This window comes from Dendrobates tinctorius, unplaced genomic scaffold, assembly GCF_039654945.1.
Source record: "Dendrobates tinctorius isolate UK_male_01 unplaced genomic scaffold, ASM3965494v1 ptg000020l, whole genome shotgun sequence".
NCBI lineage: Eukaryota > Metazoa > Chordata > Amphibia > Anura > Dendrobatidae > Dendrobates > Dendrobates tinctorius.
Genome location: NW_027361688.1, coordinates 19,277,531 through 19,349,619, shown reverse-complemented (window position 1 = coordinate 19,349,619; position 72,089 = coordinate 19,277,531). Strand labels below are relative to the sequence as shown.

The 72,089-nt window shown below is 46.3% G+C and overlaps 1 protein-coding gene across 2 annotated transcripts; it reads right to left on the bottom strand.

The window, feature by feature from the left end:
* Positions 1 to 50,417: 50,417 nt before the first annotated feature.
* Positions 50,418 to 70,391, bottom strand: LOC141083512 (dihydrofolate reductase-like). Of its 2 annotated transcripts, none has more exons than XM_073567821.1 (7): positions 70,287 to 70,391; positions 65,000 to 65,114; positions 64,144 to 64,193; positions 53,782 to 53,887; positions 53,305 to 53,431; positions 51,832 to 51,947; positions 50,418 to 51,094 (listed from the first exon to the last, which is right to left on the bottom strand). In XM_073567821.1, the coding sequence occupies exons 2-7, from the start codon at positions 65,104 to 65,106 to the stop codon at positions 51,013 to 51,015; spliced, it is 588 nt and encodes a 195-aa protein (XP_073423922.1). In that variant the 5' UTR covers positions 65,107 to 65,114; positions 70,287 to 70,391; the 3' UTR covers positions 50,418 to 51,012. The 2 variants fall into 2 exon arrangements, with proteins under 2 accessions (XP_073423922.1, XP_073423923.1); XM_073567822.1 differs by lacking the exon at positions 70,287 to 70,391 and adding an exon at positions 68,107 to 68,208.
* Positions 70,392 to 72,089: the final 1,698 nt, after the last annotated feature.

Here is a 72,089-nt window from a genome sequence, read left to right as displayed (position 1 = left end):
GGTACCTGAGGGTCTGAGTAGTCTCCCCGCTGACTACCCAGACCTAGTCGTTTCCCGTCGTCGGTTGAGGATGGACAATCAGGTCACTCCCTTTTCCAATGTCCCGTTTTACCACAGTAGAAGCATAACTGCTTTTCTCTCCGGCGTTGTCTCTCCTTTTCCTTCAGGGAGAGAGCCCTTACGTCCATGGGCACAGAAACAGTCTCTTTTCCACTAGGGAACAATGGAGTCTCCGCCTGCATCACCCCGCTGGCCCGCAGCCTGCGGTCCATCCGGACGGCCTGGGTCATGGCATCCTCGAGTGAGTTAGGTGGGGGATGTAATGCCAAGGCATCCTGTAATCGCTCGGACAAGCCTCTGCAAAAGAGTCCTCGGAGTGCGGCGTTGTCCCAAGAGACCTCTGCGGCCCAGCGGCGGAATTCTGTACAAAACCACTCAGCCGAGTGTTTCCCCTGACAGACACTCATCACCATGTCCTCTGCCAATCGCACACGGTCCGGCTCATCATATATGTGCCTGAGGGCCTCAAAAAACGCATTCACAGACACTCTCTCAGGAGCAGTGAGAGGAAGGGAGAAAGCCCAAGCTTGTGGGGACAGAGACATAATGACCCCAACCTTCTGACTTTCGTCCCCAGAGGAACGTGGCCTCAAATTAAAGAAGAGTTTGCACCCCTCCATGAAGACCCTGAATTCCTTTTTGCTCCCAGAAAATAAATCAGGCAGTTTAACAGGTGGTTCTGGGGATACTAAAACAACATCACTCGCCCCAGCCCCCAGAGACCCAGCAGCTAAAGCCCCCCGCACTGTCTCAGAAACCTGCTGCTGAGAACGAGCCAGAGCTTGCTGCTCCAGAGATAAACCCTGAAACATCTGACTCAGATTTTTCATTTGCTCAGCAAGAGATTGTATGGGATCCATATTTCTCAGCAGAGAAAGAAAAAAAAACAAACAAAAACTTAACGGTCAGTTATAATGTCAGGATCCTGACAGCGCCGGCGTGCAGCCTCCGCTAAGCAGGGACTCACCCGCACTGTAGGGGGGCCTGGGGTCAGGTACAGCCGGAAAGTACAGATACACAGGACCTGTAGACGCTGAAGTTTAGCAAGCAGTCACAGGACCTACGGTCATGTGACTGCAAGGTGGCGGGGCTTAGCGTCCTGCTTTCAGAGATGGCAGGACACAATACAGAAATACTCAGAGTCAGGCAAAACGGAGGTCGTACACAGAGATATCAGTAAAGTACCAGGGATGAGACAGAACGGATAGTCAGGGCCAAGCAGAAGTCAAAACCAAACAGACATAGAAGGTACCAAGCAGAATCCAAAGCAATATCCAGAGAACAGACCAAGTCGTACACAGAGAATCAAGCAACCAGAACACAGCACAAACACACTCAGGGGTCACCACACAATGCCAAGGGCGAAAGTATAACTGACGGGGATGGGAGCGTCCTGAGGCTATAAGAAGCTTTCCCAGAACCAGGGAGAGGCCACAATCATAGCCCCAGGTGTGGAGGTAAGCCTGCACTGGGATCACAACCTTTAACCCCAGAAATGCCAGTCATCAGCACTGGTTCCAGACATTAACCCCACGTGTGCGAGTCAAACCCGCACTGAGATCATGACACTGATTACCCCAAATGATATTCTTTACCTTCTCATTCAGGTGAGATCCTAATGGGCTAACCCCACAGAATACAACGTCTTTATGAATATCCGCCATAGGGTGTAGAGGGGCTTTAGGAGCCAAAGCTGCAGACGGTACACTGGGGACAATTTTTCCAATAACGGTTTAAGAACTGAGGTCATGTCTTAAACCCTCACCCCCCAAACCCATGTATATTGAAACTTACCAGCTGGGGTAGGAAGGGTGTGTGATGCAGAAGCGGCAGACACCAGGCTGTGTGCCCTAGAAAGTCTGCCAGGCCCCAGCCTTTTTTTCGAATTTGAGGTACCACCAGACTTCCTCGTAGAACCATCTGAAGACGATAGAGAGTGTCATCTTGGGGGGCTTGGAGCACTGGTTTCACCCTGAATCCCTATAGCAGCATTGGGAGTGGTGCATATGCTGGCTCCTGGAACGACGGCAATGTCTGCGACCATCATCAGGTCAAGATGAAGAAATGCGGGACTGACGTCTTACGTCACTGTTATCTACAGGAGGTAGGAAGGGATTTAAGGCACTATTACTGTGGCAACCACCTGTACAGGAGGTCCTACAGCATCAAGAATTGGGCATCATTGTTCCCAGACAGGAATGGCTGCTGCCTGTCATTAAGTGATCCCACAATAACGGGCCACAGTGGGAGCAGAACAGGAGAGAGTAGAAGGGGCTATAGACTGCTCTGAGGAAGGCGAGCTGCTAACATGTGCTACTGTGGCACCCCTGCGGTTCAGTCACCACGGAGGTGTGGTTCCCCGCTCTCAGATAAGGAGGGGTCATTACCCAGGATTCTGACACTTGCACTCAACACCAGTCCACTCATGGCCAGGGGAGAGCTGGATAGAGGGTGTGGGTGTAGAAACAGGAGTAGGGGAGGAGCTTGTAGTGAGTGATCAGTGACAGTGGAGAGAAGGAAAGTCAGTCTATGCTGGGGACAGGAGCTGTGCGGAGCTCGTCCCAGCTGCAGATGACAGTAGCAAGAGAAAAAGGAAAGACAGAAAAGGCAGAAAGATAAGCTTCAGAGGAAGGAAGAAGGGGTTTTAGGAGCACGGGTAGTGATAAGTCCACCCGTGGGGCCCGTATCCACGCTGACCGCTGTCAGGTGGAGGGACCAGGTCGTAGTTAGGGGACAGGTCTCAAAACTAGTGGAGAAACTAAGGACTCAGCTAGAAACTGGAGGCTGCAGTATCTGTATGTGCTACAGCCAACCCCACATATATTCACTGAAAAGGCAGACATCCAGGGGTCTGACCAACGTCGCCCGACAAGATCCGAGTTTGCTGGCTTGGGACACTGTATGTGAAGGCGCAGGGTAGGAGAGGAGGGAAACAGCGCAGTGAGACAGCCAGTAAAGGAACATCTGAAGGGAATCCTGGTGAGGTGACTACCAAATTACCTGGGAGCTGACTGGACCACAGACCTGGAGGACACAGCACCCCGGCTGGGGACTGTAACAACAGAACTGTGAGTAAAAGTGTGAAGACTGCACCCTGCTTTGTTTATTTGCTGCGTCATCTGCCCTGTACTACAAGTACAAACACCATTATCTTCAGCACCATAATCTGCCCTGGAGAATAGCTCTGCCTGTGGAGAGCTGATCCAACTCTGCTGCATCAACAACTGCCCCAGTGGACTTAATCTGCAGCGTCGACTAAAGGGCCCATCACACTAAGCGATATCGCTAGCAATATCGCTTTAACGTCACTGGTTTTGTGACGTAGCAGCGATATTGCTAGCGATATCGCTATCTGTGATACCGCCGACCGGCTCCCCCGCTGGTTATCACTGATCGCGCGAGAACGGCCTGGGTCGTTTCTCGTCGTCAGCTTCCTGCTAGGCTTCCTGCTGTGGCGATGAGCGACGCGTGGATGCGGGCGGGAAGACATCTTCATCACCTCATCTGACAGGTAAGTAGCGACCGCCGACCACTGCTATGTCGCTGGTGAGATCTGCCTGTTTGGCAACTCACTAGCGACCACTTAGCAATGCACCAGCGATCCTGACCGGGTCATATCGTTGTCGGGATCGTTGGTGCATCGCTAAGTGTGACAGTACCTTAACACCTTACTTGCCGAGTACCACAGGTGACGTCACATATATCTTATAAACTTTATCATCCCCTTGTCATCATTTTCATTGGACGCCCAGGGCCAAGGACCGGGTCACTGCTGCCGTGACACATCCCCTTAAGAACCGGCCCGGTACCGAGTATCCTCACAGCCCTGGCGGACGCCCCACTACCATAACGGCCCCTAGGACAGTGAAAGAGAGCAGGATGGGGAAGGAGCAGGGCTAACTCAGGGTGCAGGGCTAACTCAAGGAGCAGTGCTGGAGGCAAGAGACATGAATGAAGTCTCTTACCTGCACAAGAATGCCGCTGTGCAGCAGGAAGAAGTGGGATGGGACTCAGTCTAGTCGGACAATGCAGCGCAGTTTACTTTGAAAGAGTTCCAAGCCTTCAGCAAGAAATGGGAATTTGAACACCAGACGTCTTCTCCAAGATATCCTCAGAATGGGAAAGCAGAGTCAGCAGTAAAAACAGCCAAAAGACTCATGCAGAAAGCAAAACAGGCAGGTACTAATGTATATCTGTCTATACTGGATCATAGAAACACACCCACCCAAGGCCTAGACAGCAGTCTGGCACAGAGGCTCATGAGTAGGTGTACAAAGACACTCTTACCAACTGCTAGTCATCCATTAAACCCAAAGTTGCTGGGAAACATCAAAGCTAAATTACAGAAGAATCAAGATAGGCAAGCTTTCCATTACAATAAATATGCAAAGGATCTGCCTGAGCTCCAGAGGAATGACAACATTCGGCTGCAGCCAAGCAGCACATTTGGCAAACACTGGCAAAAGGCAACGATTGTCCAGAAACTCGGACCTCGGTCCTACGAAATTCTAACAGAGGAAGGAAGAATACTAAGTAGGAATCGGAGATATCAGAGGAAAATGCAAGAAAGATACGATTCATGGCCTTTTGAACAGTAACCGGACGCCCAAGAAAACGAGGCAGCAAGTACAAGTCAAGTAACAACAGTGACAACTGACCAACAAGGTGAGGATTCAGGCCAGAGACAGGCAATATCAGAAGGCATATTACCAGAATCAGAAGAACTACAAGATGTATACAAAGACACATCTTATGTTACTAGAGCTGGCAGTGTGGTGCCCATGAGGGTCCAGTCGCCACAGAGCTACTGCATCTCAGCCAGAGGTGTGGTACTCCACTCTCGGGTAAGGAGCGGGCACTACCCAGGACCCACACACTAGCACTCAACACTAGACCTCTTTAGGCCAGGGAGGAACTAGGTAGAGGGTGTGGGTGGAGGAAGTAGATAAGGGTAGTACAGCTGGCGAGAAAGCTGACAGCTGGGAGTGGAGAGTTGTCATGGTAACAGGAGTGATAGTTGTAGGAGGAGTCAGAAGGAGTAAGGATGGGAAAAGAGTTTGTGGGAGGGACTGAAGGAGTGAGGAGCTCATCCCAGGACTGGAGAGTAAAGTGGAGTGAAGAAGGGGTCCTAGTGGCACGAAAAGTGAGGAATCCACCTATGGCTCCCGAATTCACCCCGACTGTAGTCGGGTGGAGGGACCAGGTCGCAGTTGGGGACCGGCCGCAGACTAGTGGAGAGACTGTAGGACTCAGCTAGCAAACCGGAGGCTGAAGTATCTGTATGTGCGACAGCCAAATCCACACACATTCACTGAAAAAGCAGCCACATAGAGTCAAGGGGACCAGGAGATCGTCGCCCGACAGGATCTGAGGCTGCTGGCTTGGGACCCTGTGTGTGAGGTGCAGGGCAGGAGAGGCGGGAGCCAGCGCAGTGAGACAACCAGAGAAGGAACATAGAAGGGGGTTCTGGAAAAGTGTACCCCAAACTACCTGAGAGCTGGCTGGATCACCGACCTGGAGGATACAGCACCCTGGCTGGGGATTGTAACTTGAAAGACCATGAGTAACCCAGTTACCCTGGGGCCTAGCTCTAACCGTGGAGAGCTGTAACGTCTTTGCTGCATCACTAACCGCCCCAGTGGATCTGAATCGCAGCGTCTGCCATTTTCTTATTGCCGAACACCATGGGTGAAATCACGTTAAATCCACTATAAACTTTCCCATCTTTATTCCCCAAAATCATCTTAATTTCCATTGCGTGCCCAGGGCCACAGACTGGGTCACTGCTGCTGTGACATCCCTTGAAGAACTGACCGGCCCGGTACCGAGTACCCCATTGCCCTAGCGGGTGTTGCAGCAGAGTTATCAGAAAGCGGCACACCTCAAGGATTATATCTAACTGGACTTATTATTTTAGATCTCTAACTTGGTCATGTTGTTCATTGTTTTATTAGTTTTCATTGTTCCTCCAGTTAAAAGAGAAAGGATGTAGCAATATGTTATATGATGGCCTCTAGAGGTCTCTCTTATTACTTTTATGCGTGTTCTATTGAGTTGTTGAAACTTGTTGGTCAGTTGTGGGAGAGACTCATGTAATGCAGGATTACACCGCATGTAATAAACAGCCTGAAAATAAAAGTGTTATCCATGCTGGGAAGCGCAGATTCTGTGCCCAGCTGCCACTATGTTCTGTTAGTTCCTTCCCGGCATGGATCACACTCTGTTGGTATTTTTAGGCTGTTTATTACATGCGGTGTAATCCTCCATTATATGAGTCTCTCCCACAACCGACCAACGAGTTTCAACAACACAATAGAACACATATAAAAGTAGTAAGACCCCTAAAGGCCAAATCATCATATAACATATTGCTACAATAACAGTGAGAGACGATTTTCTCAGATGAGGAGATAAAAAAAAATTTCTCCACCTTTGCCAATCCGTCAGTCCATGAAAATCTGAGTTTGAGGTCTGAGTGTGATCCGATGTTTTGTTGGATCACACTTGGGCCGAAAATATGGTTGTCTGCACGAGCAGTAAGGCCAGTTTCACACATCTACAACAGTCGAGTACAGACCATGGGACAAATGCGACAACCTCATAGTCATATTTGAGACTCTTGAGTTTGGGTCAGTAGACCCTTGACTAGTTCATGCATCGTGGTCCATACTTGGACCATACTGCCATTAGCACCGTAGCTCAGAGCGCCATGTGCCTTATTTCAGCCTCTTGCACCAAAATGGTCAAAATGTGGGTGAATTTTAACATCTGATATTTCAGCTGTAACACCCGTACGTCTCGTTGAGATTACTAGTTGGACCATGGGAGATCTAAGTACTTTGGCCAGAAGACAAATTAACCTTATTACAGGCACGTGAAAGCAGCTTTAATTTACCTTCTAGCTTTTCCTTTTTCCTGACCATTAATGTACAATTTAATATATTCACAGATATTCCTCTCGAATCACAAGATGTATAATGCAGCTGCGCTACCAAGTCCATTAAAAATAAAACATATTAAGATTAAACAATTCATCTTGTATAATTGCCGTTCTTCTGCTGCCACTTTGCTAATTAGCGTGTATCAAGCAGCGAGAGCAAATAAAACCTGAACTTCTTAAAACGTGTAATTGACTTGTAGGACGAGCTGCCTTGATGTTCCAACAGTTTCCTGCTAATAGTTTTCTGCTGCTCGCGTTGGCCGTATGACATCTTTTCGAAGATACTTGCAGACGGCATAAAAAAAAAACTGACTGCCTCTGCATTAATCATCTGCTTGAGGTGTCCTGCTTCATCCCGAAGAAAATAATGGTATTTGGAAACCCCAGTAGAGGCAGCGTGCAATGGAAATAAAAAAAAAATGGAAGGTAAAGTTTAGCAAAGTGAGAGGAAACTCTGGGGATGAAAACAAATGTGGTTCATTTATTTCACCTGACAAAAGTAGGAAAAAAAAACAATCTTTGGAAAAAGAAGAGCAGGAGGCCTCTCACTAATGACTCGAAACGTTCCAAGGATGACTGGAACCAAAATGTTGGAAGTCTATGGAAACCTTATGTACCACCATATTCCACCATCTTCAGAAGGAGGCATTTAAGGTTTCTTTTCTGATTCCATCTTTGATCTCCTTTACTTCTGAAATTAGCAATTGGAAAACTGAGCAGTCCTAAATGTTTTCTGTGTGTGGATCTGGGATTCGGAGTTATCAGGGCAGGAACGGAGCTTGGAAAAGGTGAGTGTCTTGAATAAGCATATTTATTGGATGGCAATAGGTGCAGAAAGGGATACGAAGAGTCAGATCAACTCAAAACGAGTCAGAAAAATAATTCTGTGCTTTGTGGAGACACAAATGGCTGTTAAGTACATACAGTTAGGTCCATATATATTTGGACAGAGACAACATTTTTCTAATTTTGGTTCTAGACATTACCACAATGAATTTCAAACAAAACAAATCAGATGCAGTTGAAGTTCAGACTTTCAGATTTCAGTTGAGGGTATCCACATTAAAATTGGGTGAAGGGTTTAGGAGTTTCAACTCCTTAACATGGGCCACCCTGTTTTTAAAGGGACCAAAACTAATTGGACAATTGACTCCAAGGCTATTTCATGGACAGGTGTGGGCAATCCCTTCGTTATGTCATTCTCAGTTAAGCAGATAAAAGGCCTGGAGTTGATTTGAGGTGTGGTGCTTGCATTTGGAAGGTTTTGCTGTGAAGGAAACATGCGGTCAAAGGAGCTCTCCATGCAGGTGAAACAAGTCATCCTTAAGCTGCAAAAACAGAAAAAACCCATCCGAGAAATTGCTACAACATTAGGAATGGAAAAATCTACAGTTTGGTACATCCTGAGAAAGAAAGAAAGCACTGGTGAACTCCTCAATGCAAAAAGACCTGGGCACCCACGGAAGACAACAGTGGTGGATGATCGCAGAATAATCTCCATGGTGAAAAGAAACCCCTTCACAACAGCCAACCAAGTGAACAACACTCTCCAGGAGGTAGGCGTATCAATATCCAAATCTACCATAAAGAGAAGACTGCATGAAAGTAAATACAGAGGGTTCACTGCATGGTGCAAGCCACTCATAAGCATCAAGAATAAATTGGCTAGACTGGACTTTGCTAAAAAAAACATCTAAAAAAGCCAGCACAGTTCTGGAAGAACATTCTTTGGACAGATGAAACCAAGATCAACCTCTACCAGAATGATGGAAAGAGAAAAGCATGGCGAAGGCATGGTACAGCTCATGATCCAAAGCATACCACATCATCTGTAAAACACGGTGGAGGCAGTGTGATGGCTTGGGCATGCACGGCTGCCAGTGGCACTGGGTCACTAGTGTTTATTGATAATGTGACACAGGACAGAAGCAGCCGAATGAATTCTGAGGTATTCAGAGCCATACTATGTGCTCAGATCCAGCCAAATGCAGCCAAACGGATTGGTCGTCGTTTCATACTACAGATGGACAATGACCCAAAACATAAAGCCAAAGCAACCCAGGAGTTTATTAAAGCAAAGAAGTGGAATATTCTTGAATGGCCAAGTCAGTCACCTGATCTCAACCCAATTGAGCATGCATTTCACTTGTTAAAGACTAAACTTCAGAAACAAAGGCCCACAAGCAGCAACTGAAAACCACCGCAGTGAAGGCCTGGCAGAGCATCAAAAAGGAGGAAACACAGCGTCTGGTGATGTCCATGAGTTCAAGACTTCAGGAAGTCATTGCCAACAAAGGGTTTTCAACCAAGTACTAGAAATGAACATTTTATTTATAATTATTTAATCTTTATAATTACTTTTGGTCCCTTTAAAAAGGGTGGCACATGTTAAGGAGCTGAAACTCCTAAAAACCCTTCATCCTATTTTAATGTGGATACTGTTGTGAATTCACATTCTGTCCTACCTCTGGTTACTAGTGAAGGTAGTGGAGCAGGTTGTATTGACAGAGGGGTCGCGAGTTCTCTTTCCGGGCTCCCTCTGGTGGTTACAGGAGGTAATGGAGCTGATCTAATTAACAGAGGCCTGCCACCTGATAATGAGGAGGACGATTGGACATCTGGAGTTTTTGACTGGATTTAAGACAGCAGATTCCCTCTATCCCTGCTGGTGATTTTTTTCCTGCCTCCTGAGGTCTGAGTTTCCAGCTCAGTCCCTGCATGCTCAAGCTAAGTGTTCTTTTGCTATTGTTCACATTTGATTTGGTTTTGTCTATTCAGTTTTGTGTGCTCAGCCAGCCTGGCTGGGGCTGTGCTGAATTTCCATCCTTATGTTACTGCTTGTGCCAGTTTGTTTTTGTCCCTTATTAGATTGGCCTGTTTTTGCTCAGCTTTCAGAATATGCCAGAGTGCTGATATAGTGGGCGAAGTTGAGTGACTTCAGTATTTTTCTATCAGATGCGTTGGACATTTTTTGCAGGGTTTTTTGCATGATTGCAGACAGTGTCTTTCCTTTCCTGTCCTTTCTAGTTAGTGTGGGCCCCATTGTTTGGTCAGCCTATTTTCCAACCTGAGTTTGTGTTTTCATCTTGTCTCACCGACAATATATGTTTGGGGGCTATCTATTCCTTTGGGGTCTGCTCTGGGGCAGTTTAGATTTCCCCTTTCTTGCTTTAGGCTTATTTAGTTGTCCGGCTGTGTCGAGGCGTCTAGAATCATCGTAGGTACGCTCCACGGCTACTGCTAGTTGTGTGGATAGGATCAGGGGCCTGCAATCCGCTTAGTTACCAAACTCTCTGGTTTTCTGTGGCTTAGCCTGGTCTTGCTTTCCTCCTCGGTGACCCAATCATAACAGGATACCCTCAAATGAAAGCTGAAAGTCGGAACATCATCTGCATCTGAATTGTTTTGTTTAAAATTCATTGTGGTAATGTCTAGAACCAAAATTAGAAAAATGTTGTCTCTGTCCAAATATATATGGACCTAACTGTAGAGGGTGTGTGAACAGATGCTACGAGGGTCATGATTTTGAACAAAATTTTGTTTGGGAAAAACGGGAAGAGTTAAATAAGTGGAGCGAGCAATAGGCCAGTCTAAAGAAATGCATCTTTAGGCCATGCTTAAAAATGTGGGTTTTGGGAATTGTTCAAATTGTCCTGAGTAGTGCGTTCCAAAGAATTGGTGTACACAAGAAGTCTTGGAGACGGGAGTGGGAGGTTCGGATTATTGATGATCTTAGTCTTAGGTCATTAGCAGAACGGAGGGAACGGGTAGAGTGGTAGATTGAGACCATTGAGAAAATGTAAGGTGGTGCTGAACCGTGGAACGCTTTGTGGGTGAGAGTGATAAGTTTATATTGAACTCTGTTGCGGATGGGCAACCAGTGCAATGACTGGCTCAGGGTGGAGGGATCAGTGTAGGGGTTGGAAAGGAGTATCATCCTGGGTGCTGCATTCAGGATGGATTAGAGAAGGAAGAGTTTAGTAAGAGGGGGACTGATTAGTAGAGAGTTTGAATAGTCCAGATGAGAAAGAATAAGAGCAACAGTAAGAGTTTTTGCAGAGTCAACTGTAAGAAAAGGTAGAAATCTAGAGATGTTTTTGAGGTGTAGGTGACATGAGCAAGCGAATGATCAAATGTAGAGGGTGAATAAAAAATATGAATCAAATATAACCGCAAGACAGCAAGTATGTTGCTAGGAAGTAGTGATAGTCACACACAGAAATGGCAGTATCAGGCATAGGTAGTTTAGTGGAAGGAGGAAACACAAGTTCAGTTTTTGACAGATTCAGTTTTAGATATAGAGAGGACATGATGTTGGAGACAGCGGTAAGACAATCACTGGTATTTTGTAGTAATGTATGCGTGATGTCAGGAGACGATGTGTATAATTGGGTGTCATCAGCATAGATATGGTACTGGAAACCGAATCTACTGATGGTTTGTCCAATAGGGGCAGAATATAAGGAGAAAAGGAGGGGGCCTAGGACTGATCCTTGAAGAACTCCCATGTAATTGGAAGAGTAAAGGAAGAGGAACCAGCAAAAGATACGATGAAGGAGCGGCCAGAGAGGTAGGAGGAGAACCAGGAGAGAACGGTGTCCTTGAGACCGATGGAGCGGAGCTTAGTGAGGTGGAGCTGGTGATCCACAGTGCTGAATGCTGCAGAGAGATCTAGGAGAATTAGCATGGAGTAGTGACTTTAGTAAGGGCAGTTTCAGTAGAGTGTAAGGAGCTGAAACCAGATTGTAAAGGGTCAAGAAGAGCATGATCTGAGAAATAGTGGATTAGACAGAAGTAGACCAAGCATTCCAGGAGTTTAGAGATGAAGGGAAGATTAGAGACAGGCCTGTCGTTAGCAGCACAGTTCTGCTAGAGATATTTTTTTTAAGTAATAGATGCATGCTGGCATGTTTAAAACAGCAGGAAAAGAGAGACATTAAATATTTTAATTAGGTGAACGGTGACAGATGGAGAAAGGGGCTGAAGGAGATGTGAGGGAGTAGGGTCACTGGTGCAGGTAGTAGGGCAAGAATATGCAAGGAGCCTGTTAACATCTTCCATGACCGGTTCAAAGAAAGAAACTGAGCTAGATGCAGTGAGTAGTGAGGAGAATGTATAATATTAGGGGATTGATAGAAACTTTCCTGTCTGATATATGTAAGAGGGTGAACAAGGAGTCCTGTCCCCCTCAAGAAGATGCCGTGGCAAGCATGTGATAAAAGTTATTTTGTGTGGTTAAATGTATGCATAATTTAAAAATGTTTTTATCCATATGGCTGTTGTGTGTGTCAGGTTCCTGCAGTGTTAACTACCAGGATGGCTCGTCGGGAAGGGAGAAAAGGGAACCCTAAAGGCAACCTGTGGGATGGCTTTATGATATATGAAGTAAGTAGTCAGTGTTGGAGAGGAGGTAAAAGGGAAAAGACAGGTTTACCAGTGATAGAACTGCAAGCCACAGCATGGAAAGGAACTAGTAACAAAGGCAGCAGGACATCACAGGCAAGTGGGGACCCATGCAAGAGGAAAGCTTAGAAGTCCAGGAAACGCACTGTCTAGCGAGAAGGTGACCTTGGGATAAGGTAGCTCTCTGCTGTGGGTACTGAAACAGGGAGCAACATCTCTACAAGCCATCTCTGGGACTGAATTAAGCAAGAACACAGGGTATCAGTGTCACAGCGACACGTCTGGACCTATTTGACCCGACCCCTAGGAAAATGCAGGCAATTCCAACTTCTCCTCATTCCTTTGCTGTACCTATTGATGGGAACCAAATGCAAACTGTAACTCTGGGAAAGGAGCTGGTCTATTGTATGGAAGATGGTGAAGGAGAATACATAATCTGTTATCCCTGTTCATCAGTTTGGCTGTGCATAAAAGGGACATTGATTGTAAGAACTGGTCTGACCTTATGACTGAAAGAGTTAAAGAGAGTGATACAGCACCCAGTATATCAGAATGGATGGTGGAGGTAGCAGATTCAGGAGCAATGTCGCACATGCACATTCATCATACTCAATTTCCTGTAACTGACCCTGGCGTGGAGAATGCGGTCTGCTCACACGACTGCCACTGGGGGCCAGGTTTCATATTGTCAATTTTTTCTTTGAAACAATTGGCCAAATCATCATCAGCGCTGTGTTACACCCGGTCCCCGTCCTGGTGCTGCGCCCAGGTCTGCCACTGTTACACCTGGCCCCCATCCTGGCGCTGCGTCTAGGCCTGCCGCTGCTCTCCGTTCTGGGCACTCACCTCAAGCCTCTCATGCTGCTGCTCAGCGTTCTGTCCTCCCTCCTGCCTCCTCCTCCTGGCGCCCTGTGAGGAGATCTGTAGCTAAGGCTATTAGGGCACGCCCGCCCGCTCTCTTGCCTTCTTAAAGGGGCGGTGTGCATTATTCAAAAAAATGCAAATAACCAATGGCAGCACACTGGCTGCTATTTCTGGCCTCTCCTCCATAGGGAGAGCGCCGGAGCAATAGTTTCTAACATTGCTACATCCGGTTCTCATGCTAACCTGTCTGCGCTGCATCTGCAGTCTCTGTGCATTGTCTAATGCTCTCTGTTTCCACAGCATATCAGTATCCTGTGTTACCTGGTTATATCAGCAACCATCTGGGCCTAAGCCATCCCGTTCCACCTACAGCCATCTAAGTCCAAGGACTGTGTGAAGGTCACTGGAACCGACTCCTTACCAACTAACCGGATCCAGGACCCAGCGCATTACGGACTCTGCTGTAACTGTTGTTATCCCTTTTGGTCCCGCTGGGACAGCTGCCACGTGTTTGGGGTCTAACTGGAGGTAGCACCTGTGTCCTCCGGGTATTCCATTCTGGCCCTGCCTGAGGGGCTTTACTACGGGTACCCGGGGCTCACTAGTCACGCCCCCTTCGGAGCCCCCCGGACCGTGGTCCCGAGGTTCCACTTAAAAAATAAAAACGAATGTGAACTTCACCATCTCTGCCTCGCTTCCATTCGTTACAGATTGCTCCGGCCTTGGAATCCGCTGGACCCCAGAGGCCTCCGACGTTGGAGTTGTGCCAAGAGGTGACCCGTTTAAGAGATCAACAGGATAAGATCACGATGTATCTACGTAACCTGACCACCCGCATGGATTCTCTGCAGAACCCGGCTGCTCCTGATTCACCTAGCAACACCCAGGTACCTGCTGTCATGACAAGCAAGGGCCCCCACCTGGTGGCTCCTACCCGCTTCCATGGTGATCCCACTCAGTGTCGGGGTTTTCTCAATCAGTGTACCCTACACTTCGAAATCTTGGGGCATATGGTTGCTTCTGACCGTGCCAAAGTGGGCTTCAATATGTCACATCTAGCAGGAGAGGCTCTCGTCTGGCTGAATCCGTTATGGGAGAGAGGAGACCCGCTGGTTAATGATCTTCAATCTTTCCTAGAAACTTTTCGCAGGACCTTTGATGAATCTGGCCGGGTTACGTTGACCGCTTCTGCCCTGCTTCGCTTACGCCAAGGAACCCTCACGGTGGCTCAGTATGCTGTTCAGTTCCGCACCCTCTCGTCTGAGTTATCCTGGAACAATGAGGCCTTGCTGGCTACCTTCTGGGAGGGCCTATCTGGAAAAATTAAGGATGAGCTGGCGGGACGGGACAGGCCTACCATCTTGGATGACCTGATTTCCTTGGCGATCCAGATTGACCTGCGTTTTCAGGAGTGTTCCATGGAGATTAAGCGTGACAGGAGGTCCTACCACCTGGACTCTAATTCTTCCAAGACGTCTACCTCATCCTCTTCTCCCGAAGCTATGGAGGTAGATCGAGTAAGTCTGGCCAGCCGCTGCCAGGAGGCGCGTCGCAAAAACGGAAGCTGTCTGCACTATGGTAGTTCCGAACACTTGATCCGCTCCTGTCCAAAGAAGTCGGAAAACTTCTGTGCCTAGGCTCGGTAGGAGAGGCCACCCTAGGTAGAGAACGTTCTTATCCTTCATTGCAGATCTCAGTCTCCGTGACCTGCAGAGCAATAAAATTTTCTGGACTTTGTCTGTTGGACTCCGGTGCCGCCGGAAGCTTTATCCAGCAGACGCTTGTGGATCGCTACCAAATACCAGTTCAGGCTCTTCCCAATCCGTTGCGGGTAACCGCTGTCGATGGCCAGCCTCTGACCGAACCCTTCCAGTTCCAGACTGAGCCAGTGGAACTCCGGGTAGGTCTTATGCATTCTGAAAGAATCCGCTTTTATGTGTAGCCTGGTTTTTCTCATCCCTTGCTTCTAGGTTAGCCTTAGTTTCAGAAACATGAACCAGTCCTTAATTGGAGAACAGGCAAAATTCTACGTTGGGGAGATTCCTGCTCGGACCGTCGTTTAACCCGGATTGAACCAGCTTCACCCCCGGTCCAACCTGCTACCCTGCCTGGATTACCATCCGCTTACTGGTCCTTCTCGGATGTCTTCAGGAAAAAGGAGGCTGAAAAACTTCCTCCCATAGGTCGTATGACTGTCCAATAGACCTTCTTCCTGGAACATCTCCCTGTGGGAGAGTTTACCCTCTTTCCCAGGCAGAGACTCAGGCTATGTCAGACTACATCCAGGAGAACTTGGCCAGAGGGTTTATCCGAAAATCTTCGTCACCGGCAGGAGCAGGCTTCTTCTTCGTGAAGAAAAAGGACGGATCCCTGCGGCCCTGTATCGACTACCGAGGACTGAACCACATCACGGTAAAAAACAGGTAGCCTTTGCATCTAATTTCAGAACTGTTTGACCATCTCCGAGGGGCCAGGATCTTCACCAAGCTGGATCTCAGAGGGGCTTACAATCTGATCCGAATCAGAGATGGAGACGAATGGAAAACAACCTTTAACACTCGTGATGGCCACTATGAGTACCTGGTAATGTCGTTTGGTCTAAGCAATGCTCCCGCTGTTTTCCAAGAGTTCGTCACTGACATTTTCAGGGATCTGCTTTACACCTGTGTTGTTGTCTACCTAGACGACATTCTGATTTTTTCTACTGACTTGGCCTCGCATCGCAGACAAGTGCGCCTGGTCATACAGAGGCTCAGGGAGAACAGACTGTACGCCAAGTTTGAGAAGTGCCTCTTTGAACAATCCTCTTTGATTTTCCTCGTTTACATTGTTTCCGCCACAGGATTAAAAATGGATCCAGAGAAGTTATCGGCTGTACTCAAGTGGCCTCGTCCGTCTGGGTTGAAGGCCATACAGTGATTTCTGGGCTTCGCCAACTACTACAGACAATTCATTCCTAACTTCTCCACCCGAGTGGCGCCTATCTAAGCTCTAACCCGGAAAGGTACAAATCCGAAGGATTGGCCTCCTGAGGCTGAGGAGGCTTTTGTTTCTCTCAAAAAGGCCTTTGCAGTCGCACCTGTTCTTCATTGTCCTAACTCCAATGAACAATTTTTTCTTGAGGTCGATGCCTCTTCAGTAGGTGCGGGAGCTGTACTAACCCAGAAATCGTCCTCCGGGCGAATGCATTCCTGTGGTTTTTTTTCCAAGGTTTTTTCTTCCGCAGAGAGGAATTATTCTGTTGGAGATCGGGAATTGTTGGCTATCAAACTGGCTCTGCAGGAGTGGAGGCATCTTCTAGAGGGAGTTCTTCATCAGGTAGTCGTATACACCGATCACAAAAACCTTGCTTACCTCCAAACTGCGCAAAGGCTGAATCCTCGTCAAGCCCGCTGGGCTTTGTTTTTTGCTCGTTATAACTTTGTTCTTCATTTTCACCCAGCTGACAAAAATGTCAAAGCAGATGCACTTTTCAGAGCCTTTCTACCTCCAGATCAAGAAGAAGAACGGCAGCACATCATTGAACCCTCAAGGTTAGTCGCGGTCGCTTCTACTGATCTTGCCCGGCTGCCTCCCGGGAAGACTTTCGTGTCAGCTTCTGAGCGTACTCGTGTCCTTCGGTGGGGTCACTCGTCCAAGTTGGCTGGTCACGCCGGCCAGAGAAAGACTCTGAAACTCATCTCTCGGTACTACTGGTGGCCTGCCATGGCTAGGGACATTCTGGAGTATGTCACAGCCTGTCCTTCCTGTGCTCGTAACAAGACAGCCAAGCATCTACCCGCAGGTAGGCTTCAGCCTCTTCCAATTCCGTCTGCTCCCTGGCAACATATCGTGAAGGACTTCATCACAGATCTCCCTATCTCATCTGGCTGTTCTGTGGTGTGGGTAGTGGTGGATCGCTTCTCTAAAATGGCTCACTTCGTTCCACTATCAAGTCTTCCAACTGCTCCTGAGTTGGCAGATCTGTTCATCCAGCACATCTTCCGTCTCCATGGTTTCCCTCTCCACATCGTGTCCGACAGAGGAGTCCAGTTCACCTCAAGATTCTGGAGAGCAGTTTGTAAACTGGTAAGAGTTGAACTGGATTTTTCCTCAGCATACCATCCCCAGTCCAATGGACAAGTGGAGAGGACAAATCAAATCCTGGCTGGATTCCTGCGTCACTTTGTCAACGCCCATCATGACGACTGGGTAGACTTACTGTCCTGGGCCGAATATTCTTACAACAACCAAGTAAGTGAATCTTCTGGAAAGTCTCCTTTTCAGATTGTCTTCGGATTGCAACCCGGAATACCTCTTCCCATCTCCGGATCATCTGGCCTTCCAGCTGCCGATACTTTCTCCGAAGATTTTTCTAAGGTCTGGAGTGATCCCAAAACTGCTCTGGAGAAAGCCTCCCAGCATATGAAAAGGCATGCAGACAAGAGACGTTGGGATGTGCCTATCTTTCGTCCCAGAGACAAGATATGGCTCTCTTCTAAGTACATCCGGTTAAAGATGCCATCCTACAAATTGGGTCCCCAGTTCGTCGGGACCATTTGAGATCTTGAGACAGATCATTCCAGTCTCGTACAAGCTGAAGTTGCCCACTTCCCTACGTGTGCCTAACTTCTTTCATGTTTCTCTCCTCAAACCAGTAGTTTTGAGTTCCTTCTTTAAGGATCCGGGTACCACTCCTGACCCTGTCTCGGAGGATGATGTTTTTGAGGTAAAACATATCCTGGCCGTAAAGAAAGTAAGGGGAAAGACCTACTACCTTGTGGACTGGAAGGGTTTTGGTCCTGACGAGAGATCTTGGGAGCCTAGGGAGAACATCCAGGCTCCTCTTCTCCTTAAACGGTTCTACGCAGGCTTGAAGAAGAGGGAGTGTAAAGAGGGGGATACTGTTACACCCGGTCCCCGTCCTGGCACTGCGCCCAGGTCTGCCACTGTTACACCTGGCCCCCATCCTGGTGCTGCATACAGGCCTGCCGCTGCTCTCCGTTCTGGGCACTCACCTGGAACCTCTCATGCTGCTGCTCAGCGTTCTGTCCTCCCTCCTGGCGCCCTGTGAGGAGATCTGTAGCTAAGGCTATTAGGGCACGCCCGCCCGCTCTCTTGCCTTCTTAAAGGGGCGGTGTGCATTATTCAAAAAATGCAATTAACCAATGGCAGCGCACTGGCTGCTATTTCTGGCCTCTCCTCCATAGGGAGAGCGCCGGAGCAACGAGTATCTATCATTGCTACATCTGGTTCTCATGCTAACCTGTTTGCGCTGCATCTGCAGTCTCTGTGCATTGTCTAATGCTCTCTGTTTCCACAGCATATCAGTATCCTGTGTTACCTGATTATATCAGCAACCATCTGGGCCTAAGCCATCCCATTCCGCCTACTGCCATCCGAGTCCAAAGACTGTGTGAAGGTCACTGGAACCGACTCCTTACCAACTAACCGGATCCAGGACCCAGCTCATTACGGACTCTGCTGTAACTGTTGTTATCCCTTTTGGTCCCGCTGGGACAGCTGCCACATGTTCGGGGTCTAACTGGAGGTAGCACCTGTGTCCTCCAGGTATTCCATTCTGGCCCTGCCTGAGGGGCTTTACTACGGGTACCCGGGGCTCACTAGTCACGCCCCCTTCGGAGCCCCCCGGACCGTGGTCCCGAGGTTCCACTTAAAAAATAAAAATGAATGTGAACTTCACCATCTCTGCCTCCGCTTCCATTCGTTACACACTGAGGTTGGTGGTTGGGACCTGCACTCGAGGATTGAAGAGAGAATGAAAACGTGTCTCAGTCATGTAGGAATGTTGGATAGTGCGGTGATAAGGGTGTAGAAGTAAGTTTATTTGGAGAGGTGAACGGCAGAGTTGTATGTTTTAAGCATAAATTTCTAATGGATGAAATATTTGGGCAGATCGGATTTTCTCCACAGATGTCGCTGCTCAGTGAGCACCGCTTGTTCTGTCGTAGCAGTAAATGTGCTGTCTAGAAAGTTCTAGCTCTTAGTTTTGTCCTGCACCATTCCTTGCTCTATTATCCTCATCTGAAGCGTATAGAACGTCTAATTTCCAGCCTTGACCCAGAGGATCAAATAGTCTTGCTCCTTGGGAGAGCTATTCTATGAGTCCAAAAGGTTAGACAACAGATCAATGGCTCTCACATCGCTCCATATGTCCAGAGACTCAATCTGGGGTGGATCATTGTAGGAGAGGTCTGTTTAGAAGGAGCACACAAACCGACAATGGTCAACATGCTTACCAGTATGCTTGATAATGGACGTCCATCTGTCCTTCAACCATGTGAAAATCACCACGTCATAAAGGAATTGCCACACAGCACTTCAGCAGCAAATATCTTAGCAAGTCGTGCCTAAGATGATTGCATCTTGCATGGCGACCAAGATCACCTTGGGTGTACGGTCTTCCTTAAGACAAAAGAAGATAATCGTACAGCAATGTCATTTGAAGATAGACTGTTCCTGGAGGTGATGGAGCAAGGAATGGTGCAGGAGAAAACTAAAATCTGGATTGCACCTCTGCCCTTCAAAAATCTCAAAGACAACGCTTGCCTACCAACAGAGAACAAGTTTACAAATTATTTGTCTCCCTCAGGCACAGCTTTCATAGTAAACTAGAGATGAGTGATCATTTCTTACCTTCATGGAGAAAATATTCAAGAACGGTCATGCACAGTTAGCACCTACACTTCAAGGCTCTGAAGAGCGCTGGAACCTGCCTCTGTTTGGAGTGTATCACCCGAAGGAGACTGGTCAGATCAGAGTAGGATTTGATTCAAGTGCCAAGTATGAAGGTGTTTCATTGAATGAAGTCTTGTTATCAGGCCCGGATCTGAACAACAAGTTCTTAGGAGTGCGTCTCCATTTTCGTAAGGACTCGTTGCATTCACATCAGACCTCAAACAGATGTTCCATTGCTTCTTCATTAAAGAAGAGCGCAGAGTTTTCTTGAGATCCCTGTGGTTCAAAGATAACGATCCTTCCAAAGAGGTTATGGAGTGTCATATGAAGGTACATATTTTTGGTATTAGTCCTTCTCCTGCAGTAGCCATCTACAGGCTGAGACGCGCGGGTCCAGAGGTTGTTGAAGCAGAGTGCCAGACTTTTTGTAGAGAAGGATTTCTATGTGGACGACTGTTTTAAATCAATGCCCACAAATGAGACCGCGATAAGTCTTCTTAAAAGAGCCCAAGACATGCTCGCTCTATCTAACCTGAGGTTGCACTAGATCGCTTCTAACAGCAAGGAATTAATGGAAGCCTTCTCTCCTGAGGATCACTCAAATGACTTGCAGAATTTAGATCTAGGCATAGACTCCCCACCAATGCAGTGTAGCCTCGGCCTGCTATGGGACATAAAAGCTGATACCTTCACCTTCCAGGTTAGCAGAGAAGATAAACCCTTTACTAGGAGTGCTGTCGACCATAAGCAGTTTATATGACCCACTGGGGTTTGAAGCTCCTGTAGTCATTGAGGGTAAGGCTATGTAAGGAGACTTCACCAGAGAGGTGTCAAACTGGGATACACCTCTTCCCATGAAAGAGAAAGCCAAGTGAATGGCCTGGAGAAATTCCCTCACAGCCTTATCAAGTCTTCACATATCAAGAATCTAATGACAGGTTCCCTTTTAATGAATAATTTGTATTCCCTAATCAATGGTGTCCTAATCAGTTGCCTTCTCTGCCCACTGCTTATTCTAGTAGAGGAGGACTGATACCGCTGCGTTGTGGTAAATGAGAATGTCACGGGGGCTTAGTTCAACTAAGGCTGTAATTCCCGGGCCCCTGTGATGTCCCTATAACTAGGGAAACCCCTGTCTGACCCTCAACCCAGGGTTTTTGCTGAAGGTGCAAATGCCTGAGCCTCCGACCATTCCTTACCTCCTGCTCAGCCCTGCACTTAACCCTCCACCCTCCACCCATTGAGGAGACACACCACCAAAGCTCCAACACAAATAATGACAGACAGGGAGAACTTAAACTGCACTGCGCCGCACACACACAGGAATATACAGTAATGTGAACAGGGCACAACTAAACACAAATATGGGAAGGAGAAAGGATAACGACGGATCATACGACACCAGATACGAATCTCTCTCTCTCTCTGCAACACCTCCACTCCAGACCGGAACCACTTGGTATGAAACACAAGCTATAATCGGCGACGCCCATATGCCAGTATGACTATTTAAAGACCGTGGGCGTGACTAACCTTCCAACCTCGTCTCCAGCAGGATTAACCTCCGAGAGCCTGAAGATCAAGCCGGCGCCACTGAGGCTATAGTGGCTGGAGGTGGAACTACCTCTGCCTGCCGGACGCTGTGGTGTGAACAGCGTCCGACATGACAGTACCCCGTCTTCTACGAGGGACCCCAGGGCCCTCAAGACTCATAGGACCCGGCTTGTCCGGATGACGACGGTGAAAAGAACTGACCAGCCGATCCGCATGTATGTCTGAGGCTGGAACCCAAGACCTCTCCTCCGGACCATACCCCCGCCAGTGCACCAAATACTGAACAGTACGGCGTACTACTCGAGAGTCCACTACCTTGGCGACCTCGAACTCTAAATTGCCATCCACCATGACTGGAGGTGGCATCGGCGTCGTGTCCACCAAGCCTACCACCTTTTTCAATAAAGCCCTGTGAAAAACGTTAACATAATGACCTCCTTTACCACAGTAGAAACATGCTCCGGGCTTCCGGAATCCCGGAGCGCGAGGCTGAACCTGTGCCACGCCAGCAATCTGCATAGGTTCAGGGGACTCATCTACTTCAACCACACCTGCACCTCTGTTTTCCCCCAGAGGTAGCGTCTCCTGTGCCCCCTCACGAAAACGGCGATCAATACGTATCACCAAACTCATGGCAGACTCCAATGATGCCGGAGTCTCATACATCAGGAGGGCTTGTTTCACCCTCCCTGATACCCCATGAATAAACTGGCTCCGCAGTGCTGGGTCATTCCACTGTGTGTCTACAGCCCAGCGGCGAAATTCCGAACAATAGTCTTCTGCCAAGCGCTCCCCCTGGCGGAGGGCGCGGATTTTAGATTCCGCTAGAGCCAGTCGGTCAGGGTCATCGTAAATGAGCCTGAGGGCAGAAAAAACATTATCGACCGAATGAAATGTAGCAGAGTCAGGTGGTAAGGAAAATGCCCATGCTTGGGGGTCACCACTCAGTAATGACAACACCAGCCCTACTCGCTGGGCCTCATTACCTGAGGATATTGGCCGCATGCGGAAATATAATTTGCAGGCCTCCCGAAATACGACAAATTTGCTGCGATCGCCTGAAAATCGTTCTGGCAGCAGAAACTTCGGCTCTGCACCGATACCTGCAGATGCCGTTTGCACCTTTGCTACTACCAGGCCCTGCTGCTGAACTGCCCCTTTCAACTCGGAGACCTGTAAGGACAGCGCCGCCAACTGGCGGGTTATGGAATCTAATGGATCCATGGACTCCTGAAAAAATGTGGGCCGATTATAATGTCACGGGGGCTTAGTTCAACTAAGGCTGTAATTCCCGGGCCCCTGTGATGTCCCTATAACTAGGGAAAACCCTGTCTGACCCTCAACCCAGGGTTTTTGCTGAAGGTGCAAATGCCTGAGCCTCCACCTTTCCTTATCTCCTGCTCAGCCCTGCACTTAACCCTCCACCCTCCACCCAGTGAGGAGACACACCACCAAAGCTCCCACACAAATAATGACAGACAGGGAGAACTTAAACTGCACTGCGCCGCACACACACAGGAATAAACAGTAATGTGAACAGGGCACAACTAAACACAAATATGGGAAGGAGAAAGGATAACGACGGATCATACGACACCAGATACGAATCTCTCTCTCTCTGCAACACCTCCACTCCAGACCGGAACCACTTGGTATGAAACACAAGCTATAATCGGCGACGCCCATATGCCAGTATGACTATTTAAAGACCGTGGGCGTGACTAACCTTCCAACCTGGTCTCCAGCAGGATTAACCCCCGAGAGCCTGAAGATCAAGCCGGCGCCACTGAGGCTATAGTGGCTGGAGGTGGAACTACCTCTGCCTGCCGGACGCTGTGGTGTGAACAGCGTCCGACATGACAGAGAAGCCTTTTGTGTTCCACAATGATTCTTTACTGTACCAACGCGTTTCAGCACTGGACCGACGCCTTTCTCACGATAACAAACCAAGTATCAATCGTTTATTCTAATGTTTATGCCCAACCGTGATTTTACGTCAGAATTCACTTTAATGATCTTTGTACAATTATGTATTATTCGGATGGTTTACAAATAATGTTTCTGATATTGCGACACCACAGTACTGTACATATAATAAAAGAACATATATTTCCAATAGAATGTGTCGTTACTGAGGGATTCCAGCCCTTCATGTAAATGCGAGGTAATGAAGGCGCACTTTATATTTACCGCCTGCATTATTTATCCGTGAAACCTTTGAAAACTCAATTACATCAACTGAAGATGAAAGAAGCCGAGAGGAGTTGATGCAACTTTAATTGTGCATTATCTACTGAGAGCCGAGCTCGAGTCGTCCCACCGATCACTGAGGATTGTAATTATGGCTGCAAGCAAAACCATGTTTGAACGTCCTTATCTTTACTGGGGGGTTTCCTTATGAAGATACCCCCTTCTGGAACAGTAGATAGCTTCTATGACCGCTGGAGATCAGTGGCTATCATCAGATAAGTGGTGGCCACTAAAGGGGAAAACTAGTATTGTGTGTTGGCTATTTAAACAAATGGTGGCCGTGGCCCATGTAACTCATGAATGGCCTGAGTCCTCCAGAGCGGGAGCTGGTCTTACATCAATTCCCATATTGGGTATTACTACACCTTAACCCCTTCGTGACTCAAGCCAATTTTTTAAATTCTGATCAATGTCACTTTATGTGGTCATAACTCTGGAATGCTTCAACAAATCCCAGTGATTTTGATATTGTTTTTTCGTGGCACATTATAATATATGATAGTGGTAAATTTAGATTGATATATTATGTGTTTATTTACAAAAAATAGCAGAAACTTGACAAAAATTTAAAAAAAATTGCAATTTTCAAACTTTGGATGATTAACCCTTTAATCAAGATAGTCATACATTAATAAATAACATTTCCCACATGTCGGCTTTACATCAGCGCCATTTTTAAAATGCTAATTTATTTTGTTAGCCTTTTAGGAAGTTTAAAAATGTAGCCATAATTTTTCATTTTTTCAAGGAAATTTACAAAATTTATTTTTTTGAGGGATCTATCCAAGTTTGAAGTGACTTTGGGGGTGCTGTATATTGGGAAACCCCAAACATGATACCATTTTAAAAACTGCACCCCCTGACATATTGAAAACTTCTCTCAGGTAGTTTATTAACCCTTCAGGTGATTTTCAGGAATTAATGCAAAGTGGTGAAGCCAGAAAGAAAAAGTGTTTGTTTACCACCTAAAGGTCACTAACTTCTGAACAGGCCGCTATAGCCGGGAGACTCTAAGGCCGCTATTTGGCCATGAACTGCTATGGCAAACATCAGGACCACACAATCATGATCTCGGTGTGTCAATTAGATTAAAGTGCAAGCCCCCACAATCTATTAACCATTTATTTGATGTAGTCACTTTTGACAGCAGAACTAAGGGGTTAAACAGATATGGATGGTACCAACACCGATCATTTGTGATACAGCAAGTTGTCAGATATAGTGGACAGCCGACAGCTGCTGGATTGTCACCTGTATGGGGATGATATTCCCTTATATCTCAGGTCAGTAAAAATACGTTTTGGCTGTCATGAAGGGGTTTAGCACCATAAGCACCTGGTCCAACGTGCACCTCGGGGCTGTTCTTCTTTCATCGGAGACTCTTTGAAAAATTATTTTTAGCCACTGGATTTCCCCTTTCAACTTTTGGGTTATATGACTGTGGGTGTCGCCATGACTGACAAATAAACAGGTTGTCACTATGCAAAAGTGAAGCTACTTACTGTACGTTTCAGCCAAATGAAAGGAATGGTATGAAGCATGGGATTTTATTTGTGATTGTGTGCCGGGGAGATCAGCAGAGGGAGAGGGCAGAACCTATAGAAAAACAGACAAAGCCGTCCTATACAAGCACTGAGTAGGCAGATGCTCCATGTACCAAGTACAATGCAAAAAGTGATGAGTAGGTTTTGGTATTGCATAATACCGTGCGATGATAGCGGAGAAATTTGTGCAAACTCGTTCTTTATTTCAAAAGGGGAACAACTTGGTCGTTACAGTCAAATGTATATGTCTTGGAGGTTACTGTCAGTGGTACACAACTTGGTGGTTACAGTCAATAGTACACATCAATTGTATATGTCTTGGAGGTTACTGTCAGTGGTACACAACTTGGTGGTTACAGTCAATAGTACACATCAATTGTATATGTCTTGGAGGTTACTGTCAGTGGTACACATCTTGGTGGTAACAGTCAATAGTACACATCAATTGTATATGTCTTGGAGGTTACTGTCAGTGGTACACAACTTGGTGGTTACAGTCAATAGTACACATCAATTGTATATGTCTTGGAGGTTACTGTCAGTGGTACACAACTTGGTGGTTACAGTCAATAGTACACATCAATTGTATATGTCTTGGAGGTTACTGTCAGTGGTACACAACTTGGTGGTTACAGTCAATAGTACACATCAATTGTATATGTCTTGGAGGTTACTGTCAGTGGTACACATCTTGGTGGTTACAGTCAATAGTACACATCAATTGTATATGTCTTGGAGGTTACTGTCAGTGGTACACAACTTGGTGGTTACAGTCAATAGTACACATCAATTGTATATGTCTTGGAGGTTACTGTCAGTGGTACACATCTTGGTGGTAACAGTCAATATTACAGAACTTGGTGGTTACAGTCAATAGTAAATAACTTGGTAGTTACAGTCAATTGTATACGTCTTGGAGGTTACTGTCAATGGTACCCAATTTGGTGGTTACAGTCAAAGGTACAAAACTTGGTGGTTACAGTCAATAGTACACATCAATTGTATATGTCTTGGAGGTTACTGTCAGTGGTACACATCTTGGTGGTAACAGTCAATATTACACAACTTGGTGGTTACAGTCAATAGTAAATAACTTGGTGGTTACAGTCAATTGTATACGTCTTGGAGGTTACTGTCAATGGTACCCAATTTGGTGGTTACAGTCAAAGGTACAAAACTTGGTGGTTACAGTCAGTGATGCAGAACTTAGTGGTTACAGTCAATGGTACACAACTTGGTGGTTTCAGTCAATTGTATATGTCTTGGTGGTTAAGGCCCCGTCTCACTAAGCGACTCACCAGCGATCCCGACACCGATATGAAGGTGTCAGGATCGCTGGTAAGTCGCTATGTGATCGCTGGTGAGCTGTCACACAGACAGCTTCACCAGCGATCAGCACAGCGACGCCGAGCGCCCGGCATCGCTGTAGAAAATAGTATCAAAATAAAAAATATAGTTATTCTCACCTTCCGACGTCCCGTTCAGCCATCCTGCCTCTCTCCACGCTCGGGTCCCAGTGATCCTTTGCACGAATGACCGTGAGATGTCACGGTCTCGCGGGATAACAAAGTCTCGCGGTCATTCATGCAAAGGATCACTGGGACCGGAGCGTGGAGAGAGGCAGGATGGCTGAACAGGACGTCGGAAGGTGAGAATAACTATATTTTTTAATTTTTTTATTATTTTTTACACCTAATCGCTGGTCTCCCGCTGTCACACACAGCGATGCGTGCTGGCCAGCGGGAGACCAGCGACCAAAGAAATGTCCAGAGGTTTCTTCCAGCGATCAGCGATACCGGCAGGGGGGCCGCTCGCTGATCGCTGTCACACACAGCGATCTCGCTGGTGAGATCGCTGTTACGTCACAAAAGTTGTGACTCAGCAGCGATCTCGCTACCGAGATTGCTTAGTGAGACGGGGCCTTTACAGTCAATACTACACAACTTACTGGTTACAGTCAGTGGTACCCAACTAAGTGGTTACTGTCAATGGTACACAATTTGTTGGTTACAGTCAATGGTGCAAAACTTGATGATTACAATCAATGGTGCTGAACTTAGTGATTACAGTCAATGGTACACAACTATGGGGTTACAGACAATGGTAGAAAACTTGGTGGTTAGAGACAATCTTACAGCCTTGTAACTAATTGTATAGGTGGCTGAATGTGAAAATGTCTAACATTTGAGTTGAATGTCTCCCTCTGGGTCCCCTTATAAATAAAGAAAAGGAAGGGGGCTAGGGGCCTCTAACCATTAGTCAAAATCAAGTTGCCAAATCAAAGACTACTTTACTTAAAAAGAGATACAAATGTTAACAGCTAAAATGAAAGGGATTGTCCAAATAAAACCAGTTATCAGCTATCCTTAGGAAAACTTACTAATTGGTGTTTGTCCCTCCAATGGAACCCACACTGATTGACAGAGGAATTTTTATGCTCGATGGGAAACTTATATTCCCGTTAAAAAAATGGTGGATGCACAGCCTCTGATCTATTCTTTCTGTATGGAGTTGCAGGAATTGCCACGATCAGCAGCCCCAAAGGGAATAAACGGATCGCAAGTGGAACATGCGCAGTGTTGCTTTATTCTAATAGATAACATTTCCCTGTCCTGCTGATCTATGCAGGTCCCAGTGGATAGGTGATAACTTGTTGACACCGGACAACCCCTTTACTGGTACACAGCTTAGTGGTTACAGCCAATTGTACACAGCTTGACGGTTACAGTTAGGGATACACAGCTTTGCAGTTACAGTCAGTGGTTCACATCTTGACAGTCAATGGTGAACAACTTGGCAGTTACAGTCAGTTATACACATCTTGACAGTCAGTCGTCCACAGGTTTGGTGGTTGCAGTCAGTGAAGCTCAACTTGGTGGTTACAGTCAGTGGCATACATATTGGGAGTTAGAGTCAGTGGGACACAGCTTGGCGGATACAGTCAGTGATGCACAACTTGGCGGTTACAGTCAGTAGTACACAGCTTTTCGTTACTGTCAGTGGTGCACAACTTATTGGTTACAATCAGTAGTACACATCTTGGTGGTTACAGTCAGTGATGCACAACTTAGTGGTTATAGTCAGTAGTACACAGACTGGAAGTTGCAGTCAATTAGGTAGCCTTATTACCAGGGCTGCCACTAGGAATTTCGGGGCCCCATACTGGCAACATTTTTGGAGCCCCCTTGAGACTCCGCCCAGGCTCCACCCCAGCCCCGTCTCCACCCCTCAAACTTTCCACAGCCCCACCCACTCTCTCTTGGAAAAACTCCACTTCTCACCAATCACACATTAACAGTTCCCATCACCAGATCACACATATAGCTGGCAGCTTTTGGTTTGACCAAAAGATTTTTTAAGCCTCCACCACAACACGGTAGACACTTTTGGCCGAGCTCTACTCTACGGTAATGTATTAAATATTTGTTAAAATATGAAATACAATTTAGGTATGTTTTTATTTATTTTTCAATTTTTAAAATGACCAATAATATCACATACAAGGGACAAATACCACCGCACCATGACTAGACACCATATTACCACCACATAGTGACCTATAATACCACGTACAAGGAACAAATACCGCCACACCATGTCCAGACCACATATTACAACCACAGTGACCAAATAATATCACATATAAGGAATAAATACCGCCATACCATGACCAGACCACATATTACCACCACAAAGTGACCAAATAATAGCACATACAAGGGACAAATACCGCAACACCATGTCCAGACCACATATTACCACCACATAGTGACTGAATACTACAATACTGATCAGTAATAAAACAAACACAATACCATCACCATATTTGCCATTATACACTGGAGATCTGTACTTAGTATGCAGTGTCTGTGTACAGGTAACACAGTGATCAATGACATTATACACCGGAGCTCTGTATATAATGTATAGATAATACAGTGATCACTGGTGACATTATACACAGGAGCTCTGTATATAGCATACAGTGTATATTGTCAGTGTATAGATAACACACTGACTCACCAGTGACATCTCTAGGTGAAGTCCTTCATCTTCGCTTTTCATCTTTCATCCAGCACAGACCACCAGCGAGGGTTCGTCTCTGCAGGAAATAACACAGTTATCTAGAGCTGTGCAGAACACATTACTTTTTTTTTCCCAACTTCTACATTACACAACATGAAGAAAAAAGGCAACATAGTATTACTCTGCACAGAAACAGGACTGCCCCCCATTTAAAACAGTATACTAAAAAAATAAAATAAATACATCACTGCAGTAATAATATCCCTTAATTAGCCACCATGGTAATAATAACCACCATCCTGACCCCCGTGTGTCTCATTCCTGGCTTCAGCCATATGTTCTCCCATCCTGCCCTCATGAGTATCTATTCTGCCCCATATGATCTCCCCATCCTGTCCCATCTGTCTCCATCGTATCCATCCTGCCCTATGATCCTGCGCGAATCTGCCCTATCTGTCTCCATCCTGCCCCATGATCCTGCCCCATCTGTCTCCAACCCTGCCCCCTGTGTCTCCAATCCTGCTCACATGTCTTTCATCCTGCCCCTGTGTCTCCAATCCTGCCCCATGATCCTGCACCATCTGTCTCCATCCTGCCCCATGATCCTGCCCCATCTGTCTCCACCCCGCACCATGTCTCCATCCTGCCCCCTGTGTCTCCAATCCTGCCCCCATGTCTTTCATCATGCCCCCATGTCTCCAATCCTGCCCCCGAGTCTCCAATCCTACCCCATGATCCTGCCCCATCTGTCTCCATCCTGCCCCATCTGTGTTGTGAGTTCATTCTCTGGTTCCCCTTCTGGACTCCCTCTGGTGGTGTCAGGAGGTGGTGCAGCTGGTTTGATCGGTGGAGATCTGCCACCTGAAAATGAGGATGACGATTGGACCTCTGGATTCTCAGATTGGATTTAAGACAGCCGACGCCCTATTCAGTTGCTGGTGATTCCTTCTGGCTTGTCAGCTCTTGGTTTTCAGCTCTGTTCCAGTCATCTAAAGCTAAGTTTTTCTGCTAATGTTCACACTTGATTTTGTTGGTCTATTCAGTTTTTTGTGTGGTCTGCCAGCCCCAGCTGCGGGCTGAGCTGAATTTCCACTCTTATTTATCAGTATTTTGCCAATTGGCTTTTTGTCCCTTACTAGTTCGGTCTCTTTTTGCTCTGTCTCAGAATATTTCAGAGTGCTGATATAGTGGGAGAAGTCTAGTGACTTCAGGGTTAATTTTGCTATCAGAAATGTTGGACATTATTTTTGTAGGGTTTTTTGCATGTTGCAGACAGTGTCTTCCCTTTCCTTTCCTGTCTAGTTAGTTTGGGCCCCATCATTTGCTCAGCCTATTTTCCTGCCTATGTTTGTGCCTTCATCTTGTTTCACCGTCAATACATGTGTGGGGGCTGTCTATTCCTTTGGGGTCTGCTCTGGGGCAGTTAGTTTTCCCTTTTCTTGCTTTATGCTTATGTAGTCCTCCGGCCGTGACGAAGCGTCTAGGATCATCGTAGGCACGCTCCACGGCTGCTGCTAGTTGTGTGGTAAGATCAGGGATCTGCAATCTGCATAGTTACCAACCACTCTGGTTTTCTGTGGCTTAGCTTGTTTTGCCTTTTTCTCCTCGGTGACCCATTCATAATACATCTGTCTCCATCCCGCACCATGTCTCTATCCTGCCACCCTGTGTCTCCAATACTGCCCCCCCAGTGTCTCCAGTCCTGCCCCCCAGTGTCTCCAATCCTGCCCCCCAGTGTCTCCAGTCCTGCCCCCCAGTGTCTCCAATCCTTCCCCCCCAGTGTCTCCAGTCCTGCCCCCCAGTGTCTCCAATCCTGCCCCGTCTCCATCCTGCCGGCTTACCGCTTTCAATACTAATTTTAAAAAACAAAAAACACCTTTCTCCTTACCTTGCCGCACTCCAGCGGCGAGCGATCTTCACCCCAACCTGAAAGCGCGAAAATGATGTCAGACTCCGGCAACGTGCGCACTGACGTCAGCTGCCAGCCTCCGATTGGCTGGCGACTTTAACTATTGCTGTGCGGGCCCACACGGCAATAGAGTATCTGAATCTGCGTCCTGGACGCAGGTTCATTTACTTGATCAGCAGAATCCTGTCGCTGGGGGCGGAGCAGTGGGGCCCAATGGGTAGAGGTAGAATGCCCTGATGGCGGCCCTGTTTATTACTATTTGTATAGTTGACTGAATGTGAAAATATATGAAACCAGTTGGGGGTGTCCCTCTAGGTCCTGTTACAAACATGGCAGTTCAAGGGGGGCTATTGATCCCAAATATTTTGGACCATTAGTCACTATCAAGTTGCCCAACTGCTTACGTTTCATGGTTATAATGTGGTCCTGATATTGTCTGGAAAAAGTTACTGTTGATTGCCTTCCGATTATAAGACTTGACACGCATGTCCTAAGAAGGCCTGGTTTAAAAATAAAACAAAGCTTGAAAGCTATTATCTGCTCCACCGATGTCCCCACTGCTCGCTAATCTCCGTTCAGTTCTAGTGATTCCGCCGGCTCCGAATCATTCCGTTCTCTTCGCTGATATTCCCTGGACAGAGCTGCAATTTCATTTATTTTTGTTCCAAACCTTCAGTTTGCTTAACATTGTGTGGACTAGAAAAATCATGAGCAGAATGAGATAGAGCTGTGGACATAAGGGGAGATGCATGCAGAAATATTGACATTGACCAAGTTGTTTCATCGTGTGATGTTGCTGTCATGGACAGAGGCCAAAGCATCAATGTGACCAAACCAGATTGGTTTATATGCAGTAACAGGTGTGATGCAGGACTAGAATATGAATCAATGGGGCATTTGGTAGGATAAGACCTATGGATAGTACCTGCTTCCATCATATAAGCCATGTAGATAGGTCATAGGCAGCAGAGCACTACACTCTTAAAGAGAATTTGTCAGCAACACTATGATGCAAGGGAAGAGACTCTGATTCCAGCGATGTATCACTCAGTTTACTGGGTGCAGCAGTTGTGATACAATCCCTCTTTTCTCTGCTGTAGATCTAGCAGAGCTCGGAATGCTGAGCTGTGTATAACCCTGCCCACACCACTGATTGGCTGTGTACACTGTGTATTGACAGAAAGCTGCCAATCAGTGCTGGGCGCGTGCCTGTCCTGTAGTGATAATCTCCTGCTAATAAAACACTGATTTCATAGAAACTGCAAAACACAGCCTAGTAAGTGACACATCCCTGGAATCAGGATCTCTGTCCCTCCATCATGTGTCTCTTATTACATAAGCACCTCAGGGGTTTTTTAGAGAAAATAAAGAAAATATATTTAAATTTTTTTTTCTCCCCAAGATCTTTGCTAGATGAAGTGTCCTGGTCACATAGTTGCAAGGATTTTTATGCGAGAGCCCTGTCCTATAACGAGCTATGGAGACGCTTTTCAATTATATGATCGGGGCAGATTTCTACTGAAGATTAATAGTGGTGTCACAAAACCATAAGATCCACTGCAGCTGCATTGCGAGTGGTTTTGGTCTTGTTTTGTTTTTGTCTTACTGTTTTCTAACTTTAATATCCCTCCAAGTACCGTAGAGGTCATTGGCCCCGAGTACGGTGGCCCACACGGGTCAACCACCCTTAGGCAATTAAAACAGTACAAACTATTGGAAAGATGTCGTGAAGCGCGAGAAGGAAGAAGAATACATTAATCAGCGATTATACAAGCATCAGGAAAGATGTTCTCACCCCGGTCACCTTACACTGTAAGTACAAATGCAAATATAGCATTGATTAATGAGAGCTTATAATTAGTGTCCTATTGGCGTGATAAACTGGAAGGAGAGTCTATAGTGTCACGAGCCAGCCCCGGCCATACAGACAGTCATCATTATCCTCCAAGTATCATTTCCTGGTGTAACCCCCTTAGAAAACCTCAAATAGATTAATTTAGATTTTCCTAAAAAAAAACTCAATTTTTTAAATTCAAATTTGTATTTAGTTATTTCTTAATAACAGACACGAAGATTTCCCGTACTCCAATCCAATTGTTCCTTCCCAACTGGTCGAATCTTCATTCCTTTGCAATTTTGCTTTTTTTGCTCCCCTTTTTCCAGGACCCATAACTTTTTTTGTATTATTTGGTCGACACAGCCATGCAAGAGTTTACTTATAAGGAAATGAGTTGTAATTTTGATTTATAACATTCATTTTACCATAAAGAAAATCTGTTAGCAGGATTTTGCTACGTAATCTGTAGGGCACCATTTTGTAGGGACAGAGTCCCTGATTCCAGCGATGTGTCACTTACTGGGCTGCTTTTTGAAGTTTTGATAGAATCTCTGTTTTATCAGCAGTAGATGTGGATCGCCCGCCAGGGCAGTGGGGTTACTCGGTACCGGGCCGGTGTCTCAGAGGGACGTGTCGCAGTGGCGGTGTCCCGGTCCATGGCCCTGGGCGTCCATGCAAAAGGGGTGAAACGTAGCTGAATAAAGTTTATAGGTGGATGATACGTGACGCCACCTGTGGTGCTTGGCAATGATTAAGCCGACAGGTTAAGCCGACGCTGCAGGCAGATCCTCTGGGACAGATGGTATAAGGCAGCAGGATGTAAGAGCTCCCCACAGGTAGAGCTGTAGTCCCAGGGCAGTGGTAATAGGTGTTGAGGAAGAGGGTGCAGTGTTAGGCATCAAGATGTCAGAGAAAAGAGGGAGACACAAAAGCGCAAATAGGGTCTTATCAAACGTTACACAGAGTTGCCCACCAAGAGAACTACTCACCTGGTGAGAGTGAAGGAAAGACTTATATTAATGGCGGCTGATCCACAGGTCAGTGCAGGACCTGGTTGAAGCATACACTTAGGTAGGAAGGAAGGAACATCCCCACCCTTCCTTCCTACCTAAGTGTAGGCACAAAGATGTAGCAGTGCTGGAGGGTTTGCAGGAAGAAGGCAAGGACACAACAGGGTGCAGTTTCTTTTACCTTTACTTTGCTTTGTGAGTGCAGTCCAGAATCCAGATTACAGATGGAACAGGAGTTGATTAGCCTGGAAGCAACTCAGGAATCTCTCTATGCAGATGGGTTGTGTAGTCTCCTTCCTAGCGCTTATCTGAGGTACTTGCAGTACTGTGTTACACTGAAGTTGCACTTGCTTGCTCTCTTTAGAACTCCCCTCGTATGGCAGACAGCTGTAGCCTCCTTTTTCTTCTGGCTCACACACGTTACTGTTGTGCCTCCGAGTTTTAGTTGGGAACAGAGCATTTAAAGCCTCTCGTTCCTCCGGTTTCTGCTGCAGGACTGTCAGTATCCATACCACCTCGGATACCGGACTCCGGACCATGCGCTACAGCTAGAAGTGAGCCTGAATTCTTCTCAATCCTCCAGCTCCTCTCTTCCATGTCCACTCACTTCACTTTCTCCACAGGAACTCCCCTAACTTCCCTTTCCTGGCCCCCAGAGAGCAGCTCCTTCCCCAGTTTGGTTCAGAGCTCCCTCTGCTGGCCTGGAGTGGGAACTGTGCTGTGTGCTGTATTTACCTGACAGAAAGACCCTTCATTGCTTCCAAGCATGACATCACACTCCCTAGGAGGAAGGTAATGCCACTGTGGCAACCATACTCCTGGGGTCACCACAGATGTAGCAGTGGTCAGAATATAACCCGCTCACACCACTGATTGGCAGCTTCCTGTGCATGCTGTCAGCAAGCTGCCAATCAGTGATGGGGGCAGGGTTGCACAGATTAGCTGGATCAGGGGCGGACATGCCAGCTTGCCCTCTGCCGCCTACAGGATAAAATGGCATCGGAGCGGAGCTGCATGGATCTGTCCTGCTTCATGCCCGAGCTTCCTGTCTGACACAACTATTCGGCTGGATGACGTAAGCATTCAGCGCTCTTAGTCTCTTAGTATATAGTGTACTCGCTTACTATGTATAGCACAGTCTCTTAGTATATAGTGTACTCACTTATTATGTATAGCAAAGTCCCTTAGTATATAGTATACTCACTTATTATATATAGCACAGTCCTTTAGTATATAGTGTACTCACTTATTGTGTATATTGCCATCCCTAGTTACAGTCTCCTCTTTTATTAAGTATAACACCGTCCCTCATTACGTACCATCCTCTCTAGTTATATATAATGTTATCCCTTATTACATAGCTTCCTCCACTGTTATGTACAGTGCTGTCTCTTACATAGTGTATTCTTGTTATTTTTGTTACTCACAGCACCCTCTTTTATTACATAGTCCCCTCTCTCTCTTATATGTATATAAAATAATAATAATAATAAATTTTATTTTTATAGCGCCGACATATTCCGCAGCACTTTACATTTCAGAGGGGATTTGTACAGACAATAGACATTACAGCATAACAATAATCACATAGATCATAACAGATACCAAGAGGAATGAGGGCCCTGCTCGCAAGCTTACAGTCTATGAGGAAAGAGGGAGACACGAAAGGTGGGTGGTAACAGTTGCCCTGATTGTATGGAACAGCCATAATGTTAAGTGTGTAACAGTACAGACACAGAGGGCTAATAGATGCATAAAGCATGTGGGAACATGATGCGGGGAACCTGGTTATGGTAAAACTTTTGGCTGTGCCACACAGGGATAGATTAGGTTAATGTGTTGAGGCGGTAGGCCAGTCTGAATAAATGCGTTTTCAGGGCACGCTTAAAATTGTGGGGATTGGGGACTAATCGTATTGACCTGGGAAGTGCATTCCAAAGAATTGGCGCGGCACGTGTAAAGTCTTGGAGACGGGAGTCGGAGGTTCTGACTATTGAGGATGCTAACCTCAGGTCATCAGCAGAACGGAGGGCGCGGGTAGGGTGGTATACTGAAACAAGGGAGGAGATGTAAGGTGGTGCTGAGCTATGAAGGGCTTTGTGGGTGAGGGTCAGGCCCGGATTGGCAATATAACCAACCGGGCATTTTCCCGCTGGGCCGCTGTCACGTGGGCCGCGGGCGGCAGCGCCCGATCATCTGGCCGCTTGCCAATTGCTGCGGCCACTGTTGCTCCTGCCGCTGGCCCTCTGCGGGCACGGCGGTGATAGTTTCAAGTTCCTCCCGCACTGCAAGGAGATAAGCCGCCACGACCCCCACCCTCGCCTTAGCATGAGATGAGACCCCCCCAGCCACTCACAGCGTCGCACTCGCTTGCCTGCTCGCTCTGTTCGCAGGACCTGTGATGAGGTCACAGGAGGGGAGGAGTCAGGGGGGTCACATGATCAGGAGCCTTTGTCCAGACCCCCGATCATGTCACCCCTGACTCCGCCCCTCCTGTGACCTCATCACAGGTCCTGTGCGCTCAGCTTTGCCTCTACCGTCTGCAAGACTCTGCTTTGCTGTTGTCATGGTGCTGGTTGAGGTAAGTATGTGTGGGGTCAGGATTTACAGTGTGGATGTAGCAGAGCTGTGTGTATGAGGTGTACGGAGCGGAGCCGTGTGTACGAGGTGTACGGAGCGGAGTCGTGTGTACGAGGTGTACGGAACGGAGCCGTGTGTGTACGAGGTGTACGGAGCAGAGCCGTGTGTTTACGAGGTGTACGGAGCGGAGCCGTGTGTACGGGGTGTACGGAGCGGAGCCGTGTGTACGAGGTGTACGGAGCGGAGCCGTGTGTACGAGGTGTACGGAGCGGAGCCGTGTGTACGAGGTGTACGAGGTGTACGGAGCGGAGCCGCGCGTGTACGAGGTGTACGGAGCAGAGCCGCCTGTGTATGGGGTATATGGAGCGGAGCCGTGTGTACGAGGTGTACGGAGCAGAGCCGCGTGTGTATGGGGTATATGGAGCGGAGCCGTGTGTACGAGGTGTACGGAGCGGAGCCGTGTGTACGAGGTGTACGGAGCGGAGCCGTGTGTACGAGGTGTACGGAGCGGAGCCGCGTGTGTATGGGGTATACGGAGCGGAGCCGTGTGTGTACGGAGTGGAGCCATATGTGTACGGGATGTACGGAGCGGAGCCAAGTGTGTACAAAGCATACAAAGCGGGCTTTTCCCACGGACACAGGAGTACACGGCGGAGCCCCGAGGAGTGATGTGCTGGAAGCTGACCGGAAATGAGATAATTTCTTGAGGAGATTGTGACGGAACTAGGAATGCTTCAGATCCATCACCGTGTCCTTCTCCGACAGCGCAGACAGCAGGATCGCCTTGGAATCGGGGATGACGGCCATGTGAGCGGATCATGATAGGTCCTGCACCGGGAGGCTCAGGTAGGCACTACAATGGGAGCCGGGCTGCTATAGTATCTTTGTAGAATCTTTCTTTATTTCTTTCTCTCTTTTTCTTTCTTTCTCTGTTCTTTCATTCTCTGTTCTGTCTTTCCCTCATTTTCTTTCTCTCTCTGTTCTTTCTTTCTCTCTCTGTTCTTTCTTTTTTCTCTCTCTGTTCTTTCTTCCCCTCTTTCTTTTTCTTTCCTCTCTTTCTCTCTGTTCTTTCTTTCTTTTCTTTACTTCTTTTTTTCTCTCTGTTCTTTCTCTGACTCTCTCTGTTCTTTCTTTGTCTCTCACTGTTCTTTCTTTCTTTCCCCTTTCTTTCTCGTTCTCTCTGTTTTCTTTTTTCTCTCTCTCTGTTTTCTCTCTTCCTTAGTGCCAGTCAGTGTGCCCATAATGCCAGCCACTGTGCCCTCAGTACCAGTCAGTGTGATCAGCAGTGCTAAATGGGTGCGATTAGGTGTGGACATGGGTGTGACTAGTTGTGAAATGGGTGTGGCTGGGCGTGGCCATAATTTGCAGCGGCGCGCTGTGCGCGCCGCAGTCTTTGTCCGTCTTTCCCTTCTTCAAAAGTTGGGAGGTATGATAGGGGCAGCTATGACCAGGGGGTCTGGTTGCCCAATGGATAGCAGTTCTGCCAGGAATTCTGTAATCATGCATACAAAAGGGGACAGAGATTTGGGAGGAGTACTGTACCTAAAAGCAATAAATAGGACTGAGCTGAAATACTAGTAAGGGGAAGGTGAGAGGAGGAGGAACCGGCAAAAGATACAGTAAAGGAGCGGTCGGAGAGATAGGAGGAGAACCATGAGAGAACGGTGTGCTTGAGGCCAATGGAACGGAGCATAGTGAGGAGGAGCTGATGATCCACAGTGTCAAATGCTGCAGAGAGATCCAAGAGAATTAGCATGGAGTAATGACCATTAGATTTAGTTGTTAGTAGATCATTAGAGACTTTAGTGAGGGCAGTTTCAGTGGAGTGTAAAGAGCGGAAACCGGATTGGAGAGGGTCGAGAACAGAGTTTTCTGAGAGATAGCGGATAAGACGGGAGTGGACCAGGCGTTCCAGGAGTTTAGAGATGAAGGGAAGATTAGAGACAGGTCTATAGTTAGCAGCACAGTTTTGGTTGAGGGATGGTTTTTTAAGTAGTGGATGTATGATGGCATGCTTAAATGAGGAGGGAAAAATACCAGAAGAGAGAGGTTAAATATTTTAGTTAGGTGAGGGGTGACAGCAGGGGAAAGGGACTGGAGGAGATGTGACGGAAATGGGTCACTGGTGCAAGTGGTTGGGCGAGAAGATGCAAGGAGCCTGTTTACTTCTTCTTCTGTGACTGGTTCAAAATCAGAGAGTGAGCTAGATGCAGTGGGGGAGGGAGGACAGTGCATGGTATGAGGTGATTGAGAGATAATTTCCTGTCGAATCTGGTCAATTTTTTCTTTGAAGTAATTGGACAGATCGTCAGCTCGGAGCTCCGTGGTTGGGGCCTGTACTCTTGGATTGAGTAGAGAATGAAAAGTGTCAAAGAGACGTTTCGGGTTATTGGACAGTGAGGTGATGAGGGTGTTGAAATAGGCTTGTTTGGAGAGGTGAAGGGCAGTGTTGTATGTTCTAAGCATAAACTTAAAATGGATGAAATCTTCAGGTAGGTTGGATTTTCTCCACAGACGTTCGGCACACCTGGAGCACCGCTGCAGGAAACGTGTTTGCACCGTGTGCCAGGGTTGTCGCCGTCTGCGTTGTGGTGTTCTATTTATAGGGGGTGCAAATTCATCCAGGGCACTTTGAAGTGTTTCATTGTAATGCTTCAATGCAGAATCAGGACATGAGAGGGAGGAGATAGGGGCCAATGAAACTGCAAGTTCTTCATAAGTTTCTGGGTGTTAATGGCCTGTATGTTTCTATAAGTCTGGACAGTGGGGGTGACCTGAGCAGCCTGGCAGTTCTTGATAGAGAATGAAAGAAGATTGTGGTCAGAGAGCGGGAGAGGGGAGTTTGCAAAATCATCCACTGCACAAAGCCGAGAGAAGACCAAGTCGAGGAGTTTCCGTCTTCATGCGCTGGAGAATTAGTAAGCTGTGAAAGGCCAAATGAGGAGGTTAGAGATAAAAGGTGAGTAGCAGATGGGGAGAGGGGAAGAGCAATGGGGATGTTGAAATCTCCCATGATGAGGGTAGGGATGTCACAGGAGAGAAAATGTGGAAGCCAAGTGGCAAAATGATCCAGGAACTGATGGGAGGGGCCGGGAGGACGATATACCACCGCCACTCGCATGGAGAAGGGGGTGTAGAGTCTGACGGCATGGACCTCAAAAGAAGGGAAGACTAGTGAGGGTAGTTGAGGGATAACCTGAAATGTACATTTTGGTGATAGGAGCAGACCAACGCCTCCACCTGCTCTATTGTCTGATCTTGGGGTATGAGAGAAGTGTAGTCCCCCGTATGAAAGAGCAGCAGCAGCAGCGGTAGTGTCTGACTGCTGGATCCAGGTTTCAGTAAGAGCCAAGAGGTTAAGAGAATTAGAAAGGAAGAAGTCATGGATGAAGGAGAGTTTGTTACACACTGAGCGAGAATTCCAAAGGGCACAATTAAGAGAGACAGATGGCATGCAGGGAATATTAATAAGATTAGAGGGGTTTCTGAGTGTAGCAGTTAGGGGGTTTGACTTTCTAAAACATGGGGGACCAGGGTTGGGAGCAATGTCTCCTGCAACTAGGAGAAGGAGGATAGAAAGCGTGAGCAGATGGTTAAGTGATTTGTGAGAGCGTCTCTGATGTTCAATGGTGGGACTGACTGGATCTGTGCAATTTAACAATGTGAAAAGCGTGAGTGCTATACATAGGAGAGGAAAGGCGCGAGGGGCAGATATGGATGGAGTGTAGAGAGTTAATGCCAGGGCAGTGGATGTGTGTGAATGCAGCGGCCAGGATATAAATGATACAAATGCATATGGTATATATTTGATGTACTCCAAATGTACAGGGAGTAGGTGTATATAAATGTCTTACCTGTCTCCTGCCCTGTCTAACTGCCATGTTATAACTGCCAGTAGTACTTTGATACATGTACTTCGATTACATGTGCATAAATGTCCCCTGCATAAAATGACTGCTGATGGAGCAGTCGGTGACCAAATGATCAGTCCATCAGTTCCTCCATTAGAAAAGAAGCGTTCCCATGCTCCATCAGCCATCATTGCATTATATATCTAACAAGACAGGACGAAACGTTTTCTGCTACTACTATAAATTGTTCCACTAAACACTAAGTTGAGTGCCAGGTTTTCATTTTATCAAATAGGGTTTGGGAACCTACCTTGGCACCACTACAGTTGTGCACACGGTGTTTTCTTCTGGACACTACGCTAACAGACACAGCAAACCTTCTTGCCCCTGCTCGCATTGATGTACCATCCTGGATGAGCTGCACTACCTGTGTGGGTTATAGTGTCGGTCTCATGCTACCACGAGTGTGAAAGCACAGGCAACATTCAAAAGTGACCAAAACATCAGCCAGAAAGCATTGGTACTGAGATGTGGTCTGTGGTCCCCACCTGCAGAACCACTCCTTTATTGAGGGTGTCTTGATAATTGCCAATAATTTCCACCTGTTGTCTATTCCATTTTACAACAGCATGTGAAATTGATTGTCAATCAGTGTTGCTTCCTAAGTGGACAGTTTGATTTCACAGAAGTTAGATTTACTTGGAGTTATATTCTGTTGTTTAAGTGTTCCCTTTATTTTTTGGAGCTACATGTATATATATATATATATATATATATATATATATATATATATATATATATATATATATATATACATGTAGCTTTGTTGTCGCCATAAAAGGAGGGAGCCCAGATTAATTTCATGCACAGGGGCCCCAAGCTGTCAGTGTCCACCCCTGGGTCAGAATATAACCCCACCCAATAAATTCCTCTCCATATCTACTAGAATTCATCATAGATTTGCCTTACAATTTATACCGATTTTTGGTGCAGCTGAAACCCACTTAACCGAACCCATTTTTTGAAAAAGCGCCATGAAGCCAAAAAAAAAATGCACATTCCGTCACAAATATGAAATGAGGTCTTTGTTTTTTTACAAAAGATAATCGCTCTCGACATCACATCGTCCTATGTAAAAATGACTTGTGCTGCCGAGAACAATGGCAGCCAATGTGCATGGATCGCCCATTCTTAAGTGTCTGTAGTGACAAGCTATTAAACAACATCTGATCAATAACTATTTATTGATCGGCGATCATTTAAGGCTGGAAAATTAGATATTTTAAGAGACTTGTGTCCATAACCAGACCGGATATTCTCACCGTGATCATGTTACTCTGCTAAGTACAAATGTAAAGCTCCTCAGCTTCCTCGTGACAAGGTGACAAAAAAATGTTGCATAATTTGAAGGTAATTCACATTGCTTGTGTTAAACCTTTCATCACAATACTAGAATACAGTAGAAATATTCTCAATAAGGAAATTATTACTGTGCCCCCATTACACCTACAGGAGCTTTTCTGACCTCCATAGACTTTAATATGGAGTCTGTCTCTTTGCAGCCAGAACAGCTCCCCTCTCATCTACAAGATTTTGGAGACGTCTGTGAGACTTTTTGCCCCTTCATCCAGAATAGCATTTGTGAGATTGGACCCTGATGTCGGGGAGAGACCGGGCTCACAATCTCCTTTATAGATGTTGGATGGGTTGAGGTCTGATATCGGTACGGCCGGTCATCTTCTTCCCACCAAACTCCCCCCCCCCAACCATATCTATATAGATCTTTTGCATTGGCACAGTCATGGGGGACAGAAAAGGGTCTTCTCCAAATTGTTCCCATAAATCTGGAGCTACAATTGTCCACAATGTCTTACGCTGGAGTATGGAGATTTTGCTTTACCAGAACTAATGGCCCAATGCCGACCCTTGAAAAACAAGCCCAGAGCAGGATCACTACCTTCACCTCACTGTACAGCAGGCACAATGCAGTCAGACGGGTAACGTTTTCCTGGCATTCGCCAAACTCAGACTCATCCATCAGACGCCAGATAGAGAAGTGTCATCCGTCACTGCATAGAACAGGTTTCTTCTAGAGTCCAGTGGTGGCGGCTTTACACCACTCCATCTGACGGTCATCATTGTGATTGGTGATGTTAGGCTGCATGCAGCTGCTCAGCCATGAAGGTCCCGACGGGGGGCACAATGTTTGTGCTGATATTAATACCAGAGGAGGTCTGGACTCTTCAGTTATGGAGTCAGCAGAGCTGGAGACTTTTCTGCCCTCTGCTCCTCGCTTCCCATTCTGTAATAACATGGCTGAGTTGAACCAAAAATTGAACTCCCAGAAAAGCAAAAATAATGAGCTTGCATAGATTTCCACTGTACTTTCTGCCAATTTCTGACCTTGATTACTGTAATTTGTCCCATCGACTTTTTATAAAAATGTTGGGGAAGGTGGAAAATGTGCAAATTGTACACTTTTGCATTACTCTGGCTTGTATAAAAAAATGTTTTCTACCACCACAATTGTGGCCCACAGGCCACAACCCATCATAGGTATTCCCCAAAGAAAGTATGCATGCAGTGAGCGCCCTCTAGTGCTTGATGGTATTAACCCCTTCATGACTGCAGGCATGTTCATTTTTGCATTTTTGTTTTTTGCTCCCCTTCTTCCCAGTGCCATAACTTTTTTATTCAATATGGCAATGTGAGGGCTTGTTTTTTGCGGGACAAGTTGTACTTTTGAGTGACACAATAGGTTTTAACATATCATGTACTGGAAAACAGGAGAAAAATTCCAACTGCGGTGAAATTGCAATCCCACAGGTGCTTTTTATTTGGCTTTTTTGCCAGGTTCACTAAATACTAAAACTGACCGGCCATTGTGATTCTCCAGGTCATTACGAGTTCACAGACACCAAACATGTCTAGGTTCTTTTTTATATTAGTGAAAAAAAATTCCAAACTTTCTTAAAAAAAAAAAACTTGCGCCATTTTCCGAGACCCGTAGGCGTCTCCATTTTTCGTGATCTCGGGTCGGATGAGGGCTTATTTTTTGCGCGCAGAGCTGATGTTTTTAATGATACCATTTCGGTGCAGATAAGATCTTTTGATCGCCCGTTATTGCATTTTAATGCAATGTCGCGGCGACCAAAAAACCATAATTCTGGTGTCTTGACTTTTGTTCTTGTTACGCCGTTTAGCGATCGGGTTAATTCTTTTTTTTTTTTATTGATAGATCGGGTGATTCTGAATGCGGCGATACCTAATATGTGTATGTGGGATTTTATTTTTATTGTTTTATTTTGATGGGGCGAAAGGGGGGTGATTTGAACTTTTATATTTTTTTAAACATTTTTAAAACATTTTTTTTTACTTTTTGCATGTTTCTATAGTCTCCATGGGAGACTAGAAGCTGCCATAACCCGATCGACTCTGCTACATACAGGCGATGATCAGATCCCTTGTATGTAGCAGAATTACTCACTTGGTATGAGTGCCGACCACCGGGCGGCGCTGATAGCAATCCTGCAGTGACAACCATAGAGGTCTCTAGGAGACCTGTGGTTGTGATGCTAACCCATCGTTGACCCGCGGTCATGTCACCCGGGCGCCAATGGGCGGGATTTCTGGCGCGCTTGCCGGAAGCGCGTGTTAAATGCCGCTGTCAGAATTTTACAGCAGCATTTAACTAGTTAACAGCCACGGGTGGATCGCGATTCCACCCGCAGCTGTTAGAGGCACATATCAGCTGTTCAAAACAGCTGACATGTGCCGGAAAAGATGTGGGCTCAGCGCTGGAAGGAGGGTGTCCGACATCGGCGTATTATTACGCCCAATGTCGGAAAGGGGTTAACAAGTCTGGCCTTAATTTATTCATGTAGTAATCTCATGAGCCATTAGTGAGAACTTAAGCTTTGAAGCCAAATGTAAATGATCCTGAAAGTGCATTGGAGGCGTGTCTATGTACTCCACAGGCATTGACACGCCCCCAATAACCTCTAGTCTAATTTGCATGTGGCATCAAAGCTCCATATCTCAGCATTGGCACATCAGATTACTACAAACAAGATAGATATCATTTTTTGCGCTTAGACTAGGACCTCTACAGCCATACCATTGGTTTCTAAAGTAAAATCAACCTGCCCAATTCACTTTAAAGATGGCTGAAAGTATATTTGGTGAAATCAGAAGTTTCTACTTGTCAATTTTCCCATTTACTACTAGATCCATGATAGTTTAGGTAAAATCTTAATATTTTCACTTTTCTTCGTGTTATGGTCAGAGGATAAATAAAGTCATAGGTCCAAAATTGTATTAAAAAAACTTGGCTGGATGAAATCTCAGCATCATTACTCCACCTAGTGGTGATATTACAGCATTGCAATATTGGTATAGCAGTGGTGAAGCAGCAAATCAGACTGCCGGCAGCAACTCGTGAGCAAAACTCTACAACTTCACGCGGTTTATAGTTTTATAGGATTAATGTTACTTTTTTTAATAGTTTTATTTTCCCTGTTTATTTCCACTTTAAATAGGTTTTCTGATACTATAATATTGGTGGATTTTTCCTAGTATAGGTGATAAATAATCAGATGGGTGTTTGTCTGACAATCAACTGAAGGGGCTGCGGCTCCTGAGACCGCCACATCCAGTTGTTCGGTGTAATACATTTGCCGCTTGGTCCCATTCATTTGCAATTTACCTCTTTTTTTTCCCCCTTTTTTGTGCAATCTCCTGGTATTTCTAGAAATGGAGCACAGTTCCCAACAGTTCCGAATACTTAGGAAGTAACCTGAATTTTGTGCAATTTTTCTAAATTCTTTTTAGGGGAGAATTCATTGCCCAAATTGTGACACCAAATTTTGCACATGCACTCCCTTTTTTCCAGCAGACCTTTCCCTTATCCACTCTATAATGCCGCTCCCTGAATCTGAGTCTGATAATACAGCATCCTGGTGTCAGTGTGGTGGAACTCGGCAAGGGATGCTTCCCAACTCCGGGACCCTCCGGAGCATCCTGGTAAAGTTGGCAAGAAACATCTACACATGGTATGATGGCCCCCTAAGTACCCCCCCCCACACACACACACACTGTATGATGGACCCCATAGAAGTCCCCACACTGTATGATGGCCCACACAGTGTGCTCCAAAACAGTATAATGCCCCCCACCCTATCCCCCACTCTGTGATGGCCCCCTTAGTTGCCTCCACACTTTATGATGGCCCCCACAAACAGTATGATGCCCCCCACCCTAGCCCCCGCTCTGTATGATCACCCCCTTAGTAGTCTCTAAGCTATATCAAGGCTCCATTAGTAAACCCTCCCCATATAATGACCCCCTTCCTAGCCCCTATGCTTTATCAAGGCCCCCTTAGTAGCCCCCACACTTTATGATGACCCCCACAGTATGCCCCAAACAATATGATGCCCCCTACCCTAGCCCCCACTCTGAATGATGGTCCCCTTAGTAGCCCACACTCTGTATGATGACCCCCTTAATAGCGCCCACTCTATTTGATGACCCCCTTATTAGTCTCTACGCTATATCAAGGCTCCAATAGTAAACCCTCCCGTATCATGACCCCCTTACTAGCCCCTATGCTTTATCAAGGCCCCCTTAGTAGCCCCCACACTTTATGATGACCCCCGCAGTATGCCCCAAACAATATGATGCCCCCTACCCTAGCCCTCACTCTGTATCATGGTCCCCTTTTTAGCCCCCACTCTTTATGATGACCCCCTTAATAGCGCCCACTTTATATGATGGCCCACTTAGTAGTCTCCATGTTATATCAAGGCTCCATTAGTAGATCCCCCTATATCATGTCCCCTTTAGTAGCCCCTATGCTTTATCAAGGCCCCCTTAGCAGCCCCCACACTTTATGATGGCCCCCACAATATGTCCCAAACAGAATAATGCTCCCCAACCTAGCCCCCACTCTGTATCATGGTCCCCAGTAGCCCCCACTCTGTATGATGGCCCCCTTTATATGATGGCCCACTTAGTAGTCTTCATGCTATATCAAGGCTCCATTACTAGACCTCCCTATATCATGTCCCCCTTAGTAGCCTCCACACTTCATATACTCATCTAAACATCCCAATTTGACCCTAGCGCTAAGTGTCTCTCATCGAGGTGCCTCTTTACGAGTGGGACACTTACATTTACATTCAACATCGTTCATGGATTCAATCGAAATCATGGTGGCGTCATCTAACTTCTGACTTACTTCCGCGTCACATCCTATGAGTTCTAATGAATGGAGACAGGAAGGTGAGGAGCGCTTCTAGCGGTTCGGTGACACCAGTGGTCTGACAAAGGGCAGAATAATGAAGGCTGCGGGCCCGAGTTTGCTTCTCTCTCTGAATTAATAGTGTAATTAGGACTTGGTGAAATGCTCTGTAGAAGAGATTGAGGCATTCTTCCATGTCAAGGACTACAGAAATTAAAAGTGCTAGGTAGTTAAATGAAGGCTAAATAAATCTCATGAAACGCGTCGGGCCATACCAGGAGTTTGATGAAGAATTTTAACGTAAAATGTAAAAGTAATTTGGTGTAATTTATTACAATTAGGCATTGGGTCTAAATATAACCATTAAGGGGTAGGAGACCAACTGTGGATGATGTTTCATTAGAAATGAAAATGATTAAAAAACAAAATTGCACAAAATCTCCAGGTGAATTGTTTTTGATGGGTAAATTAATAATTTATAACGAGATTTGAATTTTTACTTCAAAGTGATCCGTGTTTAGATGGGGTCCTCACATCAGATTTCTTGGTGCCCTCCAGACATCTTTCTGAATAAGCTATCATTTCACTATCACAGTCCGAAATACTATCGAAAATTCACTTTACTGTATGTCCTACAACGTGTAAAAATCAACTGAACAGTCCGATGGGTGGGCCTGGACTGTACTCGCCTCCTCTTGCCAGCCCTTTTGAGTAGAAGACGTCATCTTGATCAAAATTTTAAGACCTTGTTCTATCGACTTTCACCAAAAGGCCTCAAACTGTAGTCAAGTCGGCCATACGTATTGTCTGACTCCTAGGTGAATGGCAATAGCCCAAAGTTTACAGCTCAATTTTGATGTGGGGACATCACCTTCATCAATCACAAGCAAACGGGCTGGATTATCAGGCAAGCAGGAGTCAACTAAAGCTTTCCGAGCCTGCTCATCGGACCACACATGGTGATGGGTTCCATGGTTTTTGGATTTGTGGAAGGTTTACTTCATACATGTCCAGTAGACCCCAAAGAAGTGGTCGTCATGTGGTCTGATGAGTAAGCGCAGGTCACTCTTGGTGCTTCCTGCAATCCTGACAATCCAGTCCTTTTGCCCTTAATTAATGTAGACATTGTCTCCTTCATCATCCACGTTCAGCTGTGAACTTTGGGCACCTAAATGAGAATGCACATAGCCAACTTGATTTTGGTTGACGTTTAGGTGAACGTCAAGCTAGATCTTTCAGTCAATATGGATGATATCTCCGTTGCAGGGGTTCTGGATTATCAGGCTAATACTAGGCACTCAGAACAATGTACTGTATATCAGACATATGTAAAGTACATTTTTAATAGTGTATGGTCTACCATTATGTAGCATTCCCGCTAGTCTGTAAACATGTGTGGGGTAAGAAGACCCATCACTGAAATTTTGGGAGAAAAATGTTCTCACTTGATGTAGGATTCTCGCCGCTCCACAGTCCGGGGTCTTTGTCTCTTTCTCATTTCATAGTGTGCCAAATGTTTTCTATTGGTGAAAGATTTAGACTTCTGGTCTTGACCCAAATTCTTCTTCTGCAGAGCCATGCTGTTGTGGTGAGTGCAGTATGTGGTTTAGAATCGTCCTACTGAAATATCCAAGGCCTTCTCCGAAATAGACATTGTCTGGATGGAGCATATGTTGTTATAGCACATCTATAAAAGTCTCAGCATTGATAGCACATAGGACATTCCTATAGGGGAATGTCACCGAAGCAGCATTTGAAGGAGGCTGACTCACTGCCCATTTCAATAGCAAATCCAGCCTCCTTCTCTGTCATAACCAATGTAGTCGTAGAAGGTGGCTGGAAGAAAGTGAAGACCAATGGAAAAGCAGCGGCGGATAAAATAAAAACAGCACTATACTCTCTTCTTGTGGGACTTCTGTGGCTCCCTTTCCTGGTCCCAAATTTCTAGTTGTGTTTGGCTATTGTGTTGCCCAAAAAGGAGTCACTGTATTAATTAAAGTCTATGGGCAACATTGACATAGAAAAAAAAATTATCTGCAGTAATACAGGTTGGATATGAGCTTATGAGCGTTTGTGTGTGTTTCTCCTCGTAATGTAAGATGGATGTGAGTTTCGTGTCTCTTCAGTAATATAGGCTGGATGTGAGGGCTGTGTGTCTCTCAAGTAAAACAGGTTGGATATAAGCTGTACGCATTTCTCCCAGTAATATAGGCTGGATGTGAGCTCTGTGTGTCTCTCTCCCAGTAATATAGGCTCAATGTGAGTTTTATGTACCCCTCCCAGTAATATAGGATGGATGTGATCTCTGTGTGTATCTCTCCTAGTAATATAGGCTGAATGTGACCTCTGTGTGTCTCTCTGCCAGTAATATAGGCTGGATGTGAGCTCAGTGTGTCTCTCCCAGTAATATAGGCTGGATGTGAGCTCTGTGTGTCTCTCTCCCAGTAATATAGGCTGGATGTGAGCTCAGTGTGTCTCTCCCAGTAATATAGGCTGGATGTGAGCTCTGTATGTCTCTCCAAGTAATATAGGCTTGATGTGAGCTCTGTGTCTCTCTCCCAGTAATATAGGCTGGATATGAGCTCAGTGTGTCTCTCCCGGTAATATAGGCTGGATTTGAACTCTCTGTGTCTCTCCCAGTAATATAGGATGGATGTGATATCTGTGTGTGTCTCTCCCAGTAATATAGACTTGATGTGAGCTCTGTGTCTCTCTCCCAGTAATATAGGCTGGATGTGAGCTCAGTGTGTCTCTCCCAGTAATATAGGCTGGATGTGAACTCTGTATGTCTCTCCCAGTAATATAGACTTGATGTGAGCTCTGTGTCTCTCTCCCAGTAATATAGGCTGGATGTGAGCTCAGTGTGTCTCTCCCGGTAATATAGGCTGGATTTGAACTCTCTGTGTCTCTCCCAGCAATATAGGCTGGATGTGAGCTCTGTGTGTCTCTCCCGGTAATATAGGCTGGATTTGAACTCTCTGTGTCTCTCCCAGTAATATAGGCTGGATGTGAGGTCTGTGTGTCTCTCCCAGTAATATAGGCTGGATGTGAGCTCTATGTATCCCTCATAGTAATATAGGATGGATATGAATGATGTGTGTTTCTCCTAGAAGTATAAGTTGGATGTGAGTTCTATGGATCTATTGTAGTAATATAGGCTGGATATGAGCTTTGTGTGCCTCTCCCAGTAATCTAGGATGAATATGAGCTCTGTATCTCTCCAGTAATATAGGACTGATGTGAGAGCTCTGTCTCTACCTGTAATTTAGGATTGATGTGGTTTATATGTGTCTCTCCCAGTAATATAGGTTGGATATGAGTTTTATACGTCCCTCTCAGTAATATAGGCTGGATGTGAACTCTTTGTATCAACGGTGAGGTTTCTTTACTTCCTTTAATGTATCAGCAAAGTTCCAAAACTGTATTTTACTAACCAAATACTTTCTTCCTTATCTACAGCCTGTTTTCTATGTCCTCTGAGATACTTTCTCATCTGTCCACTGCACACCTGATTACATCCCCTAACTCCTCCATGCTGCTATCTCTAACACTAAGAGGAGGGAATTGATAGCAGAGAGAGATATCAGAACCAGGAACAGGAGCCCCTGAGGATTTCTTACATTTTTGCAGAACACTCAGGTAGATAAAGGACTTACAGACACTAAGCAGCAGCAAAATGGAAGAAACGTTTTAATGAAGACTAGTTTGAAAATTATTTAACTTTGCATTTAGAAAGCAAATTAACATAAGCAAAATTCTGTGTGAAGGTGTACAAAACAATTAGTCTGTAAAGGAAAAGAGAGGTAATTGTGGAGGTAAAATCACTCCCAATTTCTCCACTTGACCATTGGGGTATACAGACTTTATAGGGGAGGCTTTCTCAGTCAGACTCTCTCCATTAGCCAGAGCAAAGATCCTAATCAAACAGTGGCTCCCGCTTTGAAAAACCGGGCAAATATTATACGGATGGCCATTCACTGGAAAATCTGGATTTCATCCGACCAGTGGTTTTCATGCTGAGAAAAACTATAATTTTCAACGTTTTAAACCTGTATCATATTTACCCCCCCAAAAATGGGGTTGCGGCAGAAGCCCTTACCCACTGCTCCATCTGTTGAGGTCAGAGAGGAAACTGCATCTTGGATTGACTGAATAACAAAAAAAAATGAATTGTAAAAAATAAACTTGATGGCAAAAAGATAATGCTGGAAAATTCCGGGATGTCTGAGACATTTACTCAGTGAGTGATATTGTATATCATTCACTTTTCAGGCTTGATCTCTTTCATACACTCGAAATATGTACTTTACTCCTTTTTCTTCCTGAATTTCAGATGGAATTCCGGGATATCTGAAAGAAAAAGTAAAAAAAAAAGTAACTGCGTTAACATCAGTGTATAAACACTATGTAGTAAGTTCCCTCTAGTGGTGACTGCAGGAGTTTATTGTTAAAGTACTTGTGGATCGGTTAAAAGGGTTGTCCAGGCTTGGGGTTCAAGTGTGCAGTCACCGTAGGTGAGACTGGAAACTTGTGAATGCTTACAGCACACACTGTGGGTGCTGTCAGGGATCTCCGGTGCATGTATGCGATTTGCATACATGTGGTCACGTACCAACTAGTCGTGCACGTCTAGTTTGAATGTGGCAGGAAGTATGAAAATACTTGAGTTCACATGACTGCCCGATTCCAGCACCTCCTGACCTTGTGAACTGTGCGTGCTGTGAAGATTCACAAGCCTGCTGTCACATAGAGTGACAGCAGACTTGAGCCCCAAGCCTGAACAACACTTTTAACGTCTTAAACTTTTGGGCCAATTTATAACATTTCAGAGTCAGCAGAAGCAGGGAGTCAGCTTTCAGAGAGCGAAAGAGAAGGCGGAGAGGGTTTGTTACCGCGCCTGACTTCCTGATTGAGCAAGGCCGCACACGTCTAGTTGGAATATGGCAGGAAGTATGAAAATCGCATACTGGCGCTCACGTGACCGCCCACTCTCCTCAGTGCATATACGGTGAGGATTCAGGAGACTGTAGAGTTTTAGCAAAAGACTGGAAAACCTTTAAATGGAGTCATTTTCATTCTTTACTTACTTCTCTTTTAATTTGAAGATGTTCTTGTCAAATTCTGGAAAGAAAATATCACATGGAAAATCTGCCATGATGTGTGTGAAGTAGATATGGTTACACCATGAGTGTTTCATCATTTTCTGCAAAGAGAGGCAATAATATGTACATCAAACATTTATGGTAAACCCAGTGGGTATGCCATGGATGTACAAGATGGCGCAGCGTGTTTTCCCCTTAGATGCAGAAGTTTATTCTTACCCTTGCATCTAAGTAGTTGACAGAGGGAGGTGGATGCTGTGGTTATGTGAATGGTGGACATGACATCACCCCTTAGATGCTGCATTCCATATGCACCCTAGCACCTAAATGGTTGACAGACGGAGGGGAATGAAGGGAGTCACATAAATGATGGACAGTACATCACCCCTCAGATGCTGCAGTCTATGCAGACCCTGGCATCTAAGTGGATGACAGAGGGAGGGGAATGCAGTGGTCACGTTATTGATGAACATGACACAATTCTTAAAAGGCCGCTTTTCGATTCTGACCTTGGCATCGAAATGGTTGACAGAGGGAGGTGGATGCTCTGGTTATGTGAATGATGGACATGACATCACCTCTTAGATGCTGCGGTCTATATGTACCCTAGCATCTAAATGGTTGACAGATGGACTGGATTGAAGGGGGTCACATAAATGATGGAAAGTACATCACCCCTCAGATGCTGCGGTCTATGCCGACCCTGGCATCTAAGTGGTTGACTGAGGAAGGGAAATGCAGTGGTCACGTTAATGATGGACATAAAATCACCCTTCCAGTGCTGTGGTCTATGTTGACCCTGGCATCTAAGTGGTTGATAGAGGAAGGGGAATGCCGTGGTCACATTAATGATGGACGTGACTTAACTCTTAAAATGCCGCGTTCGAGTCTGACCCTAGCATCTAAGTGGTTGACAGAGGGGTGCAATGATCACGTGAATGATGGACATGACATCATCCCTCAGATGCTGCGCTCTGTCGCCACCTTGGCATCTAAATGGTTGACAGAGGGACAGCAATTCAGTGGTCAAGTTAATGATGAACATGAGATATATATGCTGCGGTCTATGCTGACTTTGACATCTAAGTGGTTGGCAGAGGGAGGGAATGCAGTGGTCACATGAATGATGGACATGGCATGACCCCTAAGAAGCTTCAGTCTATGCTGACCCTCGCATCTAAGTGGTTGACAGAGGTACAGGAATGCAGTGGTAATGGTAATGATGGAAATGGTCACAACCTGTTACCTGACCATGTTTGGTGGCTTCTGGTGATGCTGGCATATAGACCTCCAAGAATCTCCAAATCGGGGTACTTCACCACTTTTAATTTTGGCGGTTATTTTCGGATTTTCAGCTTTCGTCCGGGGTGTTACTTTACATTTTTCTATCTCAATACACAGGTCATACTCTTGTATTAAACATCAGCTCCCACTAGTGACCATTTCCGCTGCATTTACCTTGTAACACTCCACTCCTCCCAGCACCCATATAGTTTCCACTTCATCATAGACAGGTGCACTGGAAACAAGCTGCACAATCTCTTCTTCATCGCGGCAGATGTAATGAGCGAATTTTGGTAAATCGCTAGAAGTAAAACGGTACAAAAAAAAAGCTAAATAAGAAAATGTCTCCTTCTTGCTCCATCACATAAAAGCATGTAAATTGCACAATTACAGAAAATATGAGGATGACATGAAAATAGAAAAAAAAAAGGTTTTGGGGGCATAAATATCAGTTTTCTGGATTTAAAAGCACTCGATTAAATATAGAGTCTCGGTCCTGGATGGTTTAATATGGGCGCATTATACCATTGTTATCATTATATGCAATTGCTCCATTTATACATGAAAAATTAGGAAAATTTGTTTTCATAGAGAAAATTTACTAGGAGAATGCCACTCTCCAGCCTAAAAAAATCAGAGACCGCCACATGCCTGAGCTGCCTGGTAAGAAGTACAATAATGGTGTTTGCCAAAGGTAATAGGTTCTCATCGAAGGCCTCAAATGAACGTCGGCCCCAAACAATCAGATTTTTCTTTCCTGTAACAAAGAAAGAAACAAGTAAATTGTGGATGTAGCTGTCCTGGATTATCCTGAAAGATGGGGTGGGGTAGGGGGAATACTGAACTGTAGAGTTGAGCGACTTTTGGTTTTTTAGGGTCGAGTTTCGTTTTGTGAAACCCGACTTTTCCAAAAGTCGGGTCGAGCAAGATCGGACGACTATAGGGAAAAGTCGGGGTCGTCCCGAAACACGAAACCCAATGCAAGTCAATGGGGAATAAAAGTCGGCAGTGAGAGGAGGACAGGAAACACACCTACAGTGCCCATTTGAATGCCAAAAGCATCAATTCTTCTTACTTAAGCTTGTCAACCTTAATTAACTTCATAATACAAGTTACGCACTGAAAAACGGGGGTTATTTGGCTAAAGTTGTGGGGGGGTAGGGCTGGCTCCAGGTTTTCATGTGCTCTGGGCGAAAGAGCGCCCCTTTAACACATACCACAACTCATCATGCTCCGATACGGCAGAGAAATAGCGGTATAGTACAATGAAAAATACCTCACTTTTTACATCTCATGACGAGGCCCATCTATTTCTCCATACAGAATCATTGGTCCCATATAATGTTTGAAACAGTATATGATGAGCTCCACATAATGCTACAGTATATGTTGGTCCCCATGGATGAAGCTCCACTGTCTTATGGGCCCAAATAATGCTCCAAACATAATGGGCCCCATTTCTAATGCTCTAGTGTATAATGGGCCCTGTAAATGCTGCTCCAGTGTCTGATGTCTACCTTTGGAATGTTCCAGTGTATGGTGGGCCCCATCTATCATTCTCCAGAGTATAGTGCTCCCCAAAAATTGCTGTCCCAACATTGAAAACAATGAAATAAGTCTCCTCGCTAGGGAATCCCTGTACTAGTCTGGACTCCTCGTCGTTCCCATCTTCCATCTCACTGCACAGTATTTCAACCTTGCAAGTGCTGTGATCCTGAGCAAGCAGGGGGGGCCCACTCGTTGGCGACGGCACTGGCACAGGGCCCCTGATAGTACAGTGGTGTGTCTGATGGCGGGTGGGCAGAACCTGCACTTTCATCTGCAGCGTCCTCTTTGTCACCGTGTAAGATGGAACTGTATATGGGAAGGGTAACCTGAGTTTCATCAGGGTCAGATTCAGGCCGTGTAGCGTGCGAGGGGAATGTAGTGGTCTGGGTCAATGTACCAGCAGATTCATCGAGCAGTGGCTGGGCATCAGTGCACTTGTGTCGCCCCCAGGAGTACGGTCGCCACAGTGGCATTACCTTCCTCCTAGGGAGTGTGATGTCATGCTTGGGAGCAACGAAGGATCTCTCTAGCAGGTTAACTGATTGGGCGGCGTTATTCCCACGAGTCATGACCCTCCAAACAGCGTTCATGAAGGCAAAGTGTTTGTTTTACGTGGGCAGTATGGTTGCAAAGCTGAACTTTAAAGGAATGTCCAGAAGGGCACCACCAGGAGTGGAGCCTACGGTTTAATTCGACTCCACCTGGGAAACCTCAACCATGCAAGCTACAGAACAGATGCACACATTGCAAGCTTAATTCCGTTAATGAACGAGACTCCGTCATGCCCCGCGGTCCGAGTCCGGCTTACTAGAGGGACACGTGAGGCTCTGGCACATGAGATTGGCCAATAACTGGTGTGTCATGCCCTTACATGTCCGTGGCTGCATGTGCGCTACACTGAAAAGGCCAGCGTTTGTCTCTTACAGGTGCAGATAACCCGCTGAACAACGTTAGTGATGGGGATCTGTGATTACAATTATTACCCGCGAACAATGATTTCCCAGTAAGTGCAGGTCAACCGCAGTTCCGGAATTAGGCCTAACCGTCATTCCTGAAAAAATGAAAAACTTACGTGTGCAAACCACAGGTGCTGTAGCTTGCTTAACAGCTCGCCAGCCGTTCTCACGCCCAGTATGGATTGCACGTGATTGTACAAAGGTTAGAAAGGGTACCGTATCCCCGGATAACATGTATGGATAGCGTACACATTCAAAATATATGTCTGTACATCAGGAGGCAGGCTCAGACGATGTTAGGCCCAGTATGGATTGCACGTGATTGCATAAAGGTGAGAAAGGGTACCGTATCCCCGGATAACATGTATGGATAGCATAGTGTACACTTTCAAAATATATGTCTATACATCAGGAGGCAGGCTCAGACGGTGTCAGGCCCAGTATGGATTGCACGTAATTGCACAAAGGTGAGAAAGGGTACCGTATCCCCGGATAACATATATGGATAGCATAGTGTACACTTTCAAAATATATGTCTATACATCAGGAGGCAGGCTCAGACGGTGTCAGGCACAGTATGGATTTGACGGCCCAGACTACACAGCGGAGGAGCAGGGAGAGGTAAAGATTGCAAATGCTGGGGCCCTGCCCAAGCAAGGGGGGCCCACTCGTGGGCGTCGGTACTGGCACTGGGCCCCTCCACCTCTGCACCACCACCGTCAGAGACACTTGATTGCACTATGAGGGACCCTGTGCCAGTGCCTGCGCCCAAGAGTCGGCCTACCCACCTGTCCAGGGCAACGGCACTCGCACGGTGTCTTGCGCTAGGTGGTGACCCCGGCCATGGGGGGGGGGGGGCAGCACAGTTAGGGAGTTTTAGAAAGTGGCATATGTTGATGTTGGACATTCAGCTGATGCAAAAGGCGAAATAGGTCAAGTCCCAGGAAGAGGTGGACCAAAGCAAGCCATTTTTCTGTCACCCTATGTGTCATCAGGGGAAGGTGGGACAAAATCCTTGGAAACCCATGCATGGTTCATTTTAATGAAGGTTAGATCATCCACATTTTGGGTTGACAGACGGGTCCTTTTTTCTGTCAGGATTGATCCAGCTGCACTGAAGACTCTTTCCGATAGCACACTTGCAGCTGGGCAAGCGAGCTCCTGTAAGGCATATTGTGCCAATTCAGGCCAGGTGTCCAGTTTAGCGGCCCAGTAGTCAAAGGGGAATGTCCTGTGCGGGAGAACATCGATATGGGAGGAAAAGTAGTTTGTAACCATAGTTGACAACTGCTGTCTCCTGTCACTTTCCATCGATGCAGTATTACCAGTTGTGTGAGCGGTACTTGAAAAATCAGTCCACAACATTGTCATGAAACCCCTGTCTTCAACGCCACTTCTGCTGTGTGCACCACGAACACCTCTGCCAAACTGCCCCCGGCCCGTACGGCTCGTGTGAGAACCATCACCGCTGCTGTGTGCTGGGAATGCCTCAAGCAACCGATTTACCAGAGTTGCTTGTTTATTAGCCAATATTAGGTCAAGGTTCTACTGTGGCATGATGTTTTGTAATTTGCCTTTATAGCGTGGATCCAGGATGCTGGCCAACCAGTAGTCGTCATCGTTCATCATTTTGGCAATGCGGGGGTCCCTTTTTAGGATCTGCAAGGCATAATCTGACATGTGGGCCAATGTTCCCGGTGTCAATGATGCACTGCGAGTGCTGGTTGGAGGAGCACTTTCTGGCAAATCCACATCCCTCCAGTCACGCACAAACCCTGTACCAGACCTTGCCAAGCCAACATTTTCACTTGCCCCACGAGATGCATCCTCCTCCCCTAAGTAATCATCCCCATCATCATCCTCCTCTTTTTCCTCCACCTCGTCCAGGAGAGGTCCCTGAGCAGACAATGGCTGAATGTCATCAAGGATTTCCTCCTCCTCTTCCTCCTCATCAACATTGGCTGCAGACGCCTGCTCCTTAAGGTGCGTCAAAGTTTGCATGAGCAGACGCATAAGTGGGATGCTCATGCTTAGGATGGCGTCGTCTGCGCTTACCAGCCGTGTGCATTCCTCAAAACACTGAAGGACTTTACAGAGGTCTTTCAGCTTCGACCATTGCACACCTGTCAACTCCATGTCTGCTCTCAAAGTGCCTGGCCGTGTATCCTCCCACAAATGCATTATGGCCTGCCTCTGCTCGCACAGCCGCTCAACCATGTTCAGGGTGGAGTTCCACCTTGTTGCAATGTCGATAATGAGGCGGTGGTTGGGAAGGTGGAGCAATCGCTGCAGCTTCTGCATACGAATGGAGTGTACAGGCGACCGGCGGATGTGCGCGCACAGTCTTCGCACCTTCTGGAGCAGGGCTGTTAACTCCGGATAATTTTTGAGGAAGCACTGCACCACCAGGTTCAAGGTGTGAGCCAAGCAAGGTATGTGGCTGAGTTTTGAAAGGGCTATGGCTGCCACAAAATTACGGCCGTTATCACTAACTACCTTGCCTGCCTCAAGATGTACACTGCCCAGCCATGACTCAGTTTGTCGCTGAAAGTACTCGGCCATCACCTCGGCGGTGTGTCTGTCGCCCAAACACATCATCTGCAACACAGCCTGCTGACGCTTTCCACTAGCTGCTCGATAGGGGGACACCTCGTGTGCAACAGTGGCAGCTGCAGATGGAGTGCTCGTACGACTGCGCTCTGTGGACGAGCTTTCGCTTCTGGAGGAGGAGGAGGAGGGTCGAACGCCTACAGCCAACTGTTTCCTATACCGTGGGCTAGGCAGCACTGTCCCACCACCGCTGTCCCCTGTGGACCCTGCATCCACCACATTAACCCAGTGCGCAGTGATGGACACGTAACGGCCCTGGCCATGCCGACTGGACCATGCATCAGTTGTGAGGTGCACCTTTCCGCTCACTGACTGCTTGAGTGCATGGACAATGCGGTCTTTCACATGATGGTGGAGGGCTGGGATGGCTTTGCGAGAGAAGAAGTGACGACTGGGTAGGTCATAGCGTGGTACTGCATAGGCCATGAGTTCGCGGAAAGCTGCGCTTTCTACCAACCGATAGGGCATCATCTCTAACGAGATTAGTTTGGCAATGTGGGTGTTCAAACCCAGTGTACGCGGATGAGAAAGTGAGTACTTTCTTGACCTACTCATAGTGTCTGGAAGGGTGAGCTGGACTTGAGAGCTGCATATGGTGGAACTAGCGGTGGACAGGGCGGAATGAGAGAGGGTTGATGATGGTGATGGAGTTGGTGTTCTTTCTGATGGCCTAGATTCAGTATTTCGTTGATATAACAGTGGGATTCCCTGACTGCTGTGGCCTTGCAACGACACCTCAACATTTGCTGCTGTGCTAACCGGTGGGCTTACAGTGGGGGAAACAATGTAGCGTTGCTGACTACCTTCTTTGTGATCAGTTGCACATGTGGTACTTGAGGTTTGGTGTTGTGTCCATGCTTGCAAGTGCATGGTGGTTAAATGTCTAAGCATGCAACTGGTATTCAAATTTTTCAGATTTTTCCCTCGGCTAAAGGTCTTTGCGCACTTCTTACAGATAACCTTGGCCTGATCATGAGGATTTTGTTCAAAAAAGTGCCACACTGCACTCTTCCTACTTTGGAAGACATTTTGCGGCCTAGCACGCTGTGATATTTTGACCCTCTGGACAAGCTGTCCAGCAACTCTTTTGATTTTTGGAACCTGTCTTTGGAGTGCTCCATGCCTGCCAGATAACAGCTGTTGCGATGTCGATGTCTGCTGTGGATGCTCCTCATCTGAGCTATTGGAAGCAGCACCCTCTTCCCCCAATGGATGCCAATCTGGGTCAACAACTGGGTCATCCATCACCTCCTCTTCAATGTCATGTGCACCTTCCTCTGTGTCACCGTGTATGGTGGTATAGTGTGCGGGAAGGGGCACCTGAGTCTCATCAGGGTCAGAATCTGGCTCTGTACACTGTGAGGACAATGTAGTGCTCTGAGTGAATGTACCAGCAGAATCATCTATCAGTGGCTGTGCATCAGTGCACTCCATGTCAGATTCATCTTGGCCTGGGTAATTCACCATTTCACTTGATAATCCAGGCATGGTATGTGAAAACAGCTCCATGGAGTAATCAGTAGTATGGCCTGCGTCATCCTTCAATCTTGGTTGGGGTGAAGGACACAAGGAAAGGTGTGGTTCATGAACATGAGCCTCCAATGACGACTCAGTGCTTTTATTTTTTACAACTTCAGAAGAGGAGGCGATAGAGCTGGAGGCTGAGTCAGCAATGTAAGCCAAAACTTTTTCCTGATACTCTGGCTTTAGAAGCGGTTTGCCAACTCCTAGAAAACTAAGCCTTCGAGGCCTTGTGGAGCCAGACGATGACGCTGGCTCAACACCTCCTGCATTCGGTCCTATTTTGCTTTTGCCACTACCATCAGATCCACCACCAACACCATCATTACCAGCTGCCAACCCCCGCCCAATTCCACGGCCTCTTCCTCCAGCCTTCCTCATTTTTGGCAGAAATTTAGACAAAATCCAACAAACTATATAGTAATGTAAAACAAGGTACAAGGTGTCTATAGGACAGGGGAGATTTTGAATTTCTGCACACACTAGTGGACACTGGACACTTTTGGATTGTGTGAGGCCCACTGAATATCAGAGCACTATGTCACAGGCTGGATGGCACAGGTGTGAAAAAAGTGACTACAGGATAAGGGAGATTTTGAATTTCTGCACACATTAGTGGACACTGGACACTTTTGGATTGTGTGAGGCCCACTGAATATCAGAGCACTATGTCACAGGCTGGATGGCACAGGTGTGAAAAAAGTGACTACAGGATAAGGGAGATTTTGAATTTCTGCACACACTAGTGGACACTGGACACTTTTGGATTGTGTGAGGCCCACTGAATATCAGAGCGCTATGTCACAGGCTGGATGGCACAGGTGTGAAAAAAGTGACTACAGGATCACGGAGATTTTGAATTTCTGCACACACTAGTGGACACTGGACACTGGACACTTTTGGATTGTGTGAGGCCCACTGAATATCAGAGCACTATGTCACAGGCTGGATGGCACAGGTGTGAAAAAAGTGACTACAGGATCACGGAGATTTTGAATTTCTGCACACACTAGTGGACACTGGACACTTTTGGATTGTGTGAGGCCCACTGAATATCAGAGCGCTATGTCACAGGCTCGATGGCACAGGTGTGAAAAAAGTGCCTACAAGATGCTTCACTGTGGCTGTGATAACAGCCGTTACACGGTACTGTGTGAGGAGTGTGCACTGCTGTATGGTGTGAAAAAATGCACGCTCAGTACCTCAGCAGGACAAAAAAAAAAATTGGGATTGCTTTTAAAAAAGCAGTTTGCAGAGCAGTGGGTAAACAGCAATGCAGCCGTCAGGAAGCCTTAGAAGGCAGCCTAACAACCAACACCGCTGATCCACCAAAATATAGCCTCCCCTTGCACTGCACACACAGTGACCGGTGTGTTGTACAGGCCAAATCGCTAGCAGCAGAAGCAGTTTTTTTCTTCTTCCCTGCCTAACGCTCTCCCTACAGAATCAGCAGCAACCTCTCCCTATGCTAAGATCGGCAGAAGTAAGATGGCGGTCGGCGTGCACGCCCTTTTATACCCCCTGTGATGCCCACCAAAGCAAGCCAATCACTTGCATGCCCTTCTGAAAGATGGTGGTGACCCCTGCCTTTGTCATCACGTTGCCCACAGTGTCCGTGGATCCTGATTGGCTGAAAAAGAGCGCAAAACAAACTTTTGAAACGCGACTTTGGCGCGTAAGTCGCAGACCTCGTGGCCGACCTCATCCTAGGGTCGGGTTTCGTTTCATGAAACCCGACTTTTCCAAAAGTCAGCGACTTTTGAAATTTTTCGACCCGTTTCGCTCAACTCTACTGAACTGTAATAGCAGGAGTCTATGGGGTAACTTTTCTCCTTGTGGCAAGTGCTAATGTAAAGAGACTTATAGGTCATGCAATACTCCTATGAGAAATTAAATATGCAAATTGTCTCTTTAGAAAGGAAGAGGATTAGAAATCTACAGCCACCTAAAAGTCACTGTCAACCTTTTAACAAGCCCTGCCATATGACTTAGGATAAAAGCCAAACCAAAATCTCAATTTGCAGAAACGTGTTTCGGGGTGTTGCCTCTCCTCAGTGCAAAGCAAGAGATCTAATTTGTCTGTATAAAAGACATCTGTCTGGAGTCTAAGGGGTGATGTCTTTCCGTGTGGAGAGTGACATGACTGACATGCCAGTGTAAGGAGACTTATAGGCCATGCAATGCTCCTGTGGGAAATTAAATATGAAAATTGTCTCTTCAGAAAGGAAGATGATTAGAACTCCTGTGCCACCTAAAAGTCAATATCGACTCTTTAACAATCTTTGCCATATGACTTAGAACAAAAGCCAAATCTGAATCTCAAATTGCAGACACGTTTCGAGGTGTTGCCCATCCTCAGTGCAAAGTATGAGATCTGATTTAGCTGTATGAAAGGCCTCTGAGTAGGTTTTAAGGGGTAATGTTAAGGTTCGGTATTGACTTTTAGGATTGCTATTTCCAAAAGGTGGCACTAAAATTTAATTCCTCATCAACTCTGAAGAGACAATTTGCATATTTAATTTCTAAGAAGAGCATTACATGGCCTATAAGTCTCCTTACCTTGGAATGTCATTCATGTCACTCTCTGCTAGGACAACCTTCCAAAATCTCCAAGAAAGTAGAACTTCTGTTTATTTCACCAGACCTTTCATGTGTCCTCCCTAAAATTTTGATTTCTCATGTACAACCATAAAAATATCAATTTACACCCACCTATTTATCCTTCATAATGCTGCTTTGGCTCCCTGCCGGTTCCTTTTTTCTTTTTCCAGGAGTGATGGGGAGGTGATGACTACAACCAGAATCAGATGTACAAAGGCCAGCTCTGTGCATCTTGTTCCTGTCACGTGACATGTGACCACTGCAGCTGATCACTGGTTGTCACAACTCTTGTCGTGTCTCCAGGGACCAGGGGCTCCTTTCCTGTCCCTAACACTCGTAGTGCCCAAGCTCGCCCTGTTCCCCGATTTACTTCTGGTGGTGAAGATGTCGGGGCCACGTACCTTGCCTTAGCTCCTGAATCCACCCTTAGTCTGTACCCTTCCCCACCCAGGGAAGAGAGAAGTAGTAGTGTACCGTAATACACCAACCAGACTAACAAGGTAATACAAACAGGGATAAAGGAAAATACAGAACATGCAAATATACTCACACAAACAACAGAGGTATACACCATGGTGTGGAGGATGGAGTAACACCAAAGTAGGAGAAGAAGGGGAATTAGTGCATACACAAAACTTAGCAACAGTCATAGATAAATCTACCAAACTCCTTCTCAAATAGCTACCACCAACAACCTCCAGCCATGCAGCATAAGATATCTCTGACAATGAGCGCTAGCCAGGGCCCAGATTATATAGGAGATGGGAGTGGCTAACAGTGAACAGCTGAGAGCCTTAATGCAGGAAAGCTTCCAAGAGCTCTCAACTGAGTAGATTAACCCCTGCACTGCTAAAAGAGACCTTCACCGTTTAATATGAAGGTGAAGTGCTTCTAATCAGTACAGGAGTAGGAGAAATCAGACGCTGCGATCTTCTGGCTCCTCTCTGTCGCGGTAAATCCATGATACTGGTGCAGAGGTCACAACTGCAACCATCTGATCCTTCAGAAACATGAGGCAAGGAGACTATAAGGGGGACCCAGGTAGGTAGCGCTATGGAGGTTCAACAGTGGAGTCTTTATTTTTTTAATTGTTAGACCACAAAGGGCCCAGTTTTCGGATTGAAAAAAAGGGTTGGACAACCCCTTTAACTAAGACCAAATCTTCTGCATACCATAAAATGGTTTAGAGGGTCATAGACATAAATTTGTCCAGACCCTTAGACCTTCTAATGGCCAATTTGCACCCTTAGATGCACAGAAGAGAGAGAAGATGGCAACTCCAGTATATATAATTTGCCTGTTTAGCTCCTATAACACACATAGAGCTGTATACATGTTACTATTATTATTTAGAACCATATGTCAGTATTATTTTACACCGCTCGGTATACAGAACTGGAAATGATGACGTTATTATTTTACGCCTTCCAAAAATAAAAAGGAAAGAAAAAGTAATCTCGTCATTTCCAATTTTTCAATCAATGATACCGCCATACAGAGCCCACAGACAGTCACCATATGATCCTCGTGTATGATCTATTCTGTTGATCATGCACGTGTCTGGGGCGGTAAAGTCATCTGCACCGCTCACCTCCGACTCAGACGTGACCCAGATAATCCCTTCAAGTTTTCCCCACTGTATATTTTTTACTATCCCCATACATTAGACTAGGGTGGTCCCACTTTGCTCCCTGTTCTGAGTTCACGATTACTGGGAAGACCCTGGTTTTTATTAACCCCACCCCTATATACAGTACAGTACAATTCTACATCTTACCTGGCTGCTTTACTGTCGTTATCGTGTCTAACAGATACTTGAATTCTTTCCTGCAAAAAAGGAAGGTTCCTTAGAATTTATCATAATAAAGCCTTGTTCAGACAGGGGTTACAAGGACTATCGTGGTGCCCCAATTACACATGGTCAGGAGGCGCTCTCAATCAGTGTGCCACCACCTGGCCCTTGAAGTTTAGCATGATGGCGGCCGTCACTTGTTTTGCTGCCCACTATGGCTCTTTGTTTCTAGCTTCTACATCCTTTCTAAGATATAGGGCCAGGTAGTCACCCAACCATGCATATGTTCAGGAATCCACGGGATCCGTCCCTCTCCTGCCCGAGAAAAAGAATGGAATATTGAAGACTTATTCTTAGGATCGGTCGGGAAATCAAATCCATGACGATTCGAATCCTGGCGGGCCCAACTGATCCAGTGATTGGAGGGACAGTGGTCCACACAGCGCCACACATGACATAGCGGCCATAAATGGTACTGCAAGCTCTTATATAGGCAAAAAATTGCAGTACTGTTTTCAACCACTACACCATGTAGTGATCTGTGCTACTTCCATGGCACCGACCTTCAATCATTTTCTTAAAAGGTTTCAAAGAGATGGACCCGTTCTAATTCAATATTAAAAACCTTTCCCCCCCAAAAAAAAACTTTTAGAGTGACAATCCAACCCTGTGCTGCCCGATCCCAGATTGGCGCTGGCATTTCCAAAAACAGCCAATTAGGAAACCATTTTAATTTACTCTCACGGCATGCTGATTGTTGTAGTGTTCCAACTGTTCCACAGTTTGGCGACCACTGTACTAAAGATCTGGTACATTAGTCCATATACACAGTACTACTTACGGTAGATCCCACGGTAAGTGTCCTTTATATCCAATTCCCATGTTGTTACAAGCTGCAGCGATCAACTTGATCGGTTTGGCGATAATCTGTGAATTTCCTTCAGACATATTGGTAACTGAAAGGACACAAATTATGGGACACTTAGAATAAAAGCGCCTATTGAATTCAATAATAAGTATGTGAAGTGAGCTCCCCCTAGTGGTGACTGCGTGCAGTGAGCTGCCTGTCATGGTGGCTGCAGGGTGTGAGCTCCCGCTAGTGGTGGCTGTGTGAAGTAAGCTCCCTGTAATAGTGGCCGCAGGGTGTGAGCTCCCCCTAGTGGTGGCTGCATGAAGTGAGCTCCCTGTCATGGTGGCTGCAGGGTGTGAGCTCCCTCTAGTAGTGATTGCGTGAAGTGAGCTCCCTGTAATGGTGGCTGCAGGGTTTGAGCTCCCTCTAGTGGTGGCTGCCACTGGTGATACTGCCATAAAGCATACAACTACTTTCCACTTCCTGCAGACATTACTAGGGGGGGCTCACTTTGAGCAGCCACCACTATATTGAGCTCTTTTTATACAGTCACCACTTGGGGGATCTCAAGTCCTGCAGCCACCACTATGGGGAGCTCACTTCCTGCAGCCACCACTATGGGGAGCTCACTTCCTGCAGCCACCACTATGGGGAGCTCACTTCCTGCAGCCACCACTATGGGGAGCTCACTTCCTGTAGCCACCACTATGGGGAGCTCACTTCCTGCAGCCACCACTATGGGGAGCTCACTTCCTGCAGCCACCACTATGGGGAGCTCACTTCCTGTAGCCACCACTATGGGGAGCTCACTTTCTGCAGCCACCACTATGGGGAGCTCACTTCCTGCAGCCACCACTATGGGGAGCTCACTTCCTGTAGCCTCCTTTAAGGGGAGATCACTTTCTACAGCTACAACTACAACTCACTTAGCACAGCTACCACTAGAAGGAACTCACTTCATGCAGCCATTTCTAGTGAAAGCTCACTTGATGCACCCACTATGTGGGTGAGAAGTGAGAGCCCCTAGTGGCGGCGGCAGGAAGTGACCTTTCCCTAGTGATGGATGTAGGCCGTTAGCTCTCCATATTGGTGCTTGGAAACACTAAGCTCCCCCTAGTGGTGGCTTAAAGAAGTGAGCTCTACCTAGTGTTAGCTGAAGGAACTGAGCTCCCCCTAGTGTTGGCATCATGAAGTGAGCTCCCGTAGTGGCGCCTGAAGGAATTGAGCTCCTTCAAGAGGTGCCTGCAGGACGTGAGTTCCCCCAAGTGGTGGCTGCATGAAATAAGCTCTTACCCTAGTGTTGGCTGTAGGAAGTGGGCTCGCTCTACGCGTGTTTGCAGGAAGGGAAAAGCTCACTTTCTGCAACCACCACTAGGGGGAGCTCACTTCTTGCAGCCGCCACTAGGGAAGCTAACTTCATGAAGCCACCATTTGAGGGAGTTCACTTTCTTCAGCCACCACTAGGGGGAGCTCACTTCTTGAAACGACCACTAGAGGGAGCTCACTTTCTGCAGCCGCCACTAGAGGAGCTCACTTCATGATGCCAAAACTAGGGGGAGTTCATTTCATTAAGCCAACACTAGGGAGAGCTCACTTCTTGAAGCCACCACTAGGGAAGCTTACTTTTTGCAGACACCATTATGGGGCGCTCACTTCCTGCATCTATCACTAGGGAAATGTCACTTCCTGCAGCCACCACTAGGGGCCTCTCACTGAAGCGAGCTCTCACTAGAGGTGGCTGCATAAAGTGAGCTGTCTCTAGTTATAGTTGCAGAAGTTGAGCTCCCCCTAGAGGTGGCTGCAGGAAGTGAGCTGCCCCTAGTGGTGGCTGCAGGAAGTGAGCTCCCCTAAGAGGTGGAGGCTGCAGGAAGTGAGCTGCCCCAGTGGTGGCTGCGAGATGTGAGTTCCCCCAATTGGTGGCTTGCATGAAATGAGCTCAGTCTAGTGGAAAGTAGTTGCATGCCTTATGGCAATAACATGGAGATGTGACAGAATGTAATTTGTCATGTAACTTTTTAAATCCATATTGTTTGTACATCTTGTGTCAAAGGTAAACATGCAGTCCCATGTAAGGCCCCAGACAGCACTTTACAATATTTGGGTGAGTCGTTTTAGTGACATACAGATGTAGCAGAATTGAATTTGACATTGTCCTATAATTATTATCATCCAAGGAAATATAATATGGTAGATTTACATCCTGCAGTCCCATGTAATTCCACATACAGCACACTGTAATATCAGGATGAGACTTTATAGTAACCTGCAGATGTAGCGGAACTGAATTTGTAATTGTCATCTTTCTATTTGTATCATATACCGTAATTCATGTAAATATAATATGGTAGGTTTGTTATGCTGCAGTCCCATGTAAGACCACAGGCAGCACATTGCAATATCAGGATGTAACATGCAATTGTATCAAAAGTGAAAGTGTGGCCTGAATACGTGTATCTTTTTGCATCATATATGTAAATATAATATTGTAATTTTACGATCCCGCAGTCCCATGTAAGACCGCAGACAACATATTGCAGTATCAGGATGTAAAATGCAAATGTAGCAGAAGTGAAAATGTGATATAAATATTTGTATTATATAATCCATGTAAATATAATAGGACAGGTTTACGATCCTGCAGTCCCATGTAAGGCCGTAGATATCACAATGCAATATCAGGATGTAATGTGCAGAAGTAAAAGTGTAACATAAATATTTTTATCATAAAATCCATGTAAATATATGATAGGTTTATGACTTGCAGTCCCATGTAAGACCATAGATATCACAATGCAATATCAGGATGTAATGTGTAGTAGTAGCAGAGGTGAGTGTGTGATACCAATATTGATTGTAAGTTCACAGATAACGTGGTCATTTACCGCACGTCATCCTCTCATAGCACAAACTCCACTCTGCTGCATCTGCCTGCACTTTGCATCCTCAGAGAAGCCAGCCCAGCGGATCTGATAGAGTGACAAGGATGCAGCCATGTGACATCCTGTGAACTCGTGCAGTCACTAGATCCCATATTGAAAGGGGAATTTCTTTGTAGAATCCCACTGACCGCTAGAAGCCCCCCATATAACAATACAAACCTGTGTGTGTGCAGTCCTGTGTAAACCAAGGGTAGGGTTTGGGAAGAAAATGGCAGAAGATGCACAGCAGGAGAGGACAGGGGATGAATATAAAGCTCGGAGGCGGGGCCTCACTTTCCCCATTTACCAAACAGCCTTTTATTTCTTTCATGCTTGTAAGCAGGAAATTCAAGTTAAAGCTTAAAAAATTCCTAATTTCCATTGCTTCAGCTAATTGTACACACTCAACATGTTTGACTGGTTCCACATGAACATAACATTACATAACTTGCCCAGACGGCATTTAAAGAGCTAAGAAAACTTTTCATATTTTTAAAGCAAATTCAATCTTTTATCAGCAGACTGAAATTTCTGTTAAGATTAATTCCAGAATATATCTTTATACCATCACTTTTTTGATACAGCTGAGATGCTGGAAAGCGCAGCCAGGCAGGAGATGTCCAGGAGACTGTGGACAGGCAGCTGGGATGCTGGAAACCGCAGGCAGGAGACATCCAGGAGACTGCGGACAGGCAGCTGGGATGCTAGAAACCTCAGGTAGGCCAGAGATGTCTGGGAGACTGCAGACAGGCAGCTGGGATGCTAGAAACCGCAGACATGCAGGTGACATCTAGGTGACTACAGACAGGCAGCTAAGATTCTGGAAACCGCAGGCAGGCAGGAGACATCCGGGAGACTGCGGACAGGCAGCTGGGATGTTGGAAACCTCAGGTAGGCAGGATATGTCCAGGAGACTGCGGATAGGCAGCTGGAATGATGGAAACCTCAGGTAGGCAGGATATGTCCAGGAGACTGCGGACAGGCAGTTGGGATGTTGGAATCCTCAGGCAGGCAGGAGACATCCAGGAGACTGCGGACTGGCAGCTGGAATGTTGGAAACCTCAGGTAGGCAAGATATGTCCAGGAGACTGCGGACAGGCAGCTGGGATGCTGGAAACCTCAGGTAAGCAGGATAGGTCCAGGAGATGGCAGACAGGCAGCTGGGATGCTGGAAACCACAGGCAGGCAAGATATGTCCAGGAGACTGCACACAGACAACTGGAATGCTAGAAACTGCGGGGAGGCAGGAGATGTCCAGAAAACCGCAGACAGCAGCAGAGCAAGTTAATGTGAATAGGCCAACTCAGAGTCTTATGGCCCCATCACACACAGCGAGATCGCTGATTTTGTGACGCATCAGCGATCTCTCCAGCGATCTCGCTATGTGTGACAACCATCAGCGACTGCCCCCCCCCCCCGCTGGGTATTGCTGATCGTGCAGGATCGTCCTGGGCCATTTTTTGATCGTTGGTCTCCCGCTGGCCAGCACGCATCGCTGCGTGTGGCAGCGGGAGACCGACGATCAGCGACGCTGCATGCTGGTATCTAGGGTAAACAGCGGGTAACTAAGAGCTGCGCGGCTCTTGGATACCCGCTATTTACCCTAGATACCAGCTTGCTCGCTGGTCCTGATCGCTGGTGAGTCTGTCTATGTGACAGCTCACTAGCGATCAGCCTAACTATGTCCCAGCGATCCCATCCATGTCGGATCGTTGGTGGGATCGCTGGGACATCGTTGTGTGTAACGGGACCTTAAGAAACACTGAAGACTTAATACCAAGACACAGGACTTATATCGGCCGTGGTAGATTTTCGCGGGTCTGCAAAGCTCAAGGTAGAGCACCACAGAGTTTTACGGATCAGAGTGACAGAAGCAAAGCACGGATCCAGGACAGGCGCGTACCAGATACACAGCTGATAACACAGGATCTACCAATCACAATAAGTGATGTCACAGCTCACCTCTTCCTCCCTTCACAATGACCTTTGCACAGTTCAGAAGCCCCCATACACAATATTTTCAGGTTTGGACAATGTTGGTCTAATGTGTACAGGCCTTTAGACCAGGAAACATTGGGTGTACCTAAAGTATGTGGATAGCTCAACTGTTCCTCAAAGTCTCCCATTGGGATGTTAGATTTGTACCTATCCAACCCACTGTTCCCACCATGATAAGTGACACCAAGAGCACCTCTTATCTCCTTCCTCTAGTCCCAATTTTAGGTTATGGCAGTGACCCAAGGATCTAAAAAGGTTCCACATCCCAACATTGTCAGACAAGTCTTACAACTTCTATTCTGGTTTTTCTAGAACTTCTTGTATCCAAATGAGCCCCTAACCGGGGCAATCATCTGACTCACCTCTGGCTATAGCTGAGATCCACTCCCCCCGTAGTGAGCATGAGCAGTGAGACCGGACTTATCTCTATCACTCCCATGGCAGGACTACAGCGCTGTCATAAAACACGCAGAGATTTTCATTCAGCCCAAATTACGCAATACCACATGTCGTAAACGGGAAAGAAAATGATTAACAGGAGGTATGAGGAAGTGCACAGGCACAGAATGGACACTGATTTAGAAAACATCTAATGGTACTCCCAGCGATCAGCTGTGATCTGTAGGGAAATTTGGTAGCAACTGTATTATATCCATGCAGCACCCCCACAGGAAAAATGAGGCATTACATTGTACCAATTCAAGTCAAATGGCTCACTGTGTAATGTATGGACATCCCAGGTCCTCCAGGTAGAGACATCATCTGTGCACTCAATCCCTCCACTGACTAATACATGGGAATTTTGGATAGAGGAGCATCTAGCTCAACGGAGACATAGTACTGCCCATATTGAGGTTTTCATTCATACTGTAAATAAATATATAAATTCACACTTCTCAGCAATTAAATTGCAACACCAAGAAGAAAAAGTTGTGAAATTACGGAAATCACTGGATGGATAGGCGTTACTGATCTGCAAATGATGAAAAATTGGACACAAAGTTTTCAAACTTCTCGATTTATTCAGGCTGGAGTATGAGCGTCACATGCAAAAATCACCACATTTACAAACTCGACTGCTATCAGTGAGGTGATTAATGGTCGTCTGAGAAATGGGCAAATCATCAAGATCTGCTGCTGGCAGCTCCCTGTGTAATCCCCGACCAATGAGGTCCCAGATCTGCTTGATGGGAAACAATATTGGAGATGCTACAAGACATGGTAGCACGTTTAGGTTGCTCACAGTAGCACGAGCCATATGTAGCCTGGAATTGTCCTATCAAAAAGTGGCACCTGGAACACTTTGGAGAAATGGCCACACCACTGGTTCAATGATTGATCCATTCTGCAAGAGAAATTGGAATGTCACCAGTGATGAACGAGTGTTGGGATGCTCGGGTATGCTCGTTACTGGATCGAGCAGGAGCCCGAGCGCCATGCTTGAGTCTCTGCCCCACATGTTAGCGCCTGTTAGACAGCCAATGAACATGTGGACATTGCCCGCCATATTCGATAATGCCGTAGCCATGTTGGATACTGGCATTACTGTGATTGGCTGGCCGCATCGGTTGCCATGCTTCTGGATTTGAACCCTTGATCCTTGATGTCTCTCTCTGCTGATCCACCACCGATAAACCTTTTCTTTGGGTGTTTTAGTTCTGTTGTCTTTGTTTCTATCAGTTTTGGATAACTGGTGTTTTTCATTTAGTCTGTTTGTCTGTCCTATCACCTTTCGGGTGCAGGTTTAAATACCTTCCCCTTACTGGTGTAAAGTAAAGTAAATCAGCGCACAATCTAAATTCAAAATGCCATTGAAAGTTTATTTGTAGACGTGCAAATAGACACACGGCGCAGAGAGTAATATGACAAAAAATATAAAACGTTTCAACCTTTCCTGGTTCTTGTTCACAATGTCGCTGGGGAAGAAGCAAAACAGATATACAGCAGGAATATATGTACAATATATACAAAGAACAGATACATACAGTATATATATATATATATATATATAATATAGACAATAGTGTTTAAATCCTCAGTGTAAGTACAGGGTATATTAAAGAGATGCACTTGTTGTCATGGTTCCACCCCTCAGTGTGTCTGGGATGCAGTTACTGACAGCTCGGCTGTCCAATCTTGTACAGGGGCGTGCTGAGCTGTCAGTG

Coding starts and splice junctions, on each gene's coding strand:
- LOC141083512 (XM_073567821.1), bottom strand. CDS start 65,106: ATGTCTGAAGGAAATTCACAGATTATCGCCAAACCGATCAAGTTGATC. Junction 64,194..64,999: donor CACTTACCGTGGGATCTACC/GTAAGTAGTACT, acceptor CCTTTTTTGCAG/GAAAGAATTCAAGTATCTGT. Junction 51,948..53,304: donor GAGGAGTGGAGTGTTACAAG/GTAAATGCAGCG, acceptor CTCTCTTTGCAG/AAAATGATGAAACACTCATG.